The 72,089-nt window shown below is 27.7% G+C and overlaps 1 protein-coding gene across 1 annotated transcript; it reads right to left on the reverse strand.

The window, feature by feature from the left end:
• Window positions 1-365: 365 nt before the first annotated feature.
• LOC113557186 lies at window positions 366-39,240 on the reverse strand. Its single transcript, XM_026962552.1, has 8 exons — window positions 38,832-39,240; window positions 25,610-25,675; window positions 3,195-4,375; window positions 2,796-3,124; window positions 2,421-2,720; window positions 1,414-1,849; window positions 1,141-1,305; window positions 366-1,068 (listed from the first exon to the last, which is right to left on the reverse strand). Exons 2-8 carry the CDS (start codon window positions 25,633-25,635, stop codon window positions 785-787), a joined length of 2,721 nt encoding a protein of 906 aa, XP_026818353.1. The 5' UTR covers window positions 25,636-25,675; window positions 38,832-39,240; the 3' UTR covers window positions 366-784.
• Window positions 39,241-72,089: the final 32,849 nt, after the last annotated feature.

Here is a 72,089-nt window from a genome sequence, read left to right on the forward strand (position 1 = left end):
ATTAAATTATTGTTTTTGTCATAGGCATACGAGTTGTGTGTGGTGAGGTAGGACATAACTCGTTATAATCTTAGTAGTACCTCAATTACTTATAAATAAAAAAAAAATTAAATTTATATAATCTGTAAAATTATTACTAACTACGCCTATTTATTATTAGATAAGCAAACTTTAGATTTTATATGTTTTTAGTTAAATTGGATTTGTATAAAATAGGCACTTAGAACAATGTATAATATATTAGGTAGGTACCTAACTACAATCTATATGGTACAAAACAATAATTGTTCTTATTTAATCATACGATGTGAAAATAAGTAAATTATAATATTATTCAATTACTTATTATCATATGATTATAGATGTATACATATTATTTGGACTTAAGAACTAAGATAATATTAAAAATGAACAGTGTTAAATGACAAATGTATCTAATATAAGTAAAAAAGTCATATAATTAATATGCCGAAGAAAATAATTATGGAACCTATCGCAATTTTGTAAATGACTTTTGTAGTCTTTAGTCTAATTCCTTTCCTTTCTATGTCCTTTAACAGACATGTAATAGTAATAAAATCATATTATAATATAATATACTGAAATGTCATAGTTGCATAAAATAAATGCTACAAATAAATTAATTCCAATTGAGCTCCAAGTGCTTATTATATTATGTATATATATACTGTGTACGTATATTATAATTTGTATATACCTAGTGTGTATTATGCGCATATCGTACATCTAATGGCTAATAATAATATAATGTTACAACAACGTTTTATAGTGGCACAAGACCGTTTCTGGCTGTCGGATTTCTGGTCATGTATATGTCCATGTCGTGATCGGTCCAGTTATCCGATGTGTCTCCACCGCAATAATTGTTGAGCGTGTGATGGGAACCGGTGTGACTGTACCTACTGGGCGGTCTGTTTTGCGTACCCTCTCTGGTTCTCGAACGTTGTCTGGGCTTATTACGCGACGTGTTCGTGCGGCCACTGCCTGGATAACTAATGTGTGACATCCTTTCGGAGACGGCCAACGACTGCCGCGACTGTCTCAATTCTGCCAAACAGTTTAATTCGTTTATTATTGTTATAATTGTTTATAAAGTTATCAGCTCATCCATCGACTTACCGGGTCTGGAATTCACCAGATCGGACGCGTATGCATTGGTTCCGCCCAAATACCTCATGGAGTTGTTTGAGAAACTGTTTTGCGACTGGCCGTCAGCAACTGAACGCATTTTCGGCGGTTTCGCGCTGAAGTTTGAAACGTTAGAGTGTAAATCTTCGTTGAGTCCTAAAAACAAATTAACGCATCAGTTGGTTATAATAAATGCATCTAATGATTTAACTGGGGAACAGTTGATGTTCTTTGCAACATTACAAATTGTTATGACATTCTCACCTTGTCTGCTATCGGCCACTCGATACATTCGGGATGGATTAAGACTCCGATTGCTATATACTGAACCCTGGTCCCAATCTTTGTGACTGTTAAACGCATTTAGGGCGGCCAACGAGGACATTTGGGCTGCGTTTGGTCCAGCGTAACAGTTCGCCGGCAAGGTGCCGACCGGGATGCCGCTTTTGTTTGGATGACAGGATGCTACCGAGTGGTGCAACGTTTGCAGCTTTTTAGCGCGACGTTTACTAGCCGCAATGAACACGACGACGGCGATCAATACTGTGCCGCATATGGCTGCGCTCGCTGCTATCGTTATTCGGTCCATGTTACTCGTCATTGTAACCGCTGTCCGTATTTCTCGGCACTGGCTGTACGGGACCGTATCCGGCGTGATGGTTATTTCTTCCAGAGATATAACGCACACGATAATACATTCCTGCATTAATAGCAATAGTTATTAATCACAGTAATAATAATATCCACGAGTGTTTATATTGTTTATAGTTTTCCATTTTAAAGTTTTGGGCCTTAAATGAGATAGGTATTCAACTTTTTGTGATCTATTAATTTAGGGATTTACGGTTTTGGTTTAAAAACATATTTTATTATCATTTGAAATACAATTACAAGGTATTAAATAGTAATTAATAATTACTGGTTGGATATTAATATTAAATAGGTAGGTAATATGTTTAAAAATAAATTTACATTTTATAGAGGTTTTCTTATTTTTATTTTAAATTGTTTTTTAATGGTTTCAAACACCATTTAAAATATTTAAGACATACATGCATATGTTATATTTAAAAAAACTAAGATTTAAAGTTAAAAAAGTCAACTACATGCAGTCTGAAAATCGCTGGTTACTATTATTTTAAATTAAAATCTACAATATCACAAATTATAATAATGCATATTAATTGCCGGATATTAGATTATATAAGTATCTCTACAATTTACTGCAAATTATCACGGATACAAACAGTTTTATGTCTATTTTTATTTACCTGGTATGGTACATTTTTAATTTTAAATTCTCGTTCACTGGTTTCGAGCGGTGGCCCCTGTTTAAAAGTACGGTCTCCAAAAAGCCTATATACAACTCGGAATCCCAAGATATTTGCGGTTTCGGAATCCCATTGAATTATAACGGAATTATCTTGCCTATGAACACTCCGTATGATGACTTCTTGAACTTGTTTTTTAGGGTAAGTACCTAGTATAAGTGGTGGTTTCTGAGACGTCTGTACTGTCTGTGGTCGTGTTATAACTAAATTGGCCTTACGACTTGTGTTCGTTGGTTTAGTCTGAAAAAATCACATATTTAAATGTTAACTATATTTGCTGTATCCTCTATGTAATTGGTTATTTAATTTACTAACATTTGTAGAGTTTTGTGCAAAATACTTTGTTGTTGTATCAACGGCAACCGTTGTACTTTCCGTAGTCGAAGGGATAGTTTTTGTAGTTTCCATGATTCCAAGTAATTCAGAAGTATTAGTGTTTTTCACAACTTCTACTTCTGCTATCGGAGGATTCTTTTTAAACTTATTTTTCGATGTCGGAAATATATCGGGTGAAACAATTGTAGGACTAGCATAACCAACACCAGTTCCAATCGGATGTTGGGAATCCTCATCATCTTCTTCTATAATTGTGTCTAACACTGTCGATGCATCAGAAGGGCTTTGGTCGTTATCGCATACCATTTCTGTAATTTCAAATATTAATTGTAAAAATAAAAAAATAATGTATAATAAATTAAATAAACCCATACATACCTGAAGGATCGATTTTATAGAAATGTTTATTTTTAAGAAATGATGGACTAGCACAAAACTGTGGATTTCTTTCTCTGCTAGTCACTTGTAAATCACCATTTTTAATCCATTCTATTACCCATCGGATCCGGCAATCGCATTGTAAGTATCGTCCTCCTAAGCTTAATCCACGCAATGTAGTATTTAGATGCGTAAATGCTTTTTTAGGAATAGTTTCGATAGGATTTCCATCCAATGCCAGTAAGGTTAAAGAAGGATTTGCTAGGAACGCATCATTTGGTATTTCTTTAATGAGGTTAAAGCCAAGATCTAATACTCTCAATTCTGGTAGCTTACTAATAGCTGCAGTTGGATAATCGGTGAGTAAATTATTAAGCAAACTTAGTGAACTTAGTGTATTTTTGACACCATCAAACGTAAATTCTCCCAAAGACTGAATTACGTTTCTTTCTAAGTTGAGGGCTGTTAAAGCTCCTAAACCTTGAAAAATATGTGCAGAAGTTCCTGGTAGCTCACTCAAAATATTTTGTGCTAAATCTAAAAATGCCAAATTTTTTAAGCTTCTTATACACTCGGGTAAAGATTTCTGATTTGTTCCTTTAAGATTTAAATTCTTTAAACTGTTTTCAAGACCTCTAAATGCATTTTTAGATAACGTGAGGTTGTTATCTGCTAATTTTATTGTTTGTAAATTTTTTAATGAAGCAAACACATCATCTGGAACTCTTGAAATTCGATTTCTTGAAAGGTCCAATAATGTTAAGTTAATGAGTCCTTCTAAATTAGGTATTTCTTCTATTTTATTGTCTTGTAGACTTAAGTGTCTTAAATAAAGTTCTAGTCCTTTAAATGCTGTTGGTGATATTGTTTGTATTTGACAGCCTGATAATTGTAAGTTGTGAATTTTAAGATTGGCGAAACTAGAATCGTCAATAGTTTTAACTGAGCTATTATTTATATAAAGCAAGTCCAGTGTTCCCTGCGAATATTTATCCAGTGTTTGCATCAATACTTCATAATTTACAAGATCACACTGCACAGATAATTCTTGTGCCATGTTCGTTGAACATATACATGAGGACTGAAGTTCTGCAGATGATGGATCCGTTTGCCATGGGCATTGAGCCTTTGATTCGCTTATGCAAAGACATACCATAAGGCATAGTAGCCCAAATAAGTCCCTGGAAAAATAAAAATAAAATAATAAAAAGCTGCTATTAATGAATATATGATACAATGAAACATTTAATTTCAGTATTTTTTATTTATTATAGTTTCAAACTCTCAATTATCAGTTTTACAGTATAGACAAAAGTCGTACAGATTTACCATATATGTATATATAATTAAAATATCATTGTTGTTTTAAAATCATATAGGTATGTTTAAATTTAAGAATTTATTATTTATTTTGATGTTTACAGAAGCCAATAATTTATAATTTTCAAAACAAATCGTCCTAATTTGTAATAACAGTTACAGTTTTATCTATTTTAATTCCTGTTTGATATTATGGGTATATTGTAATAATCCTTAAATTGTTAAATGCAATTAAAATATTAATAATATTCAACTCATTTTAACATATAAAAATTATTAAATAAAACGAATTTACTAAGAACGTATAATGGTAGTCAGTAACTCGAAGTTTATAATAATATTTTTTGTCTAATATCTTCCATATATTCGTTAGTTTAAATATAAAAGTAGATAGGTATAAAAAGATGTCGATTACTATAAATAATAATTTGAATTATGCTTCAAAGAATCATCATAATTCTAAATTGTAAAATAATATGTAAAATGTATGAACAAATATGATATACACGAATTAAAAAATAATATTTTAAAATTGGTCAGATGCATATCACCACTACAAATATACTCATACTTGGCAAAAAAATAACATTGATGACAAAAAATTTTAAATTTCAAGTTTATTTATATACCGTGCAATTCCCAATGGTGATTATTAAATTATTGAGTTATTTTTTTTAAAAAACGTTGTTGTACCTATTAATATATTAAAAATAATATGAATAAAAAAAAATTGTTGGTGTTATTAAAAACAGTAAACATTTTTTAGCTAGGAAATGAACATTTAGTTTCTTAACAATCAGAAAAAATATTTATGAAAAACAGGTCAAAAGAAGGAAACCACAGTTGATAATTATTTATTATTATAGAAAAATAGTTTAGTATAATAATATACCTCCTATCAACATTATAGAATTTACATTGAAAATATAAACAACTTAGGAAAAACATACTTAGAACGTTTCAAAAAGTAGTAATTAATTCCTTATTAGTAACTTGGTAAAAATTACAAAAAAAAAAAATACAATTGCTAATTTATTAATATATATTTAGTTAAGTCATAAGTTAAGCACTTAAAAAAAAGATAGATATGCATAATGCCATAACGGATATATTAAAAGAATTTTAAATGGCATACAGAAACTTAGAAATGGCACTAATGCCTATATATTATAATATATAGTATCTAGGTATCTAATATCAATTTTATCAAAACATTTTTTTATTAAAAATTGATCTATTATTATCTATTATAATACAATAAATATTATTTTTTTCTTAAAATAAACTAATTGTGCTTTTCTTTACGTTTATAAAGATGAGTAAAAATAATATATTTAATATGTTGGTAATTTGGTATTCATTGTATGCGTAGGTACTACATTATGATGTTTTATTTGTATAATGTATAGCTCAATATAGCATAATATAAATAATTATATCATCAATATTATCAAATGCTAAAAAAATGTAATTAAAATTTATTTCGATAAATAAAGATTATTTTTATAATATATATAGCTTGCATTGGAAATGTAAAAAAACACAACGAGAATTGTAACTTTTTGTAAGTATCTACTGAAAAAGAAATTTTTCTTTTTCTACCGGAATGCGAGGAAAGATCTGATTTTGCACAAATGAGAAAGAAAATGGTAATATTATATTTAAAAATATTTCGATCATTAACCAATTATTAATGCGGTACCTATTCTTACTGAGAAATTAAATCGATTGGAAGTTATTTTCATCATAATAACTGTGTATTATTATACAGTTAATTATTTATTACTTTCACGATGGGTACAATAAAGTAAATCGTATTCAAACAACTGTGCAGTCGAATTATTCGGTTTGCTGTATAGTTTTGCGTTGTTATATTAGTTAATTTCAATAATTGCGACACTCCGAAGAAGTATACTACATTTAAACATTGTCCGGGCGTATACACTAGGGTGACAATTTAAAAAAAATAAAAAACGGGACAGTTGTTACACCCCCTCCCCCCTTAAAAAAATATTATTATTACTTTACTCTTTTGAGTTAATTAACCTAACCTAAATAATGTTTAGGAATATTTATTTTTTTATTATCATAATGAACACAATAATGTTGAATTTAAAAACTAATACAATTGTTCTAAATAATTAGGAAAATTTTCTTTTTATTAACTAAACCAAACTATTTTAGATTTGTTTTATAGATCGATTTATTTAAAAAATATAATGTAATGATATGTAAAACAGGATTAAGACGAGACCATTTTCTAAAAATGGGATAAAAAGCGTCCCGTTCGAGGTATGTCGGGACAACGGGACACGATGATCAAAAAAGGGACAATCCCGTTTTAAGCGGGACATCTGGTCACCATAGTATACATAATACCAATTAATAACTAGTAACTATACAGTATATACTATACATGTAATTATTATATCCTAACTCAATATGTTATAACATAGGTACCTATATTTATTATCAAATATTTTTTGAAATGATTAGAACACAGGATGAATGCAAAAGCATATGATTTTGCCCACTCCACACAGGTAAGAAAGCTGACTAGTACTAAATATATTTTAGAGTTTCAATAAAATAGGCGCGATCTAAAAATATTAGAAAATCTAATTGAACGATATTCCAAACTATATATTTTAAAGACAAGTACGTAGTCAGTGTAACGAACCGAGGACGACACGATGTAATTTAATGATCGTGTGTGTTGATTATCTGGTGTTGATGTATTCACCAGATACATGTATAGGTTACGGCTTACAACACTTACAACAAAGCCAGCGTTCTTTTCCTACAGGAATAATATTCTACTTTCATCGTTTGTTATCATATCCATCTGGCTCATTAATAATAATGTTTTGACTATAGTAGTTTTTCTTTTCTAGACAATACGCGTAATGTACCGACTATAGTAATCGAAAACCCAAAGCCTTATTATTGATCAATAGAAGCAAATTAACAAAGTCTATTTACTAATGAGATATTAACAAATTTTTGTTATCCTACCTTATCATTATAGGTAAGTATCTCTACCATCTGTTATTGTGTACCTATTCAGCAAGACCTGAATAAATTATAAAGAACAAATTTTTATAAAAACCATACGGATAATGTCTAAAAAAATGTGTTTTTAGAAAATACGACAAAATATGTTCGGGACACTGGCGAGTTTAGGTACAAAGTGGTACAATGAAAATATTACATATTTTTAAGTACTAAATAATATTATACCATTTATACCTATTATCACCACGCGAGTTTAAATAATCAATATAACATAATGTTATAATATGTGGAATGTAGGATATAATTTTCCAGTTAAAAACGTTATCGGTACTTACTACTTGTACTTACAGAAAAATATGCATATAGTTAAATGCACATTGTATAACTATATGATTATAATAAATACATGTGTTTACACGTGTACTTTAATAGCTTACTCGTATTTATTATATTTACTGTAAAATTCTATATTGAATATTAACTATACCTATAATTAGGGAACGGATTTATATTATACAATGCTATACGCACATAAACTATAAAAAATATTATGTATCAAGAATATAGAATTAAATATGAAAAAAAGGTTAGGTTAATAATTTCAGCAACATATTATATTAATATTGATCAATAATATTTAATGCATTTTTGAATATTTTTGTTTCTACTGCTGGATGTAAGTTATTCTAAAAGTAATTAAAAACTAGAATTTATAATAATATAAATAATATCATATTTAATCTCGTATTTTAACCTTAAATTATAAAATGTATTTAATTTTATGGTCAATACGAAGAAGCAATTGTAAAATTGCCACAGCGGCTATTATCTATTTATAATATGTATCTACATGTAAACGTAAAAATTATAAGCGTCTATGTGTCATACGTGTGTTTATGTGTGTGTGTGTGTGTGTAGTTAGCGCGCAATTTATAACGGGGAAACGACGTGTTCATAATACTCTATACGTACCTAACTACCTATATATGCGTTCCGGCCAAAGGATGAACGACGATAATATAAAGTACCGACGAGCGTGTATTTTATGGATGCCTTCTCTTCCCTCCACGTTGCATACGAGGCACATTACGATATTATTATTATTATTATTATTGTTATTAACACACACACGGTTTGTTTGTCTTGCGATCGTTTCGTTTTAATTACTCGTCTCGAGATCACGGTCGCCAAAACCAGTAAACCGGATGACCCGAAAACGGCGTGGTCAAACTATACGGTATATGTATGACGTGTATATTATTATATATCGTGGTATTCGTGTGCTTAGTATAATATAGAGGTATGGTATTAGAGCTGTACACGTCGACCGTGCCGACGTATATAAGTTGTGAAGAATAAGAAACGGATGCATTATATGTATGTAGATAGATAGTTTTTTTTTGTCGTTCTATGAGATAATAAAATTGTTCATAGATCGTAAGATTCGCATGGATGTGTAAATTTCATCAGATAACAAAACATTGGTACACAATAGGTTTATCACTATTTACGATTTTGTCTCGTATTATAATATGTATAAATTCCAATGGACTATAAAATACTCGTAGCATGAAACTATATTATATTCCACTGATCAGTGAAGTCGCATCGAATGGAGTGTTAGACTCCAGGTTGCATTTTAACTTATCGCACCTTGTTATGAACCCGGTATCGATTTGATGATTCTTTAATTTATACAGTGATTGTAGAGCTTGCTTCTGCTGCATAGTATAGTAACTATAAGATTGAATTTGATGGTATATCATAATTAATTATATATAAAAAAAACAATTCCAATCTAAACAAACTAAAATTTTTAATTTAAAATGCATTATAAAATACAACTGTTCATATGTTCTTTCGAAATTTTTGAATTTCCAAAAAAAATATGTCTAACTTAAAGATTAATAGAACATTAGATATCAATATATCATATTCAGTATTTACATTCACTAGCTTTAATACTGGGTAAAAAACCTGAACAAAGTTTAAAACCGCGTGTATCTTTAAATAGATTAAAATTAGTGTAAATATTTCAAAAAGATCATTATTTAGGTACCTACTACGTATTTAGAGAAACACAATGTGTGTGATGGTGGAAAATTCATAATCTTCTATGATTCAATTTTTTTATTTTAGATATTTAAATTGTTTATCCTCTCAATAATTATATCCAATTATGGCCATAATTTAAAATGCATACACTTCAAACAGTACATGAACTTCAATAACAAAAAACTGATAGAGTTTGAATTCCATATTTCTATTATGTTCAATCATTTACAGATCACTTCGACTAAATTTTTTTTTTATTATTAAATATTGTGCGTTAGTAGTTGATTCATTAGTTTTTATAATATTGAAATAGTTATTACTATTATAATAGAGTTTTTGTTATAAGAGGCAGTTAACACAAAAAAAAAATGAGAAACTTTTGTATACATAGAAAAAGCTATTGATTATTTATGTTACTCAAAGAGACCAAAGTAATTACTAATCATATAAAAAGTAATATATTTAAACCTAATCTTTCGACAAAACTTTAGCACTTTGGGTACATACATTTTAATTTTTTAAATATATTACCAACATTTTTCTATAATTAAAACGAAGAAATTTGGAATATTTGATTTTCAACTTAAGTATCAACAATTGTAATAACGGCATTTTATATATGTATGTCGTTCTATAAGTGGCATAAGAACAGTGTCTTCAAGTACGAAAGAGCACATTGAATAATCCATGCATTTATATGGGTGATACAATTCTACAAAAAATTAGACTCGCACATTACGGTGTTATGTCGATTTACTTGTCACACACAATACAGTGACATGTCACAAAAATTCTATCGTATCAATATTTGCTTATATCTTTTCCTAATACGTGGCCTACTACAGTCATCTTAACGTGCTAAACTGATAACCTACTGTTAAATGGTGTTTCGATACATATTTGGACTATTATTTATGTATGCTATTGCATATTAATTATAATTACATTTGTATCGATTTCCTTGCATACGAATTAAACACAAAAGTTCAAATAAAAAATAACTTATTTTATTGACAGCTTATTTCGGACGATGAGACCCAAACATAATAATATAAATTGTCGACAATTTTGACATTAAACACGAAACTCCCATGTAATATAATATACCTAATAATTTATAGTTACCTAGAATATTTCTTTTTTGCGTAAAAAGATTAGTGCGATATTAATTTGTTATTTACACGTTACACTGGGCATTTATGTGTAATGTGTGTATAATATACATTCATAGTATGTAATGCGATACTTAATTACTGTATGTACAGACGCGAGAAGAACAAAATTAATTATACTTCTACCTTGCAACAGTTGAAACTGTATAATTTTATCGTGCCTATTATTGTAATATTGTTGTTAAAATATAATAATATTCACATTAACAAGTGGGTTAATCGCGACGGTGCAATAAATGCAATCGTATAATTATAATACATGTGTGTGCAGGCGGAAATAAAAAACCTATGTATACGGGCATTTTAAATGTCAGAACTGTAAGTCTGTAAAATATAATAAATCTAGATACAATTGAATGGAAAAATTGGGCAACAGTTAACGAGGACGACTCCCACAACGCGATGCCACCGTGCAATGTACCTACATGTGTTAAATAATATATAATATATTATCTGATGCATCCGACAATAGTTGGACAACTGCACGAGCATACAGACTTACAAAAAACGCCACACAAGTAAATAATATAAAGCGTGATAGTAGAGGTACTCGTTATGAATAGGTTTTTTTTATTTTTTCACGAATATGTTATGATACTAGCGAGGCTTTACTTTACGGTAGTAGTGTGAAAGCATTTTCCCTCGGCATCGTCGGTTCAAAACGGGGAAAAAATACCACCTTTACTATGAATGAGCTCAGTCCATACACTTCATCAATCAGTTTGCTTTGCATAATTATATTAAATAGTTCAATGTTCAGCATAATTTAACATGGTTTTAAATTTAGAGTAAAACTGGGCAAATTAATAGTTTATTTTAATTCAGTTAAGTTGCATTAAAAAGAAAATATAACACAATTTTTTTAAACTTTTTATGAAGTTAAATAAAATCTTATTTTCTTACCAATTCAAAATAATTTAATGATAATATAGTACTGAAGTTATTGTAATTAATAAAAAAAATAATTTAAACCAAAAAAAAATATAAAATAATTTTTGACATGAAAAATAAATATTCAATTAAAATGTAATAAAATAAAATTGAAAAAAAATTAACTTGCATGAAAATCGAATTAGTCAATTTTCTCGTTAGTTAAAAAACAATTAAGTTAAATAAATGAAACTTAAAAGTTAAAATAGTTACCTATAATAGTTATGATAAAAGATAAAATAAAATAAAATTTTTTAATTTAACTTTAAATTTTTAATTTGTCAACGCACAGCTTTGGCTATATAGTTACATTGTTACATAGTATTTTTATAATCTTACGAACAATATTATTTACCGTAATATTGTGAATATACAAGTTTTAATTATGATATCCACTAACTCATTATAAATATACATGTATATCTGCTTATAAACATAACTTAATATGATGGCGGGAAGATGCACAAAGAGGGAAATTTTTTGGAGGTAAAAAAGTTAAAATAATATTTTAAAATATTGACTATTGCAGTTATATTGTTTATAACTATCGTTATTATTTTTTATATAAATAGTGATAGATAATAAATTAATTCATATTTTATTTTTATGATAATATTTTTTCTGTCACTTCCTTTTTTTTTCCCAATATACAATATCTATTGTTTAGATTTGATTGAAAAATTGGGTCAATACAATATATTAAAAAATCTCAAAATTATCGATATTGTTAAAAAACAGTTAAAAATCTTTTTTAAACTATCATCACTTATTATATACGTATTTTTAATTTTTTATCATCTAAAACTCTCGAGTCACCGAAAGTAATATATACAATATTATTAATTATGTTATTTTCTATTTGTGTTCAGTCAATTAATAAGATAGGATAGTTAAACAGTTTTTTTTTACTTTTAGACGCTAAATAGCTTATAATTTTTTTAATACCTATATGGTTATTTTTATCGCAATCGATCGCGGGATTTTATTTTGTCATTAACAATATAATAAAATGGCGCAGTCAGATTCGTCTTCATCTTGAAAATGACAGTTAATGACCCACTCTCACCTGCACTCGTCTGATGTTATGGTTCAATCAACATCATTTAAAGTTTAAAGACCATAATATTATAGTATCTTGTTTATCATCACTTGTCGCGTTATTATGTCTTACGAACTGGTCAATGACGTAATTACCCTGATATATATTTCCGGGGTTGCAAAACGATTTTGGTGTTCCTTCTTCTGCCGAAGAAAAAAAATACCACAAAAAGTCAACAGAGAGTGTTCTGCTCGTTAATATGAATCATTAACACGTTTTCTACACATTACGCCGTTCCACTATTGCTACTCTCGGATACGATTTGGTGACGGTGAGTTAGGAATGGACTTTTGTTGATGATTTTAATCTTAATCATACAATATTATGTACAATACACATAGCTGTCCTATAATCATTATTTATTTGTTGAAATAAATAAAGTACCTACATAAATAAATAAATAAACAAATAAAAAAATGAACTGTTACTAAAGTCAATGGAGTATTGCGTGAGAAATTAGATTTTTGGTCAGTTTCGATTAAATAGTCCAAATATATTGAACCTTATCCTAAGAAATGCTCCGATGCTGATTTATTTTAATTTTTAATTTTGGTGAATCAATTATGTAAAAAAAATTACCCAATCATATTATTATGTTTAAAAAACATATTAAAAAAAATTAATATTTGTGAATCAATAGTTACAAATTTACAATGATTTTCATACCTTTGAGGGGGATATATGAGTATATTTACTGTTTTCGGAAAAAATACTATAATATTTTGAAAATGTGACATTTTATACGTACGTTTCATCTGCAATTATTGACTATACCTAAGCATTATGCGGTTGTATAGGAAGTCCATAAGTGTATCTTAAGACTCAAATCTGTGGATTTCTGTAAGGTCTCATAATATCAAGTCAAATATTAAAGTTCACAATATTATGTAGCTGAAAACGAGTGACATTATCATTCTGTGCCAAAGTATGCGAATATATGATATATAATTTTTTTCCTTACATACAGAATTATAAGTTTTTCGATGAATGTTGCATTTTTATGAAATTTAAAATATTATTAGAAAACATTTACATTGTTTTTTTTTTTGCACAAGGCGACAGAGTGGCTTATTAAAACACACATCGTGCTCTGTAGATATAAATTATATATTATATAGATATCTAAAGTTTATTATCATAATGTATAGGTTACGTGACAATATGAGACCCTATGTGGTGTACGATATACCTATCTACTAATAATTAGGTACTATACAATAATAATTATAATGATTTTTATTATTATACTTCTTCCCGTATTGTATTAATTTATCGAATATTTTAAAGATGAACATCATTGGAATGATAACAGCTCACACACACACTTATATGTTATATGTGTGAATATAAAAACACACCGCGTATGTCTTATGATATGGACAGGTATAGCTGGGCGAGTCAATGACCTAAAACTCTGAGGAATGACGAAGTCATAACGGTACTCGCTTGCCCAGTGTGCTCACGAGAAATGAAACATTCTAATACCCTACCGTTTTTATTATTATTATTATTCTTTAATAACACTAATGATTTATCCGCGCATTTCATTAAAACGTTTTTAAACGCACGCTCATTGCTCATAAAACTTTACTATTATAGTATTATACAATATATAGCCCTAGAATAACACTTCCTCCGACAAGTCCGACCAGATGATTTTTTATTATTATTATAGCTATGAATGATGATAATATTTTTAAATATTCTATGCGTAACACTGTGGCGTTCTATTGATTAGCGTATAGCGAATAGTAACGTTAAATTTGAAAATAATTTAATTTTTCCGCAATTTCTCTATTAGAAAATTTCCGAAATTTAATAAATTAAAAAAGAAAACTTAACTTGTACATTTTAAATTTTAAACTCACGAAAATTTGCTGAACTGTATTAATTTAGGTATTGGAAATTATTAAAATTAAAAAAAAAAATTAAGAATTTTCTGAATTGGACAATATATATACCTATAATAGAATATTATACATTTCATATTTATATGTAAGTATAATAAATCGTGATGCATTTTAATATTTTAGAAAAATGTATTTAATACAATTAGCAATTCTCTTTACACTAATATCACTAAATTTTGCGGTAAAACGTACGTAAGTATAATATACCAGGTTAGGTGATTATAAACTGTAGTACTCACTGATTGTTACACTGCAGTCAAACTACTGGTATTATAATTTATTTGAAAGATTCGATTAATTTTCAATGATATTTTGTATCGTGATGTAACGCGTATAAACGATTTTTAGTTACAAAGCATATAATACATATTATATAAATATATATATATATATACATCGTTTATGAGTTGAAAGGAAAATTAATTTGATCTGTTATTCAACACTCAAAAAATATAAATGGCAAATGTGTATATACCACCATGGTATGCGTGTAATCTAGCATAATCTCAATAATAGACTCAAGCCGGTTACCGAATATTTTCTTCAAAGACGCATAAACGAAAACTATGTCACTGTCTTTGCAGATTGCGTGGGTTGTATACAACGAATAATCTTTTTTTTTCTTTGTCAAAGCAATAAAAAACAAAAGGTGAATAGGTATATAATAATATCATAGTATACAGTTTGTCGTAGCCAATTTATGTTGTTATTGTATAACTAATTGATAACAGGAAAAAATAAACCTCACTAGTATTATATTATATGTGTTTTTATATAAAACATGCTGGCGTTGAAAAAAAATTGGCGGATTAAAGAAATCGTACTAATAATACGTACAAGAACATAAGATGCAACTATACTATCTATAGGTTATAATTTCACTTTTTTTAGTTAACACACACACACATATATATATATATATACACATAAATATAAATAAATACATAGTACATATTACTATATATACATACATGGGTATAAATAGCATGTAGTACGAGTATATATTTTAAAGCTACATAATTATGGTTAAATGTGTAGGTTAGATTTTTGATTTTCCGCCAATTTAATTGATAAATTGTACAAGTTAAAGGAAATACCTGGAAGATTATATAATGTCGTCCTGAAACGAAGGTAATAAATGCTAATTAAAGTAAATGCTGTGTAAATAGAATATTATTATTGTCGGAATTTAAGGGTGGAGAATAAATTATGATACAATGAGTACTTTAAACGAAACTATTCAGGGAAGTGAATAAAAGTACTGACGAAATAATAATCAATAATATAGTGCACAAAAATAAAAATGAATGTTTGTTTGTCCTCTATTTTTATTATAACATAAAGATAGTTAAAAAATTGTTATAATAGGTAACAATTTTTAACGATAAGTACTGATTTTACGCCAACTCTTAAGTATTCGTTGAATCTGTCTATACATTTTTATGCTATTTTTTAAAATTCATATTATAGCAGGTATATTTATTCCATGTTATTAATTGAAAATAATATTATATCCAAAACAATGTTATACAACTTTTTCATTTAAGTAAAATATTTACGATCAATATAATCTATATACAAATAGTATAATTATCAGAAAAAATGTGTTATTAAACATTTATATAGGTTTGATGTGCATAAATTAGGTTTCTCATTGACGTTAACACTACTGCGTTCATGGTTTATACTCAGGATTTTTTAATTTATTTTAAGATGTTCAAACTACTATTTCGTATGTGCTCTCTGGTAAGCTTTTCTTCAGGAGCATTACTCGCATTTTTACCAATAATACTATAAAAAACAATTAATGACAAGTGACAACAATGTTTCTTAGAGTACTCGTATTATGATTTTGAAACAACCGTATGTCCAAATTATATTGTTTAGTGTTTCTCTTAATACGTTGCTTACAACTTCACATCTAATACATTTATACACATATAAGTCTATGATACAATATACGTTTTTCTGAACAGATGAATTATATACAATTTTCAGCTCGATGCAACTCATCCAACTGTTCGCCTTAAATTATTACTTAAAATTAAATTTGAAATACTTTAATAAACATTTAACAGTAAACAAGAAGATAACAAATGTATTTGAAAAATCGTCGGCAATGCAAAATTATTGTATACATATTACCAACCAATTAAATTCGTTACAATTACACATAATTTATATAGGTACAGCTTTTTATCGTGTGAAAATACAATTTATTAAGTATAGTATAATATTTTATGAACCATATTACTACCTATATCCTATGTTGTTAAAGATCGTCCAATTAAATTTTAAACAATATTTTTCACAAGCATAATTCAATATAATATTATGATATTTTTACTACCTAAATAGTTTGCACGTATATCATAATATACAAAACACATACCTCTATAAATAATAATAAATACAAAACTTCTATCTAGTATTTTGTAGTTTTGTATATTTTCAAAGTTTTAAAGAGCAGTTAAGTACGTGCCCAAATTAAATTCATGCAAAGCAAAATGTATGATGGTACGTGCTACTATGTATAAAGTGTAACTAGGTTTGCGCGTGACCCAGTAGTAGGTCCACATAGTAATAAATAATGATTTTCACGTATCGATAAATTCGTGATGGAATTATGGCAAGTACTATCCTATAGTCAGCAATATGTTACTATGACGCACTACAGTTTACCTGCACTTACGAGCTTACATTATTTATGCGTGGAATGTGTATTTTTGTGACAATGAACATTTTAATAATATATTATTACCAAACGGTCACTGTCGTTTCAAAGACTTCATGATACAAAGCTCATGAAAACGTATCATACACCCACTGAGAAGAAAAATATTTACGCATTTGTTGCTGACTAGATCAAAATATTATAATAAAATAAACATAATATAGTATGATAGGTATAATGGCGTTTTCAGTCGCTATATTTTACGACCGATGACACTCCTCTACGGATTATCCGAAAACCAGTATTTCTGCGTAACTAACCGAATAGGTATTGGTATGTATTTATAAATAACTGGCCATCTTCAGAAGATAGGTGTAATATTATGCAAAAACTGACTAGTTTTCAAAATAACAAACTGCCTAAAGGTTCACAACACACTGTCATGACGGAGGTGGTAAAATTGTATACGCCGTAATACCTTATTTTAGATTCTAAACGGAGTGATGAATGTATTAATTTTACAATGATATGTGTTTTTTTTTTTTTTTTGGTGTCTGTCATCACATTTTAGAGTAGTAATAATGCTTCGATTATCAACTTCAGCTCCTCTTTGAATAGGAAAATTTATCTAATTGGTACTTTGGGGGGGGGGGGTCAAAAGTAAAAAATTTGCTAGTAGTTTTCAAAAGCGTCGGGAAAAACCCTGAAAAAATAACGGAAAACCGGGAATTTTTACGCATAACCACTTTTTGACATTTGGTTTTGCTGTAACTCAAAAACGAATCATTGAAATTTTCACAAAATATTTATATTATGGTTATCTATTTACGATTAAATTTTCAAAATATTTTGACCTTTTTTAAGCTACTTATAGACAATTGAAATTTTCTACTTTTTTAAGTTTTTTTGCTTAAAATGCCGATAAAAAAAATTTGGCTATCCAAAAAATCTTTAAAATTTAAATGTTTACGAAATATATCAAAACCGCGAAAATCATAGACTGACAAATCATCTTCGTTTAGAATCGTTTTCGTATACAATGATACATGTCATTGCATTAAAATCTAACACATCTATTATAGTGACCAGTGAACTACTCTCCATCTCTACTATTTTAATATCAAGTTTGTTCGTGTTGTGTAAAGTTTTTGGTCCACAAAATTAATTTGTTCAAAAATTTACGAAAATGTGTCTAAATGCATATGATTATATAGCATAGTATGAGTAAAATATATAAATATAGTATTAATAATTGATGTAGGGCGTTTCATCAAGCAAGTTCATCTCTGTTTTTTGCTTTAATAACGAATTTATTGAAATTATGGTTTCTGTAATTTTTAAGGAAGTTTACTCATTTAAGCACCACATTTTTATATATTTATATTTTTTATATAATTTATTGTAAATTATATTGTAACAATACAATTTTTTTCATATGAGAACCAAACAATTTGTTTGAAAATGTTTATATGTCTAAATTTAAATTTAAACGAATAGATTTTGAATTCTTAGTTAATTCATTTTAATATTTTAGAAATTACACGCTCAATTTTTGATTTACATACATCAACGTTTTCAAAACAACCACCTGTTTGCCAAAAGTTAAAATTAAAATTTTAATACATTTTTTATTAAGAGAAAATATTGGAGTGGGCATGCTTGGTAGATCACTTTGTATAGTTTTTACTATTTTAATGTAGGTAGATATAAGAAGGGTAATATTGAACAGTTTAGGTGATAATTTTTTTTTAATTTTTCCTTCTTTATAAAAAATATAATATGTTCACTGATAAAAATTAATTTTAGACCTACATGTTATCTATATAATAATTAAATGGGAATAACAAATTTGACTAAAAATCCTTAGTATAGTTAGATATTTATTGAACAAGCAAGTTAGCATTACCAAAATATAGACATTTGGAAGATATAGAAGTGAATAAGTATAAATATATGAAATATAAATAAGTATAAAGTATATGTAGTAGAAAAAAATCTAATGTTTAAAAAAATTAACTCTTAGCTGTTTTTATTGTTATTAACAATATATTGGATATTAAAATGGAATATGTCAAAAAAATGTGGCCGTCCTATGGAGATCATCACCCTTAACACCCTATTATTGTTGTATATGTATACACATCGCTGTATAGCTAAATATGTATTAATAAGCTGGACAATGTCATTGGATTCGGTCTTTCGAGTTGTCGAGATAACTTTGCTCATTTTAAAGTGGCACGTAATCGTAAAACCAATTTGGTTTTCTCGGAATCTAAAATATAGTTTGTTTGTATATACGCACGTTGCAAACATGCATATTTGTGTATGTTGCCGAAGAATTAATAATGCGATTGTATAAAAAACAAAATAAAAAAGGAAATCGATTTGGTGCACCCATTTAAATTCGTTGCACCTATAATACTTACAGCCATATAATAGGTGTAAGTACAACATCAACCGCTAAAATCTGTGTGGTTTAGACAAATAAAACCTCTCGGCTAATATCGTAATGGCGAATAGAACGAATTTCACCGAGCGGTTGCCGGAACGACCGAGAGCCGAATCTCGATCTTGCGAGATAGCCAGGCATTATACGCATAATAATAATAATACGATAAAATATCCGTATATATTATACATGTACCGTAATCACGTTACCTAGGTTATAAAAACATTGCACCCAAACGGATAATAATATAATAATAGATATTATAATGTGTGGGTACACACAGAGAATCTTTGTCGGAGAAAATACGCGGCAAAGAACCTATTATATTATTTATAAACTTATACAGTATACATATATATATAGATAGTCATCAAAAAATATTATATGATATGATGTTATTATGTGTGTTAGAGTGTTAGAATACGACTAAAAAGACCGCCAAACTTGCAAAATGAGTGAAAAGTAAGATAGTTATATCTATAATATATATATTATATATTATATATTATACTTATTTATAGTACAAAGACTCGGTTAAAGCGTATAAAGCCAGTTTCCGTCTTTCCGATTTCAGAGACGAGCGGTTAAATTATATTATAAATATATTATAGGTGACGGCAACGACACGTTAAAATGTGAATATGTTTTATGTTTAGGTAAGTGGCATTTTACGACTGCACGCAACGACTGAAACGACGGCACCGCAATATTGAATCTGATTTACATCATACGCTGTGGGTACTCACCATAATAAAATATACAATATTATAATGGTGCTACGTGTGATATGACAAAAATTTGTTCCGGAAAACTTTCTTACCGGCACTCAAATATGTTTTGTCCCGGATGTGTTTAGTGGTTTGTTTAGGGTATAAATACTTATTTTAAAGTTTTATACTACAATTTGGATTAAAATTAGAAAAAAGTAAGCAAAATAACTCATATTTTGCCCTTAATTGTAAAAAACAATAGGCACATCTTAAAAATGATACATAATTTTTTATAGTTTTTGTCTTGAAATTTTTACATACATATTATAATATAATATTCATATTAGATATATTATTATTCACGATAAAATATATATTTATAGTAATATACTCGTAGACTAATAGACCGTCTCCGCTCAGAATTGTTTTTTTTGTATCCAATCTTGAATGATTTATCATTGAATTTAAATTCTATTTTGTTTGTATTTAAAAATAAATGTTCTGTTTTTTAAATTATAAGTTTCCAATATATTATCACTCTCTAATGAATTGATAAAATCTCTTTCGATATTAATAAAAATAACTAAATTTGAGAAACAATCTTGCATAGGCACACAATGTTCTTAGTCAATTTTTAGCTTAATTAAAGAAAATATTTGTCGTGATTTTTATTATTCAATAAATATTTAGAATATTTAGAAGAAGGAGTGGGCTATGGAAGTAATTGGAAGCTTATCCCCTCTCTTTTCGAGCACCCACCTAGTCAATACAGTAATAAATTCAGTGCTTATATTGGGAACTGAAGAAGAAGGATGCAAATGTGTAAAAAAAAAATGCGCGTACCCCTCGATTCAATCACTGAATTAATATGACAATGACCACGTTATCGCAATCATGTATAAATTGCGTGCGTGGATTGGAATAAAATATGATAAATTATTTCATCGAATAAAAATAGGAGATATTGGCTGACGCAAAAATGGTTCATATTACTATTATATCTGCGCAGGCACGTATCAATTTTCCATAACGATACTATCACGCGGCTGAATAAATTATAACAACAATACGCATTTAAATTGCGCCCGCGGAATACCGATGATGGACGACGCGATAATATTATAATATAAGTCTGCCACGTGCCACACTTTTGATATTATAATAATATATTATATCTGTTCAAGCGATGGAGAGAGGTCAGGGATCTATAAAATGTATAAAACACTTCGTGCCGATACCAAGAAACGCTTTAGATATATTATTTTATACTACCATTATAGTACTTATTGAAATAAACTAAAAAAGATTGAACAGCTTTTTCTTATGAGAGATGATAAACAATACAATATTTTATTGATGTTATTAATTAAATGCATATAAAAACAATATACACGCTTATTAGGCATTTAATTATTGTGGGAGTAATTAATTAGATATGAATGTAAGGGGATGGTTAACATTTATAGTAATAATTATCATCTTTTTTATTTATAGATATCTATACAGGAATATAATAAATTAGTATAACTAAACGTTTTAACATAATATTTAATATTCTAAAAACATTCATATTTTAAATAACCCAATTTACAATATTGTTAATAACACTATAGTTTAAAAAAATTCTAAAAAGTTTTTATACTTTTTAGTTTGTGATCAAACCTATTGATCATGTTTGTAAAAATGCATGCTTGGAAAAATCAAAGTTACAGAAATTTATTTTATATATGAGATCTACATTATAAGGAATTAAAAAATTAAAATTACTAAACAAATTGTTTGAAAAGCAATTCAGTTCACCCCCTTGTGGTAATACCTAGGGAATGCAGTGAACATGAGCTATGCAATAAAAACATAATTTTTAGTTTAGGATACAACAGTGAACAGATAATACTTTATTGCGAACACTAGGATTACCCTCTCCCCTTGCAACAGGTAACAAATAACAATACAATAATGTAGGTTTACGATACTGCAGGTGACCACTTACAATCATTAAATTACGAATTCACGAACGTAAATAACAGGCGCTTGAAACTATTAAAAGAAAATTAATAACCACTTTCTTTCGTAAACAGCAGAATAGTCACCGAAAGTAAAAGAGTAAAGTAACTGACAGGTAATTGAATGGGTAGTTATAGATTTTATATTGTCTGATAGTTGTTATAATCGGAATATATCAGTTCTGCGTGTCGGCGAAGTGGGCGGTGATAACAGTTGTCAAGCTATGATATGGTACATCATTACACCTCCACGCGTAAGCAGGTCCTTATTGTTTCGTAGCCCGTGGTTGACATATATTTTTTTTACTATAATACTTTTATAGATATAGTTACGTTACTTACTATACATTTTATAGTACAACAATAATAATGTATGCCAAAAAAACGAATTCGGTAAAATAAAATTAAGTCCCTCACCGGTTACCTATATAAAGTATACATATTATATAGTGTGAATAGTGTGATTCACTAAACATGATTAACTCCTTTTCTCTTAAATAAAGTATCCTTTGAAAATCTGATATTTTTTCCCATATTTTAAAATTCTTGAGTTTTTTTTGGCTTGGAGTGTTTCGTGGAGATACAAAACTCTTTTTTTAATGACAAATCCCCCTTTTAACAATAGGTAAATTAATTAGCGAACAATGTTTTTGAAAATTTTAACTTTTTAAAATAAAAAAAAAAAAAATCTAACAAGCCGTTTTTAATTTATTTAACTTTTTTCATGATATGTCCATAGTACGATAATATGTTCATAATAATGGATTTAGAAAATATAGGGCTATAGTAATTTTAAAATTTTAGCAATTTATTTTAATCTATCAATATTTATAGTTTATAAAAATGGTTTAAATATAATAAATACTAGATCCAATATAACGCATATTTCATATTTTTGTAAAACCATCTTTAAAAATTCTTGTCTTCAATATAAACTATTTTAATAACGTTCAAATTTTTAAATTAGGTATATAGATCAAAATTAAAAAAAAAAAAATTATAAATAATTTACAGTTAAAAGGGAATTCTCATTTGAAAAACTTAAATTTGTATCGCCAGTCACTATATGGTACTACTTAAATAGTTATCTCAACAATTTTAAAATAATATGGATTTTAATAAGTACCAATTTTTTAAGAATTCTAAAAATCAGAATTTGAATAAATTCATTATTAAATTAACAAATGGGGGTGAACAAGCTTGGTGGTAAATTTATATGTATGTAACAAATAATACTGCATTCAAGAATACCATATTCCTAAATATCACGTGCAGATATTATTTTGTTATAATAATATACCGTTATAAATAGGCGTGTGCGAAGACCACCTGTGCCGCATTTTTGTCACGCCGTCAATTTGTCGCCGTTCAACACAGTTCACGGAAATGAAACCGTCGTAATATAATAATATTATAATAATCGATACTACTCGAGTTCCGCCAATTTATCGGTTTTCACTAGTCCAATCAGCCGGTAAAGTGTTTGTCGACAACACGTCAAAAACGGTCGAGCCATCGCCGGCGAAGCGAACGTTATTATTATATGTATATACTATATATAGTATATAGATAGGTACTTGTTAGCAGCAGGTATCGTTTTTTAGGCAAATATCGCTTAGTATGTATTTTGTATGGGCGGAAAATCGGTTATGTCAAATATTGTTATATATATATCGGTTCGTAAATGTATTTATTAAAATACATGTGATGTGAGTATAATAATATTATAATGTAACGTTATGTTTATAGTAAGTAGGTAACGTATTTCGATAGATTTTTGTGATTTATGTAAAAAAAATGTATTCAAACAACTACTGACGAAGTAATTAGTAATGATATAGTGATAAATTATAGATGTAGTCATTGGATCAGGTATTACAGTTAATATAGTTTATGTATAAATAGTGTTGCATTAGGTACAATATTTTTTTGGAAGGCAATCGAATAACCTTTCGAAAAAAAATTGACGGAAGGCAATTCGTGAGCGCCCAAACAAATAGATTTCGATAATGAACAATAATACTAATAATACAACTTTTGATTTATTTGTTCTTTTAGAATTCATTATAATATATGTAATGTTACTTTAGCAAGCTTAAAAATATTACGTACTATTATTAATTCTTTAAACTTATGACTGAAATATTTAAGTTCTCTCCTACTAAAATAAAATGGTTATGTAAAAGTAACAAGGAAAACGGAGAGACGCTTATATACAATCTTACTGCAGCTGTATCATACTATTATATTGCACATAGATACGTTTAAGTAAACTATATAGTAATGTCTCGTAACGATAAACGTAAAAGTTAATAACGTTTAAATTTCTCCCGACGTTAAGCCATACAATTTAATTTTTTTCGTTATTTGAACTCGGCTCTTAGTGCTCTTACCTAATAAATGTGCATTCATTCCTTGCCTCAAAAGTTAAAATGTAATATATCATTTTGATTCGTGGTGATAAGCGTATATGCGTAATTTAACACACGTTTTACTATGGCTAAGGTATATACAATGTTAACATTATAAATTATAATGTAGATATTATGGTCTACGACTATTTGTGGTCAGACACTCAGACATAATATATACATGTATGTATAAACCACTCAACCACCAGGTTAGATCTATAATAAGAGGTTTTTTACGTGGCATTTTATTTTGCTTTATTGTTTTTATTCACAACCATTTTTCAAGTGTTATCTAAATTTATTGTTTCATGTAAAAAAAATCACGATCGTATAGACATTTATTTCAACGTTCGGTGCTAGGTGATGATCTAAAGCACTCACGCTGCCAGTGCAGTACTCAGGAGTTTCTTAAGCGGGTTTGCCTAATGATCGATAATTATATTATTTTAAATTTTGTCTCAACATACAAGTATATAATTTACTTTATAACTAACAGAGGTATCAAAGGAATCGTACTCTAATCCTTTTCTCTTATAGGTACGCCTCTGCATTTTGCTATTACCGCTATTATTAAATTAATTTTTATATTATAATATTCTTGTTTAACATTATTTTATCCTAAATTTATTGTTTAATTTTAGTTAAATTAAATTTTGTATATACTCACAGATTTTTGATATTTTTCTTGTGCATTTTTATCTGTGGGTGGTTATATGAGCTAATGAATAAGTTCCTGAAACGAAACAAAAACACTTGTTAAATATATTTGAGTGATTAACTAGATATTATATACAAATAAAATGCATTTTATACTCGCGTGTCCTGTACAAAACCATTGTAATTATAGATCAATTCAATAAATCATGAATATCTATTGACACTATAGTAATAGAAACATCCAAAATTTTGAATTTTATTTTAATATAAAATTGTTTACTTTTTTAACTAAATTTTTTTAGTTTTAATAGTTTATGCAAATCTAAATAATTTTGATCTGTAGATATTATGGTCTGTTGCCTGCAACTGAATACTGAAAGAAATTACACATATTTGCGATAACAATTAATTATTAGGGGCCTAAGATTTTCAACTGAAAATTACAACAACACATTAAATTAGATGTAGGTACCCATAGTAAATAAAAACTTACATTTTTATCCTGTAATTCCACAGTATGTGTATAGTGTACTCTCTATACTATACTCGTGTGTCGGTAGCTAAACAAGTAGGTATAGGTATGCTACTAATAGCTATACCTATACAAAACACCTGTTACTTATGTTTTATGTACCAATCTATAAGCTATTATATACGACATTCGTGTACAGCATAAAGAAAAGTCAGCAATTGTTTTATCTGAGATCTTATGGAAAAAATTTAATTATTTCGTTATTTTTTTTTTATTATCAAACAGGATTAAAAAATAAAATAAAAAATTACTCGTGACTAGATTTATATTGCAAGGCATTGTGTCTATATAAATACAACATTTTCTCTAGATACATAATATTATAGTGTTTCTATCTCGGGGTAATATTTTCACGAAACTATATTATCACGAACTCGTCATTAATTAATAGGATAATTAGGTAACGTCGTATATAATTATTGAGTAACACGATTAACTATTATCTATACCTACCTATTTAAAGCAATTTAATAAAAACAAAATTAAAAACACACTTAATAAATATTTACATTTTATGCTTATACATTGTATGGTTATTAAACTTAAATTCATCAGTGTGAAATCGAGGTTATTTGATAAAAATTATATGTATATTTGACATTAATACAGACACTTGACAATTTTAATTACTCTACTTAGTTAGGTCATTCCCTAGATCAATATTATTATCTTGTTTAATGGTCCGTGTTACTAAACGCAATAATTAAGCTTTGATTCTTTTTAATACCATGTGAGGTTTAGCATAAACGCTTTTTAGATTATAACTACCCTTGTTTACAATACATTTTTAACATTTTTAAGCAGTTGATATTTTAAAAAGTTTGCTGTATCTGAATCAAAATATCAACGAGTAGTTTCTGAGTCATTAAATACTTCATATACTTAGAATTATAGCTCATAAATTATAATAATAGGCTTTTAATATGTTAATAAGGCAATGATGATTTAAAAATGATAATAATAATTAATACTAACCAATCGACATTTTATTATTTGTAAGTTTGTCCAAGTATAACAATTGCTTGACTAAGCTTAGGATATATCAACATATTATATTGTTTTTGTATTTTATACAAAACCATCATTATTTATCGTTTTATGAAATTAAATAGTCGTTCAGAATTCGAACTAGAAGCTTTTCTTTAAGTTTTTTTCCATACATTTTTTCAGATGTATATAAGGGCGTTGGTAGAATAAACTGAGGAAGAGATTGTGCCAAGAGTGAAGAAATTATATTCATATGACACTACGATTCCCTTTTCGACGAAAATCCTATAGCATAAAATAAGTATTACACTTTTTGATTAGGCCAAAAAGATATTAACGCACGATTTCGGTCGAAAACGGTCTCGCTCGTTGCAGAGGTGCAGTAATCTACTAATTACTAATATACTTACGGATAATAATGACGTTAATGATTATTATAATTTTATCAACTTAACCCACATGTAAAATAATAATAATAATAATTGAACGTGCAGTATTGCTAACTCGCGGCCCACATGACCAAACGGTCAAACGACTGCACCTGCTCCATGTGAATCAACAGTTATACTTGGCGTATGAAATAATAATACAATGTATAGCATATGTACATTATAATATAGCCGGGATTCCTTTTCAAACGAGACTCACGTATACGATATAATACGACGTGTTTGTTGCCATGTTGGTATACGAGCAACGCTATAAAAATTGTATTATAAAGTTGTAAATCGTCAATTATTCTTCTGCCGGGCATTATAACTGTGCACCGTTTAATGGATGGGTTGTAAAATTAAAAACTAAAACAAACCGCCTATAAGAATCGAGTTAATGTTAAAAAAAAAAAACGCGTAATTAAAAATAATATATTTTAATTGTTTTTTTTATGTTTTAACGTTTATAATAACAGTAAACCAAATATAATCTTAATTTTATTTATAATCATTTTTTTTTATTTTCAACGAACTACTTTTATTAAAACATCAAAAACAATCAAACTTTAACGCCGTAACGGTTATAATTGTTACTTCCCTACCTTTATAGACATATAGTATATATTTATTTATATACGTCTACATATACCTATCGATAGTCTTAATTAATCCAACACCTTTAATAGCAAATTTTTTTAAGATATAATAAACGACGCGATTATATGTTTAATATAACGACACCACTGATTCAATAAATCAACATGGGTGAACGAACGGAGGAGACGTCGAATGTCAATGCTTAGGTAATGGAAATATTAGGCGTTGCAGGTGAGCATTATAATAATAACGTGATGAACGCTATAATACGAACGAACTTATAGTCATCGACCTTGAATAGTTGGACGCCCTTCACTGTATTATAATATTATACGTATAATATGTAGTAGCACGAAGGTATAATGATGTTATACAATTTAAACCGTTATATATTGAACACTATATAATAATAATAATCGAATAGTGACGAAAACGAGATTGTAAATCATAACGAAATCGATATGTATATCAGCCTCGAACTCCATAACTTGAACGCTCGTTATATTTTCCCGATGATAATAAAGCATACACGACAGTAAGTATTATCAATTATCATGACATAATAGTTCGCGAACACTTCAACGATTATCTAATTATCGATAAATATAGGTACCTATGTACATTACCTACTCGTGCATTGTGTGTATATTATACGTATTATTATCAAGCCCTGCGGATTGAGATAAAGATGATACCCTAAAATGGAAACAAAATTATTGTCAGCTATAATTGATTTTTATTTTCATAAAACTTTGAATATAACTCTGTAAGTATGTACTAGGTAGGTATTGAATTAAAAAAATTGTCCTAGCTTTTGCTGTAACAATTTTTTGTATTATATCTCATACATTTTTCATATTATGATAGTAATAATAGTGTAATAGTATAATAAAAATAATTCTCATAAAGGAAATTAAAAAGTGCTAAGTGTTTTATTTTCAAAACCTATTTTTTTTTTTTTAAACAAATAGTTTTATTTTTATCAAGGATTAAAGGTATTAGGCATTTTTTTCTTTACACACAATATTTAATAGGTAATAATTACAATCATATTATAAGTGTTTGGTGAAAATTTATAGAGGCCCCAAAAAAACTTCAAATTTAGCACTCTTATATCCCAGGATCACGTTACACTCTCTTAATCCAAGTTTAATTATTATGTTTAATTGATAGAATAAACCTTTTGAATACGAGATTGTATGTTTTGCATACCTATTAAGTGTACTTACATGGTTCTATACTTATATAGTTGTATACGTATAATTCTTTACCTCTCTCCCAACTATTTAGGTATAACATACATTTACATAGAGAAAGAAAGTATATGTATGTATAAAATAATGTGTCAATTGTATTGAAAAACAGTATTAAAAAAGCAGCAAGAATAAAATGGATGATGACCTGATTTTTTTATAGGTAAGAATCGTAAATCTTTGTCTTACATCTACGAATTATTATATTAAACTAAAATAGAGAGTAAAAATATTATTTTGAGGTATAGGTATTTCTTAGAAATGTGATTTTTTTTTATTATGAGACCCTATTTAATTTGATATCCTTTCAGATTAAAAAGCACATGATTGCCGGGGGCTAATTTTTTTCCATTTATCCAAAATTTATCTCAAATGGTTTTATATGATTAAAGATTTAGGTAATTTTGAACTGAAGTACACGTACCTATACCTGCAGCTATATTGTATAATCCATTATTACGAACAATTATATTTTATAAAATACATTCGAATTAGTAATTTCCTTTTTTTGTTGTACGAATAGTCATAATAGATAGTTATGTGTCTTATAATAAAGTATCTAATCGGTATATGGAATGATTTTAAAACAGTTGTGTATGCAGTCGTGTAATGGATTACCAATCGGTCAGTTTAGTATCAATTTCATATTTTCAAATTTATTTTGAAACATTAAAAATGAAAAAAAACGTATAACCAACGGGTTATTGGCTTTGTCTTATAATAATTTACGCTCAACAGTTTAAGTTTAACTTCGTTAGTTTTAATATTACAGTAATAATTAATGGTAAGAACTTTATCTGTGTTCATATGTAGGTTTTTTATAAACACAGATAAAAACCTAGCATCCACTTAACACCAAAACAAAATCACTTCGGTACACACTATCACAAACATTAAAACTACTAATAAATTTTCCTGTTAGAAAATCAAATGAAAAATATATACAGATATGGTTGGAATATTATAATGTAATAATAACTTGTTTTTGCTTATAATTTTAACTATAAAATCAAAAATAAAATGTATAAAATAATATTATTAATATTACTTCAGTATAGCTTATCGTGTCATATAATACAATAAAATTAATCGTTCAGTAGAAAATAATATACCACGATTGTTTAAGAGGATTTTATATAGTTCGTGTTTTAGAATAGGTCTATCTTTTCATATTCATCGAAAAAATTGTTTGAATTTACAATGCAGTTTGCTTGAACATGACTTTTATACTTTTTTGAAATTGAAACTCAAACCTTTTAAAATTAGGATTTTTAATCTTGAGTATTAAGCTTTTTAAAATGTTAATAATATTGAAATAAAAAAATTTTTTGAGTAAATTTGATAATGAATTAAAATATGTCTGCAGAAAATGTATCGTATTGATAGATTAATCAATATCACAATTGGCAAAAGATTGATATGTTTAATCAAAAAAAAAAAAAACCATAAAATAATTTATATTCATGTAATGCGTTATTTACATGTTCGTGTACGTGCAGTAGCTATTCGCTTTTTTTTTTACTCACAGTCATACACTTTAGGAAATCAATTAGACTTCAATGATCATACAAATGTACATATCGTACATGTTTATTCCTTAGTACCTTAAGACAAAATAAAAATTAATAAAACATCTCTTTTCATTTCCCCAAAAAATAAAAATTATTTAAAAAATAAATTTCTCGACTGTGCGGGCCAGATAAAATATATATTTTTTGTAGTTAAGGCGTTATTCTAAGTTTTGAGTTTTGACAGACCTTATAATATTATTTTATTTAACACAATGAGCTATGTCGGTGGTCGGATCCTAATCACATCCTACATTTGACCTAGCTCTATCTGCACGACGAATAATTGGAATGCCGATCGTATCGATTTTTATTTATACCACAATATTATATTGTATAATAGTATAATACATTTGTATATTGTGTAAATATTATTCAGTCGCATACGCCACGGCTGTGGCCTAAGAGGTGGAGTTTCGATTTTAGTCTTTAAGTGTTGTGGACGGGCGTGCAAACCATGTGCAAATACTAAAATTCTGTATATTATATGTGTTCTGTATATGTTTGGTTTTTATTTTTCGTATCTTTATAATCGTGTCTCGCAACGGATGTATCGTTGGGGTCTCATGTCTCATCATGCGGACGAATACTCGGGGGCACCGTCGCCAAGACACGTACGGGCTGCATTTAGACGTCTCTCGTATTATTATTATTATAAAATAATATGTACCTACTACACATAACATTTTATGTATCCGTGAAAAATTTTGCGACATGGGAGGGTTTCGGACAGCGGCGCTCGTCCGTAACGCGATTAGATTGCCGTCGGCGCCGAAACCAACAGACGCGCGCGTACACACATACATTATAAATACTGCGGATTCGCCGACGCCGACGCACCCTCCACCGGCAGCCACCGTGAACAATAATAATATTCGTTTCTGCGAGTAACGATAAAATAAAAAAAATAAATCGTAATGTTATGTTCTCACGTGAATTGGGCGTGCCCGTCGGCGGGGAGTTGGAATGTAAAATCCCAAGTGTACCTATACCTGTATAGTAATACCGTCCCGTACGTAAGACACAATGATATTATTGATATTATATTATATAATATATATATATATATATATAAACGGCGTATAAAATATAACACCGTCATCACTCGCCCGACGCGTTAATTGTGTACAATAGAGGTATATATGTATACAGAACTATGGGTCGAGTGGCGCCGGTACGGGAAAAAAAAAACCGTCTATGTATACGCCGTTGGGACTAAAAGCTAATTGAAAAACTGACCATCACCTCTCGAATACGCTTTATGACGACCACTTCTTGTGAACGGCACTCGCATATCTCCAACGGTCTTCCGAGTTCTTCGGCAATCGGTTAGGTCACATTCTTTTTCAACTTAATTTATTGTGTGTATACGATGCGTCGTACGAGTAATGTAAACGTTTGGATAAGCTATACATTTTAACTAACGTGTAATTCTGCGTTTATATAGACACACAAATATATCAACACTATCAGGATACTGTGAACGTTAATCCACTAATAATAGCAGATAGTGTTAAAGTCATATACTTCTCTACTATGTGAGTGTAAATCTTTTAGTAGTTCGTGCAATTCAAAATGTCATGGAAGCATGCCATGGAATAATAAATAATAACATTTTAATTTTACGTTTGAAATTAATCAGCTGTTGTTTACCTAGTGTCGTAGAGGACTTGAAGAGTACGCGTCGATCTTGTATAATATTGTATTGTCTCCGTTTTACCAACTAATTTTGCTTTAATGATATTAGGGTCAATTAACCTATGAAATACTATAAAGGTAAGAAAATTATCTGTGGTACTACATAGGCTTATGTATTATATAATTTTTTTTACTCGAAAGTCATAATTTTACGTGTTATTATTGTTTTAAAATTAAAAAAAAAACCAATAAAAGTCTACGAAGTACCCTTGGTCTTAAAATGCTAATTTATTGCCACAATTCAATTCGGGGCAGGATATTTTACATCGTATATGGTAAACTATTTACAATTAATTGAATATCATACCTATACAATATACATGTTATTTAGGCCACTTGGCAGTTGGTATCGCAGTTACATATTTTGTCTATGTCGTTTTTCATTACAAAACTATTGCAGGTAGTAATACGTCATGCCCTATGTATATACATTTTAAATATAGTCAAGATATTATAACATTCTGTGAAAATTAGTAATATGACTTTCAAAATAATTATTTAAATTGCCTTTTTAGGCGTATACATTGAGTCGAAATTTCAGATTTTTGAGAAACAAGGAAACTAACCTACTTTATTAATATTTTTATTTAGTATTTTAGTAAACTAAAAATGTTCAATTAATTTTTACAGGAATAACGCGGTTGTGGACAGTGATATTTAAATATTTTATTAACATCATATTATGTTTTGCAAAAATATTGAGCAGACACAACATTATTGACAAGACAAACACTACGCTGAGACGCGCTGTACATTATATAATATATGCAATATGCTATAATGTTGTCTTCAGGTGTATAGTACACATATATAAATATATTCACCCAAACAATAGAAATAATTGTATTATATGCTGCACTATATCGAATATTTTGTCGTCATAACATATTTATTTTTAGTAAAACCTTATGAATTTATGATATTTTTCTTTTGTCCGTAATTAACTAAATGATTTTGAAGCAACGTGGTATAGCGTATAAATATAGGTTGCTAAATTAGTATACAGTTATCACTTATTAGCCAATTGACTTAGATAAACATGTTTGTAATGTGACAGTGTATTTCAGCTTCCCTTCCTCCTCCTTGCACCACATGACATGAGTAGATATAAATATATTTATTTTTACGTGCGGACGTAGAACAGTTTCAAAGAAAATTGATTTTTCAACTAGTTATACGTGTGAAATTAATTTTAAAATGAGTCCTACATGTGTTGGTTTTAAACAAGAGTATTTTGATGTGTTTCCTGTTTGTGAAATATATATATATATATATTGATACATAAAAAATACCGGTTCGTGATTTTTGAGCTGTTTTTGTTCTTATTCTTAATGAAGACATTAACATATTATTGTTGTATTTATGGTAATTTATTCACAAAGAAAAAAACAAATACTCGATTTGTTTTATTTTCGTTTCTATAAAATTTCGCCGCCGTCGTTGTTGTCGTCGTGTAGCGGTACCTACAATTAGTACAAACCATACTAGGATAGTAATATTCATACATTGGTAATAGTTATACTATACATTTAAAAAAATTAGTTTTTCTTTAATCGTTTTGATCGTAAATATAATTTACTGAATATCTATAAAATACCTACGCATTATTATATAAATATACTACCTTTCCTCGTGTATTTTAAATTGCAACTATATATTTTATATTCAGCAGCCAAGCTAAAATATTTATACGATGACGCACACATCGTTAATCACGTGCGTTGAAGTTACCAAAATCGACATTGCAATGTCTAATATGAAACAGTGATACATATAATATTATATTGTGATTAACAAATTTATATCTCGTGTATTTTGATATTTTTTAATTGTATCCAAATATTTTTGTGTTAGTTGTATACCGTATATCTTTTTTTATTTTGCGTAAAGACAATAGAAGCGCAAAGATAATTTTATTTTTAGAAATTAAAAAAATAATAATAATGATAATAATAATTTATTCAGGTAAGTTTTTTAATTTGCCTAGTGATATTCCTAATACAATTGATTTATGAAATCACACAAATAATTGTAAATAAATTTAAAAAGGGGTTTGCACTTTACAATATGAAAATAAAAAAACTATACCAATTTGAAAAACTTAACAACTATTATAATTAATTAGTACAATAACAATTATAATTTATAGTGTTCATGTTATACGAATATCTAAATACGTTTTAAAATGATCACTGAATGTAAATAATTGCGTATTATGCATACTGCATAGCTGTTTAGGTAAGTATATATGAGCCCAGATTATGGTGGCAGTAAGGATTGCTTCTGAGTCCACAGATCTTAGGGGCTCATTTTTTCAGTAAGTCTAGTATTTTACTTACTACAATAATTGCTTAAAAAAGATTATATTGAATTTTTCTAGTATCTTAAAGTAAAAAACCGAAAAATAAAAGTATCTTGTATTTTTTCAGGTATCTTTGCTTATACAGTTATACCGACCGTGGACAGGTAAATATAATTATTATTATAATATATTTATCGTGCGGTAGCCTAAATATGGTCTCCTAATTAACCTGTTGACTAAACAAACGACTATACTGTTTTACATTATTTATGATACAGTATGTATATGTCTATAATACCTATATAATTTTTAGACATTCAGTACTAAGTACTATACTACTATAGCATTTGAACAATTAGAGTAATTAGACAATAAGATATCATTAGAGGAATATTATAATAATATTATGCGTACATTTTATACAATTGTATCTATTTTTATTTACCTAATTTTCTATTATAGGTACACCTTGTATTTATTTTTGCCTATGGTTTTTTTTCATTGTTAAATAATAACTAATCCGTCATATTATATGGATATATAAACATATAAATACACATTTTTACACGTGTACATATTATGATATATATATATATATATATATATATTTACAGTAGTTAATTAATTTATCATGGTTGTGTACGTGTACCTATAATACCTTATTCAATACAATTCACACAATATTATACCAACACAGAACACTTTCATCTAATTTAATCTCAAAAAAATGTGTGTCTAAACGACTATAAACTAGTTAATCCAAATATTGTTCACGTGGAGACAGGATTGTAGGTATATATATATATATATATGTATAATTTATATGTATCTATTACATAACGGTAACTGTCATTCAATACGTAATAACGTTATTCCGTCGGCCAGTGAATAACCTATACAGGACACATGACTTGTATTATACAAATGTATTTATTTTATATTTTGTAATTACAACAAACGATATAATAATATATATTGTACACTAGCTGTAAAGTTTCGTTACCTTACCTACTATATTATACACGACTATTATGAGCTATTATCCGTATTGTGTTTGTACGCGAGGTGGTTTTTTCACGTTATTATTTCCCTATCGGACATTGAGGGGGACTTATATAGATATGTGTATCTGCAATTAGAACGATATTATATTATGTATTCTTTCCGAGTTCGGGATACAGGAGAAAAAAACGTAAAACCACAACAAATATTTAAAATAATTAATACGAAACATGTTTTATATTACTATATAATAATATATTAAACCAATGCCAATGCGTTATTGATTTATACTTATAACTTATTTGTTATTGACTAATGACTATTGTTATTTTAACAGGTGCTACTATGCTTAATTTTGTATACTTATACACGTTTGTGTAATTCTTACAACTAAAAAGTTGGTTGCTGTATTACTAGGTATTATATATTTTTCGAATCTTAAAAACAATTTGTTGCAAAAGTTTAAAAAAAAGTTACACAATACTCTGAACAAATTATTTTAATCTTTAATTTTTGTAGGTAATATGCATTTTAAATTATCAAGTTACGAAATAATTTCTTCATACGAAAAAATGTATTTATCATTAAGTTTACGACAAGGTGACTGACGCAGATTTAATAATTTGTTTAAAAATTAATAGGTACCCCCTTCTTATAGTATACTACTTAGTTATTATGTACTAATAATGTTTAAATTATATAAACTATACCATAAATAATAAACCTACATAATTATTAAAACAATCCATTTCCCATTTAATACTAAAAAATTATAATAATATATTTTTAAAAAATGTATGACTCCAATTAGGAAGGTACTTCTGTTTTCAAACTAAAGACATTCAAGTTTCCAAAAACCATGAGAACGGTTGTTTCCCAGGAGTTATAAAATTACGTTAATTATTATTGTAAGCGGCTTCGTGGTATAATGTTTGACCTTTAATTAAAAATTTTAACCTAAAATGACCTTGTATTTTGTTAAGTAAATATAAACCATTTTTAAATTATTTCAAATATCAATGTCCATCTTCTTTAATACATACATAATATTTAACTTAAAATAAAGTTACTTTGATACCTATTGATAATTTATTAATTAATTACTCTGACTAAATCGTATAATTTAAATAGTTAAATTTAAATCTGTTCAGTAGGAATATATCATATACTATAATGTGTATAAAAAATATATCAAAGTACCTTCTGGAACAACGAAACTGATTTGTCATTTGGGAAGAAAAAAAAATTATATATATAGGTTGATATGATAATGTGAGAAAAACATAGTACCTATACCATTTCTAGTCTTCTAATGAATGGAATAACCGAATAATTAAAAATTAGGTTACCTACTTAAAATATAAATAGCCGCGAGTAGCTGAAATCTGTACAGCTATTTCTATTTACTAATCTTAAGTATAAAAATGTTTAAGTTATGTATAATCAAGTAAACAATTGTTGGACTATACATAGTTCATATTCCAACAATGTTATATTATATATTTATAAAGCAAAAGATCATAAATCGTACCGAGTTTATAGATTCAGTTAAACAGTTTTAGTAAAAGACGATAGTATTAGCAAAAGATAATAAACAAGCCGAGCCAATAATAAAATAATAGTTTCAAATACGAACGAAACCTATTAAAATCGTCAATTATATTGGAAACTATATAATACACCATTTCAAAATGATCTATTGTTGATTTTTATTATATACAGGCCCATCGGCGAAAAACGACAATTATTAAGAGTGTTCTATAACTTATAGCTCTGAGAAAAATTCTCAATAAACATGCTTGTCCAAATTTTTATGTACATATATAAAAAAACTTATTCTTTAGTTTAATATTGTATAAGCCTTTATTGTTTATACTATTAAACATCAATATTTTTAGAATGGTTTAAACTCATTTAGGCTACAGTGGAATTAAAAATAAGTGTTGTGATTAAAACTTAAGAATTTATGATAATAGGATATCAAACCATCAAACATATAAATGAAAAACAATGGAAGATTTTATTAGGTATTTATTAGAATTGTATGCACTCGTATATTACATTTAAAAAAACCGCAATAGGTATTATTCGAAATAATGCGTGTTTGCTGTCGAGATAATCATCTTGTATGTATTTTTTTAAACATTTATAATATTATTCAAAGTAGTAAGCAAGTCATAGTGTATATATATATATATATGTGTGTGTACTAATATATTATGACGAAAAATAAATTTACTGAGACAACAATAATATTATGACACCTTATCACAGAGTATAAAATTGTTGGTACTGTACTCCATCAATATATTAGGGGGTAGATGATTTTTTTTTAAATTTGCTCAGTTTAACGTATAATTTTAATTTTTAAAAAAGCAAACAATGATAATCATGGTAAAAATATATTCTGTTATTATAGTCTATAGACTATAGTTGACAAATAATTTTATAACAAATTCCACTAAAGGGGTAAGATGGGTTAACTATGTGTCTTACACCACTTAATATTAGAATAATAACTAACCATCCATGTAGTTGGGTGTTATATACGATAAGTGTTTGTAGCGGTATAGCTGAGTTAGCCTAGTTCTAGGATTCAGAGTGTACCCCAAGTCCTTAGCGATTTTCAGGGTGCAGTGTATGGCGATTTAAGTATACAACACTAGGTAGGTATACCATTTATTCAACATGATATATTATGTCACAGTCGCATACGAAACTACCCCGTTTAAAGCGTGTAAGCGTATTACTATATTGTCACTCGACATCGTCTCGTAGTGAAATAAACGTCATTAAATTATCACCCACGGCAAAGTCAAATGTCGACTGTGCTACAGAGAGGAAACGAAAGAAAAAACTCACTTTTAAATATGTAGGTGGACGACGGACACGGATTAGTCATCTTTGTAAAACGTACATATATTGGATAATCACGCCGTTCGGGGTGCGCCCAGTTAGACGTCGAGCCAAGTGAATTCCTGCGCGGAGACACCGTTGAAGGGCGAGTAGGCAGGTGTTTAATGTGAATACTCCAAAAATCTAGTACCTGTGAATTTGTCGTTGCAATAATATTGCAGACGGTCGTAACACGGTCACCGGTGGAAACGGCGTCGAAGTCTCGCGGATAAAAGAGTTTAACGAAAAGAGCACTGTAGTCGACGGCGATATCGGTGGTCTGACAGTCGGGTAGGCGATCGACTTGAGCAGGTGCCGTGTGTACGTTTGGTAACTGACAATATTGGATTGGCAGCTCACGGGTCGCCGGTCTCATGGAAAGACGGTTAGATACTGACGACTGTGGTGGCGGCGGCGGCGGCAGCCGGCTTGCTACTTCTATATATTGTTATATTATATTCTTGTTCTCGTTCTTGGCGGGGAGACGACCGGCAGTCGGAACGTATATATATATTACATATATTTTACTCACAGCAGCCTACCACGCTGTTGTATATACACGTATATATATAATACTAGTGTATGTCCGATGTGTTTGCCCCGCGGAGAGAATAGTCGCGCAGTATACCTGCAGCAAGTACCTATATAATAACACAATCGTATGTAATAATAATAGTAGTAATAATATGTACCCGCAGAGTACACAATATAATAATATTATAGTGGTGGTCAATGCACTTCGGGTTTTGTGCCGCGAGTTCAGCCCGATATAACGTACTGGTATGCGCGAGCGCGCGCGGTGTAAATATCTGTGCCCGCCGTGAGTGTTTGTTTAATACGCATCAGACACACACATAACGAATTGTTACGAATATAAAACAATATTATACCATATTTTTTGATTTTTTGACGTAACAGCAAATTGTGTATGGCGACCGATCGCAAAAACACAAAAAACAAAATTTCGCAAATTTCCACTGTAATATCATAATATACATATTATGTTATATTATATATGGGTGTGTTGTAAATAACTATACCAATCTGGCGATGGTACATATAATATTATTTAATTGTAGTTGAAACTTCACTACGTTATTCATCGTGTCTGATAAGTTATCAGATTTGTTAGCATTTTTGTCTGTTGAAGATGAGTGATTTATATAAAACTAATCTGTGAAAATATTCTCACATATATTGTCTAAATAAAGCGTAGGTACATTTTAGCTAGGAAATATTCAAGGGGGTGACGTTAGTGTCATAACCACCCAAGCACAATATTTTATATTGTTAAAATAAAATCTCATGTTTTCAATATTTTTTTAAAATTAAATCATATTAACCGTTTTCATAGATTTTACAACAAAATGTTACTAAGAAATAAAAACACACATATTATACAAATTCTTCTTACACACAATTAATGATATATTATTATCGGTAATTATAATTAACTAGAACTTGTAGGTAAATAATTTTGGTTATAACGTGGTCCGAATAGAATATTCATATTTCTCCCCTTTCAAAAAAGTTGAGAAAGTCACTGTATTTTAGTGAATTGCTTAATAATATTTATATACACTACCATTATATTATTAACTAATAACTAGGTATAATATATCGACGTATAAATTAAATGGTATATAAATAGTAGTTTAAATTCATTAATATTCTTGTACGAATTACATCCCTGAACATTTTCTTAATCTTGGATCAAATTTGGTGCATATTAGTACATTACATGCCTTTATTGTTATGGGTGTTGATACGCGCCTATATCTCGTCGCTATGTATAATATGATTAATAGGCGTACCGGCAAAAGCATATTATTATTGTTTAGTATTCGCGTTGTGTTCACAGCGGAGAGCGTAAATATTTAGCGACCCGAACGGTAAACGATGGAAAAGAACGGACGTGACAAGAATATCGTCGTTTTACGTTTTCATCGGCCGGTAGAGGTTTTCACGTTTAGTTTGTTTGTTTTCGCGTTGTGATTAATCTCGCTTTTAAAATAAATAATATCGACGACGATTGATTAATGTCTTGTTTATTATTCGTTTATCATTTCTTATCGATCAGATCATTGCATTCAACAGATTGTGTTAGGCGTAGATAGACACGGGTGTAGGTTTACGCTGAAACAACGATGTACACTATTTGAATAATAGCAATTATAATATACCGTCGAAGTTTTTGTATCGAATAAATAAAAAAAAATGTAATTATAATATATACCTAGTTAAGACTTAAGATCGATAGATTTGCAGATTATCGGTGGACCTATAATTATATATAATATTCAATTTATAAAACACAGTTTTACAAATTAAAACCAATTATTATCAGATGCTATGTGTCATAGAAGAGGCGTTTATATTATTGTGCATAAACTATATTAGTATTAAAAATTACAGTTACAATCATTAACATTTTTTTTTGCAAGGATATTATCATTGTTGTGCTCTGAAATTTTTATATAAAATATCCAAACGTTTTTTTTTCTTGCAGATTCTTTAGTTCTTGTATAATATGTGGGTCAAGATGAATTTTAATTTAAGCGTGCGTAGAATAATTAGGCATGATAATTGTGTAACGTTATTCAAGTGTTATAAAATTAAGTAGGTATACAGTTTTATTGTCTGAAAATGTATGCATCTTATTGAACTCAATAATGCAATTATGACGACTTTGTATAAGATATGTACGAACTTCGGTAATAAAGCGTTATTGTAAAATTGCAATAATTTATAAAATCAAAATTTAATAATATACATTATACCATATTATAATCTATGAACTGTAAACTGAAGTAAAAATAAGTAAATATTATCTATAATAGCAGTACAATGTATATTTTAAATTTAAAGGCAGCATGCAGTATACATTTAAAAAAATATGAATAAATATTAGTTTAAGATAAACCTATTTATTATTATTAATTTATACTTATAGACTATATTATTTATCTGGAAGAAATATTGAATGTTTAATATTAATTCAGATTTATAATATAATTATAGTAAACACATATAGTTCTTTATTAGTACCTATTTAATTGTTTATAGGACTTAATGTACAGTAATCAACTGAAATTTGAAGGATTAGATATTATTTACCTATACTGAAGAATAACAATAGGAACTAGTTTGTAGACTTAAACACCTAAACAGTTTACTTACTACTACCTAACGGCTTACAGTTCTTCAACATTATATCTTACTCCGACGTTAAAACTAAAATTATAAATTTGATACTAGTTGAAATAACGGATAAAGGAAATCGGGAAATTAAAAATACAATTTACGGCTGGCCTAATCTAAATCTAAATAGAAAAGAAAAAATACCAGTTAAATACATAATAAAAGAATATTAACATAATTATTAGTGACTTCGAGAAATAAAACATCCCATCCAATATAAATGTAGCATTCAATCTAAATAGTAAATACAGAAAACATCACCAATATGACCAACTTTTTAAGAAAACCGGACTTTTATAATTATGTATTGTAAAATTTAAAACCATTACCTTCGTCGATGATGTTTTTAATGCAATAAAAAAGTAAATCACTAACCAACTTATACAAACATATGGTTATTAAATAATATAAAATTAAAAACAAATATTTTTAAACTTTTTGATTATTTATTAATAAATAAATAAATATATTATTTTGTAAAATCTCTAAACTATACGATTTCAGTAAAAATTGAACGACTATAAAAAAATAATTAAATTTAATAACACTGCATAAGTAAAACACGTACCTACTATAGTTTTAATTGTTTCATAAACAGCTAACTACACTGTAAATTATATCTAGTAACTATATGCAATTTAAATACAATAAATATCTTGAGATAAAATATTATAATAACTTGCAGCTGCAGTAATTACGTAATATCAAAATCCTTCGATCTACAAAAATTATTACTGAAATGTTTTTATTTTTGTACTGGTTACGCGCATTTATGTTAAAGACATAGGAACAAGTTTACCGTATTATATATACGATTTATACATATTTTTATGTATAAAAGGTAATTTGCAAAGCATGCTCAATCTCTTTTTCTTCAATAAGGCAGTTATCGACGTTTTTAAATATATTAAATGGCCATATTTTAAAATTATTGAGATTTTTTGTACAACTTAATAGACTATATAAAGTGTTATAGTGTCCTGTACTCTTTTGGAAATCCAAATTTTTGTTTTTCAAAAAACAAACATTCATTTATATTATAAATTATTTTTCTGAACATTTTTACATATCAAAATTAAAATTTAAAAGAATAGTTTTTGACACTATAGTACATTTAGTGTTCTAAGAAAAAATGATAATGTGATTAGGAGTACCTATACCTATAGAAATATTGTGGTGTTTGAACATTTTAGTAATTAATATTTATCCATAAATATAAATAATGATTAGTAAAAATAATCCAAATATAATAAAATAAATACTAGATATTGCATTTATTTAATATTTGTGTAAAACTATTTTTATGGATTTTTATTCTTAGTACAAACATTTAAATAACTAACAAAATACTTGTTAGAATTTGAATTATAATACTTTTTTTTTTTTGGGGGGGGAGGGGAGAGAAGTGAGAGAGTTCTCATTTGAAAAATAAAAGTTTGTATCACCATAAAATATTCCCGAATACATAGTACAAATTATTAAATTTAAAAAATGAGAGTGAGCATGTTTGTTGAATCGTCCTATACAAAATAAGTAATGTCTATACATACATTAAATAAACGCGATTTGATGACGCGACACGCGCTTTATTTTTTTGTATAAAAGACAATAGCCGTCTCGCCATTAGGAGAAGTGAGTGGATACTGATTACCTACTATTATATGTATTATGAAGTTATATTATGTACATAGGACATAGCTATCGTGTTATTATTCGATGCCTATATTTAATATGTATACATAACACGGTAATAGTCTGATGTACAATATACAGGCACATAAATATATCTTTCATGGGATTTGGCCAGTGCATCAACCATGGCCCATGGGAGAAACGCCCGACACGCCTATCATCTTCACCAGTGTTTCCAAGTTTTTTGACAGCGTGCACTGTCTTCATAGACAATACCATTTGTGACTTTGCGACTCAATTCTTTAACACTATATTATTATAAATAGATACAATAGCATGATAATATAATAGTCTTACATTATTATTGGATAATATTGTCGAAAACTGTGAGCGTTTTAAATGTCGACCACAGCTGCTGCATGGATATTAATACATAGGTACGTACTTACATACGAACATTAGAATTTGACTATATATTTTATTTATATTAAATTCTTTTTTAAAAGGAAATTATATCATATTATTACATTTCATTATTGGAGGAAAATGAATGTGGTTTTATATTAATTATAGGTAGGTATAGTAAGCTACATGATATTGCGAAGCTTAAGTATACAATAGGTATTTCAAAAAGAACATTTATCTTATGTTTTAGTTTTAAGATAAAAATTATTTTGTTTTGAAACTGAAATTATGTATTTATAAGTTATTGTCACGGCGTGAGCACTATATACATCTAATATCTATTTATATTATTATCGCCAAAACTTGGCTTTATCTGTATCATTATTATTGTTATGTGTTCACGGTTTTTCACCAGTTGTTGTCAAACCATCTATCGTTCGACATTAGAAAATATATACAGTCCATTAAGTAAATTATAGTTTTATTATTCATTGTTTAGTTAATTTATTCTAACATTAACACGTATATTTAGGGACGCCAGGCACACACTTTGAAAATGTTGTGTAGGGTTAAACTGTATTTGATCAGAACAGTATTATTATAAACTAATAAATATATGTTAGTTATTTGATATAGGTAATACTAATTTATTAAAATAAATAAATATTTTAATTAATTTTGGATTTATGTTGAAAAAATATAAGCAAATATTGACCAAAATGCTCTGTAGAAATATTATTACAGTATTTGACATAACATTGTATTCATAAGGACTACACAGGATTATTGACACTTGTGGAAAATAAGCACAACTAAAATAATGAAAATTGAATTCGTCAAGAATAAATTAATATAGGTAGGTAATATAGTAGACTAGTATTTCAACAATTCGATTATAAATAACTCATTAAATTATATAAAAATATCGAGCGCTAATGTCGTACCTAATTAGCCTTATTGTTTACTTAATTTGTAAATTATTCATTTTCGATTCTAATAAGTGGATTGATAAATGTATTGGTTTTACAATGATTTGTTTTTTTTGTATGTACAATTTATAGTAAAAATGTGCTTCAAATTTTAACTCTAATAACTTATTTATTATAAAGTAAATTTAGTTAATAGTTTTGAGAAGTTAAAATATTTGTCCAATATTTTTGAATATCATCGGAAGAAAAAAAATAGAAAAAGCAGGAATTTTTACTTAAAATTAGTTTTTGACATAATCATTTTACTTATTGTGTTGTGATATAAAAACGAATAACAAAAATATGTATATAGTAAGATACTTGAAATTTTTTTAGTTATTTATAATAGTATTTTTTATAGAATTTTCAAAATTTGACTCTTTTTGAGTGATTTATTAACATGTGAATGACTCAAATTTAGTTAACTGACATATTCGATATTTTTTTTTTGTTTTTGTCTCTTTAAAGATTGATAAAAATAATGTTCGTTTGATATGAAATTTTAAAAGTTCAATATGAGGTTCTCATAAGAGTTTATTATAGCTATTTTAAAATATTATTAAAGAGATACATAATACATAAGCTTTTGTAATGATCGAGAAAAAACGGTGATGAAGTGTTAGTTGGGGACAATTATATTGTGTCTCTAAATCATTACTTTTTAAACAATAGTTTGTTAATATTACCTCTCTAATCCTTGTAGCGACTTGCTTGTTGAAATCGTTGTTCGCGTTCAAGATATAATATGAGGTGATCGATTTATTTCTTAAAATAATTAAGTACACATTTTTTTCTTTGAATCACTATAATAATTTTATTTAATTTTTAATACACTTTTTTAACATACGAATTTGAATTAATTACAAACGTTTACGATTGAATTATTATTACGTATTATTGTATGAACGATCTGCGTAGTCTCTTACACTCGCCTTTGACCGTCCATACAAAAAGACAATAATAACGCGTCTGCTCTGGAACATAAAACTGGAATGCTTATATAATATAATATTTTCTGTGTGTGTGTATGTGTGTGTGTGTGTGTACATGTTTTTGTAATATCATATTATTAATGTCTAACAATTATTGTACTTATCTTATTGAATATTTTAAATTTAAAAAAGATATGATGCTAATGCGTACATCATTACAATATCATATCGTTAATGTCTAACAATTATTATACTTATCTTATTGAATATTTTAAATTTAAAAAAGATATGATGCTTATGCGTACATCATTACACATTTTTAAAAAATATTTGAAATTCAAGTTTTGACAAAATTCGTAAAATCATGAGAATTTACAAATTACCTATTTTCTCTAATATTTTTATTTATATTGTTGTATTGTCGAGTAACAACATTAGATTAGTTATATGCTATTGTCTATATTATGAACCTATTTACACCATTCTATGGTATCGGCTCAAAAGAAAGTCCAGAGTAATAAAAATTATGTTATTTTTATTTTTGAAACAATAAAAGTGTATTTAGTTATAACTTTATAGGTTTCTAACACTTATCTAAATACATAATAGAAATTTATAATTGGAGTTATATATATAGAGTTACTATAAAGTTTTAGTTAACACTCATTGACAACGTTGTTGGTGAAAAAAAATAAGTTGTGGACATTCATTTCTTAAAAATTTTGGGATTTAAGAACTTTCAAAATATTTTTATTATACCGTTAGAATATGAAAAAGATAAAAGCCGTACTAAATGTCATTGTACATTTTTTAGGCGTAATTTATACAAAATAGACGTCTTGTGAGAGCTTAACTTAGGAAATATATAGGCGCAGGGCAGTATAATTTTAGGGGCCTTTGATATTAATTGATAAATGTAATTTAAAAAAGACTGTGAACATTCAAATAAAATAATAATATTTAATTTAATGAACTTTTTAGAAAATTTTTATTTACAGAACATAAATTAATTTTTAAGTTATAATAATGTCAATACAAATGAAAAATATGAATTAATATTTACTAATATACATCTTTTAAATGTCAAACAAAAGCAATAATATCATAGAACTTCTTAATACTTAGAACTTTACTAAAACTATACTTAAAACTTTAATATTTAATCATCAACAAGGGCCTGGGGCTGAAGCCTCTTAGTCTCCCACTCCTGAATTGGGCTTGTGTTTAGTAATTAAGTTATAATTCTTTTATAGAAAATTGTGAAATTGAAATAATGAAATATTGTAATTTTATTTTATTATTCCTGCAGCAAGCAAAAATGTGTAGGTATTCGTACAATTTAATAATATATACCTACGTTGCCAAGTAAAAATGTTGATGAAAGTACGCATTTACATTAAAAATTTTTTATAAAATTATAAAACTTGGCCATTTTTTGTGGGAATTTTAAAATTTAAATGCTGAAATTATTTCAAAATTAAGTGAAATTTAATTTTTAAGTTAACGCGTAGAACTGTTTTTAAATAGGGAGATCAATAATAAAAAAAACTAGACAATAGGTAAGTATTTGAACTAGCTATGGAAGTAGAACAAATGAGTACTAACATTTTTTTTTTGTATGTACATTAGATATTAATTCAAAATGTGTCTCGTAATAAATAATAAAAAAACACTGAACTAATAAAATCTACTTGTTTTGTAAAATAAAAATTTGTTTAAGCCTTATTAGTATGATATATATAAATTTAATTTTTTTAATGTGTTGATTCCAATTTTTTTTTCAAATACTAACTTTGACAAAACTGCATCTTTAAATGATTAATAACGATTTTAGTTATTTTATGTTTTATACAATTCAAAAAATATTAACGGGACTTGAAACATTTCACCATCACATATAATATTATTATTTATTTTCTATACATAATTTAATTTTTAATATTATATAATTAACCATGCTGTTAGAATACGGAAATACTTCGTGATAGATGATTATTACCTATATAATATGTAATGAATGTTATATTATATTTGAAAAATTGCTGTTAAAAATTAGTTCAACTTACAAGATTATCTATAGAAAAATAAATTATAAAATTTCCTTAGGAAGACTGGCACGCTCACTCCGCTCAGAATCATTTTTTGTATGTCAAGTTTTTTTTTAAAATTGAATTACATCATACATCAACATCATAATACATCTATTATACAGGGACCTTAATGGGGTACATTGAAAACATACCATGCAGAGTGAATTCTCCGTTTTTTTTTTTAAATGTCTATATGTACCTATGTCTAATCTGTTAGTTATTTTAACTAGGGTATTTAATCGTTTGAATATTTTAACATAGGGTATTTTGTCCTTTGATAATTTATCTCAATACCGTGCATGGTAATTGTGCAATAACAAAATTCAGTAAAATTTTAAATATCATCATAGAATAACAATGATTGTTGATATAGAGTGACCCCCACGTCACCCCTTAAAAAAAATTGACGCGCAATAGATACAATCTATTGTAAGGAGAACGTCGTGTACAAAATTTGTGCGTTTGCGCTAAGAGTGCCCTCGTAAAGACGCCATTATTATACATAAAGGATTTTATATATTATATTACAGTAGATATATATGAGAACAATTTCTTTTTTATAAGTATTACGTACATGCAACGATTGTTGGAATGTATATACCACTTATAAACAATGTCGGCGCACGCCTATATGTACAAAAATATATAATATACGCGTACCTTAGCGATATAATAGGTGTACCTATAAATTATGGCTCGCTATATTCAATAAATTAGCGCGCGCATATAAGCATACCCATTATCCTTTGTTCAGATAGGTGAACTTAATACTTATCGTGGAGGACTAAAAATCCGGAACGCACACGCACCTCCCAATGGACACGTAGTGTAGTAGTAGCAGCAGGGTCGTGTTATTTTATTGTATGCGTAACAACAGACTGAAAGAAAAAAATAAGAAAAATGCAAAAAAAAATAAGTTAACGACGAGCGGACGAGATCGCCGAAAGATGGTTACTGATTAGGTCTTCTCGCCATGTTGTGTAAATCGTCTGCTATTATATATTGTACAAGGTAATTCTTATTTATCATTATAAACAGACATTTCATCTGTAAGAAAATGTGTTTTTAAAAACTTTTCTTTTTATCCTAAATAATATATTTTATAGTGTTTACACGACACAATATTTATGAAAAAATATTATAACATTTATTATCGTTATCGTTTTTAAAAGAATTTGACTATTTTTTTTACCAATAATCGAGCATTAATGTATATTTAAAGTTTGATGAGTGAATGAGTGTAGCTATATTTTTCGAGTACCTATTACTGTACTGCGATCATTCGATATGTATACAAGATATTTTATTTTGCTTTTTAGCAATTTTTAATTAATTTTAAATAATTTAAGTTAATTTCAAATACATTATTATCAAGATTTAATAAATAGTTTTTATAATTTATCAATAATTGTGTTATTATTTCACAAAACATTTCTATAATAAACAATTATTCAATTACATACAATTTCTTTATTATTAGTTTTAAAATAAAACCGGTGTAATCATTGTTAAGCAACTTTAAAACTCAACAATTTTTCAGTTAGTACCTACACTATGTGATGATATGTAATTTGAAAAAAAGTAACTTCCAAGCTCAACTTTTAATATTATCCTAAGAATGTGAAACTTAATTTAATTACTCAAATTCGTTTATATTTTTGAATAATTTTAACTTAATACGTACATTTTCTTATCATTAAAGTAAAATGTCTAATAAGTAATAATGTAGTAATTCGTCCAATATTCATAATTCTCATACTATTAAATATAAAAATATTATAGGAGTATGCACACCATATTATATTATATAATACATGTGAACATGTATTCTTACTACTCAGTTAGCGGTTTTATGGATAATCAAACCCGTCATATTATTAATACGGTTTTTTAGCTGATCTTTATATTTTTTCATAAACCTTTAGGCAAATACTTGAATGACATAGTTTTAGGATTTATACACTTTTTAGAGTAAGTTTTAAAGTAAGTTCTGTAACGTTGTCAGTACTTTTTCACAGCTAAAGAGGCCAACCGAACTGTAATAAACCGACGATGACGCACCATTGTTTCAGAGTCGTGCTGTTATAGTCACCACAAACATAACAATAACTATAAGTTCTCAGCCAAAGTGTATTTTCGCGGTGAAACACGACCAATAATCCTCACGATTTCAGGTTATATGTTTAATATACTCGTATAAAATAAAATCCGGACGAAATGTCAACTGGTTTTTATACATTCGGGATATTATTGTATAAACACACGCCATAATTATTTACTTATATACAGTTTGATTTGTTTACTCAGTGAATGTCTATGATTTAAAAACAAACATATTTTTGTATATACGTATTTGAAATCTTTACAAAACAACATATTATACAGGCCGAGAGCGTAAGACGATAATACACATGCCCGAACACCAATTGCTTACTGTGCACCACTAACACCTTGAACTTAAAATAATAACGGAATAACTGGATGTGTATGTGTGTGCTTAAAAATAATGAGAAATATAATATAAATGAATTATGCTAGTGTGTAACAATATTATAAATAATAGTACTACAGAAATATAATAATAATATGACCTTTATAGATGGCTGGAACTTGAAAATGATAGATTATAAAATATGTATATACTTATTTAATTTGTAGTTTTTCTCACAGAACTACTTATAGAGATTTAAAAATGTATACAATACTCAATTTGTAAAAATAAATGTTATAAATCAAAATACGAGTAACTTAGTCAAACATATTAAACAATTATTTATGTTTAAAAATAATCAAGTTAATTTATCAATAACTCAGTATTTCTTTAAACATTTTACATTTTTTTAATTAGATACTGCCTCGGCTTTGTTTATCAATTTTTCAAAAATCATATTTCACAATATTTTGTGGGTAACATCATAATGTTTAGTCAGTTTTGTATAGGTAATATTATAATATGACGTGTGTCACTGCAGATAGATATTATTCGTCGAATGGGAAGAGATAAACATTGGAAAAAAACACACATAAATGACATAAAAATAATTAAAAATTATGTATTGGGCAGGTCTCGACGTTATGGTAATCTTCAACATAGGTACCTAACTCTTAATCATTGTCAGTGTAAAAAATGATGGACGCAGCGCTTTACTTTGATGAGAACAAGTACAGCCTTGCGGACACATTTACATTCTTACTTTATGTGGTAGTTACAATACAAAACACAATCAGCTCTTGGTAAAAACTTCATAAAAAATAAACGCATACATCATACTTATACACTCATGAGGTAAGCACTAGAGGTGGGCGTATTTACTTACGTATAATGATAATGACCGTATTATGCTTATACAGCGTATACCTACGCCGCGGAGTGGATTAAGCAAATTGATATCCATTGTGATTTAAATTTTTATAATTGTGTTTGCACAGGTGTGTTATATATATATATATAGACGTACACTTAATTAAATATAGTTTAAACGTGATTAAAACGTCTTTGTTCGAATCGGACTGATTAAAATGTTTAAAATAATGTGCCTACGCCACGTGAGTTTTGTACAATTGAACACGTCTGCGGCAGTTGGACGATTAAAACAATGCCTATGTATAAAATAATAATATGCGTATAGCTAAAGACTATAAAGACCCACCTACATCATATTATTATAACAGTCGTCTAAACAATTGTAAACATAGATGTACAACTCTGTCGCGCGCTGATTATGTTAATGTTTCACTCTCTAAACTATAGGCACCGGAGATTTAAACGACTTTCGCGTTAAATGTAATATAGTCAACACGCCATATCGCGAATTATTGTGATAATATTATATCTTCACCGAGGGATTAAGGAACCAATAAGGACGTAATGGTAAAATGAATAATGGATCGAGGTATTAAATTGTACCTATCTCATTACTGATGTTTTTCCCGTACAAAGTTTTTTTGTTGTTTTTACGATTTGTGGTTTTGTTCCACTATAATATATATATAATATATTACCTATTGGCTATTACCTACCATTGCACTAGAATATTGTTTACCTATTCGTATATCCCGTTAGTATTGTTACCAATCGAAAAAAATAAACAGAAATAATTGACTGAGATATTTAAAATTGAAATGTACACTGTACATCAACCTGTGGATCTATAGCACGCGCGGATGCTAAAGTTACTATATAACAAACCTCTTAACTCGTGTTGATCTTTATTTTTTTACGGGAAGTAATTATATCATTGGCTATGGTTGCGTATGAGCTCTATCAGACGTGGTTTAATCTAAACCACGAAAAAATAAAATTATCAGTGAAACTAAATTAACTCTGTGAATCGCATTTACCATGAATATAATCGTCATCCAAAATACCTAATATTATAAGCGAATACAATTCCCGTGTTGCTTACCCGAAAATCATTAAAATGTATAAATTAATTAAATTAATAAATATGTAAATATAGAATTTAAAAAGTATAGAAAAAAATATATTATAATAAAAACCATAAACTTTTTCATTTAAATAGTTAAATGTTCAACGATTAATCTATTGTTGGTAAATATATTAATAATTCCTCATAACATACGACCACGGTGTAACTCTTTTCAATATTTAAATTTTTTTTTTATTATTATTATATAGTGATATATGATATAGACTATAGGGCGTATTGTAAGTTGCTCGGGTAATCTCATAAATTCTACAAAATGTCATAAAAAACTATAGACTGGAGTGTTGACCATAGGAGTTTCTTAACGCGTTTTAACTTAAAACTCTTAATTCAAACAAGACTATAAGTAGTACCACACTGGCTACCGCCCTAAACGCTACAATTAATATTAGGATTTAGGAACGACTGAGCAAGTAATGGTACCTACTGAGAAAATTTTAAAACGAAAGTATCGTACAAACAGCTCTGCGAAATACTTGATGGTGAAGTATATAAATATATTTGTATTTGTATCTATATAATTTTATAAAACATCGTGATTGTCAGCAGATTAATAAGATTATATGCGTCACGACGATGTTGCGTGTCATATTCGGCATGGTTTTACTTTTTGCTTATGTTATGCTTAAAAATAATAAGAATGGTTTCTCTGTCAATTGTCACTAAAAATAATAACGGTTTTTAGTAATGGATAATGCTATGGATCACTTTTTATACAACCGTAAATATATTCTTAATCCATTGACCTATATATTTATTGTAAACTATGTTTTATTCGTAAATTATTTTGCATTCTGTCCGGATATAACGATGACCATAACGGGCCCACGAGGGGCACAGTAAACACCGAGAACTGCGCGTATAATACTAATTACTCATAATAATAATATGTAGGTCTAATATACCCAAATAAGACAATGAATAAAAACATTGATCTCATTAGTATGAGCTTGTAAAAAATCTTGTGTAAATAATTTATGCCTACAAAACATTATATTATTATGTTCAAATTTCAATTGTAATTACATATTATATCAGCTGTGGATGGGGCTGTTTAAATAGTTTTAACACTGTGTGACACTGATAAAACATCAGCTCTATTTAAAGGGGTTTGATATATTTTATTTTACTCAAACTTTGAATTTATTGTATGTTTTTAAGGAAAACGTTGCCACTCTTCAACGGCAACCATCATAGTTGTATCATCCTATTTTTTTTTTTTTTTACTAAAATACTACATACAAACATTTTTGAAGATCTTTGTGTCAAGACATCATAATCTTGATGGCGAAAACTCAAACAATTAGATTATCAGTTATTAAAATGTTTATACTAAGAATAATTATCCTTGAAAATGACTTTACAAAAATATAATTAACATTGAATGAAGTATTTATCATACTTTACCATTTTTATAAAATTATACATTTTGATAGATTAATATTTACTATATATGTAACATTTTAAAATAAATTTATTCCCCATTTTATTTTTTAAACCCAATATCGTAATACGGACCTAATAATCTTAAATCTTAGTACACAAAGTTTAAACAACTCAAAAATACTCGTTCGAATCTTAATGTCGATACGTCAAAATTTTCAAAAAAAATTATCTTTGATTTGAAGTTCATCGACAGTATGACAAAGTACTACGTATTATGTACTGAATATGGTTTAAGATCCAACTGGCTTAAACGCATTTTTATTAACATTTTTTTTTTTAAACTTATCATTAGGTCTGTAAAAAAACACCTTTAATTATAATATAAATGGGTGTATTTTATATTTATTCTCGTCTTAACCTACAAGTGTATTATATTTCTGCACTTGAAGGCAACCATAATTTAAATAAGTTGAAAAGATCATCCTAGTTCTTATAAAGAACGATTTTAAAATTATAATAATAGTATTGTAATACAATGTTGTAGGATAAATATATTATTGTCTGTAAGCCACAACTTATTTTACTATAGAAAATATAAATTATAATTCGTATAACAGCTTGTTGAATAAAGCCGAAGAAAAATGGGAAAATTAATCCCCAACAGATTTATAGGACCTTGAAAAATGCGATTACTGAATTACCGCAAATATTATTATAGTTGTCACGCCTAAACGACTTGATCTCTAGCAAAAAAAAAAAATTAAAAATGAAAAATTGATTTTGAAAATACGAATGACATTTTGAAGTAAGGAACCAAAACAATATGTGTTTACATTATTACTTCTGTAGTTAATCCGACCACGATAGTAACCTCATAGTTTGTTTTTTAGTCTGTGGTGACGGCGGCAACAGCTGCAGCCTGTGAAGTGCCCGCAACAAAACAACACGTGAAAGCCACGATTGGTTGACGACCGCACGCGTCAAGTCACCTGTGCCGGTTCATCGGACGCGTACCACAAAACTCATCGCGGTGTGTACGTCCTCTGTCAATAGGTACATCAGCTCGGACGCGTTTTGTGACCGTCTTTTCTCGGCCACTAACGTTCGGAAAAATATTGTAATTTTTTAATAAAAACATTTTTACCACTTACAACTTTACTATGTTTCAATCACAAATTTACTATAAATACGACGATTGAAAGTACACCACTTCCGTCTTCATTTGTGAAAACCGTATTTTGTTTCAATTTTCCAATGGAAAACCATACTTTTAATTGTGATCATTGACATAGAGAATACGTATTGTATCTGAATATATAACTACGAAATGGCGAGTTTGCGATGTCTGAAATAATAGATTATCATAATATTATTAGTTTCTTCAAAGTTGTTTAAAATTATAATGTCTTGAGCATTACGTATTTAATTGCAATAATAAGCAAAACATAAAATAACGAATATTTAAAGATATATATATATGTAGTCTATACGTTAGATGGTATATTATTTGGTTGGTAGGGCACTTGATTCGAACTAAAATAAATCACCTTTTAACTTATATCTACAAAAGTAAATAATAGAATTATTATTAGATTTGTTTGCTATTGATATTTCGTCGAAGGTTAAAAACTTGCTTATCTGATTTATGGAAATCATCATACTCAGTATAGTAATAATAGTATTTTTTTATAAGTTTTGTAACGGTTTAAAATTTAAAATTTTATGAAGTCAATTTTTTTAATATATTAGTACATTTTTGAGAAAAACACTAACATTTGTAGAAATCTATTTAAAACAAGACATATTATAATTATTTCAAATTTATATTTTAAATACAAATATTCTGAGTTTATACTATAAAATAACAGAAAGAGACACTATTATGTACACAAAGTTGTTAAAATTGTTGACTAAAAAATATTTTATTTATGCAAAAAAAAAAAAACGCTGGTGAATTTTAAAGCGTAACTGCTAGGTATTTTGTTTCTACTACAACTTTAAGTGTAACTAAATTCTTTATTGCTTGTTAGTTAGGTATGTCGATTTAAACATATTTTATTGTATATTTTTCAGGTGATGATGATACTATTGATACTAATTTAAATGTATGTATTTGATTTAACTCAAAATAAATTAGATAGGTACCGAGCATAATGACAACCGGCAAATTTTCGTCCTCGATAAGTCGATCGTTCGTCGCTCTGCAAACCGATTTAAATAATAATATTATGTGAATGTCATCGAACATCCTGAACAGATTAGGTACATTTTGGTGAAAACGAAAAACTGCACGTACTTCAACAAAACCCCGAAACACGATACCGAAATTCCGGGTCGTGTCGTAACCGTTTCTTCGTCAAGCTACAATTCCGTGTTCTGTATTCCTGACAGCGATTCCTTAAGTACATAAATGACGTGACGTTTTATACGTTCATCGGATATTACCTACATAATATCAATACGTATACTGACGAAATAGATATATATATATATATTATATATACCTACACAGTAAACGGGTGCGTATAATAATTTGACAGTGTTAAGTACGTTTGACGCCCGTGGCCCGTTTTCGAGTATTATAATGATTTCACATAGCATAATATGTATAATATAATATATGGCGCGGATTTTTCGGAAAACTCGACACCATATCACACGAATATGGTGTTGTAAGACTGCGATCATACTTGACACGCACACAAAACTTACACGAAACCCGCGATATTATTCCAATAATAGGTATGATAATGCAGTTATATATAGGTAAACATAATATTATTGTACACCTATCTATTGTTGTGATCGTTGATCGCTGGCCGTGTGCGCGGTTGTCGATCATATATCGGCCAACTCACTGGCCTCGTTTGTTTACATGCATAGTAATATATTATTAACGCGGTGTCCCATCGACGTGCGGTATGCACCATATACGTCCAAAATTATTATCGTGCGCAAAATATTATTACTGTCATAGTATATATATATATATATATAGGTACCTGCGCAATTCGACGACAGCGCTTAGAAATGCGTAAAATCGTAGGTAATTCACACCCAACCGCGGGTCGTTCGTGTTTGAATTCGGCAAATAACAATATTGTGTTGCGGCCAACTATCTGTTTTTCGAATAGTCTTGACGATGATGGTGTCGATAACAAGCCAATCGCGTAAAATTTCTGATGGCCGACCAAACGACACAGAGGAAATTTTGCCGTGTGTGTATACTATATTATGCGCATACTAATCGAGTGGACGTCAGAGCGACAGCAAACTAAATTTTTCTCTCTGACACACGCGCGCAACATAGGAACATTTGCGTCCGGCAGAATTCAGATAATTAATTAATTCAAATAATTCAGTGTTTTTGAAATATAAAAGCATTTTTAAATTTTAAAATCACTTACATAATATACCAACTCATAAATACTTGAATTCAGAACTAAGCACTTATCGCAGAAAAACTCAACGTACAAACACGGATACTATTCTCGACTTTAAGTTTGATATAATAGGTAAATCTGCACTTGTACAAGTGCACTTGTATTTTAAAGCTGCGAACATCTTCATTGTTGGTTCTGCTGAGCGCACATTCGATATAAATTATGCTGGGCGTGTGTCAGAGACAGAAAATAAATAGTACTGCTTGACCTCATCTTAATAATATCACTACATACATATGATATATCATATTAAAATGTGGCCACGGAAATATAATAATATATTATGATTTATGGTATACATAATACATCGACCATTATTTTTAAAAATTAAAAATAATTCATTATCCCTGCAGGTTTAATATTAATTAGATTCACGTCCGTAAAGTTTTTCTTTTTCCGGGTTTTTTTTTTCAACTAATTTTCGTAGTACAATTTTCAAAATTTGCCAATCAATAAATTGTTGTCACGTGTGATAAATATTTTAATGAAATAATTAGAAAAAATATTTCACATTTTAACCTTGTCAACAATTATCGTCTAAAAATACATACATATATATATATTAGTCATAGTCAGATCGTACTTTTTGACTCAACCATGGTATTATTATCTGTAGGCATTAGCAGGAGAATTCAATCATTTAGGTGATTCAAAATTATACTAAACTGTGTGAAAACATATATGGTATCTGCAGTACTATTGAACGTGTAAATATTTTGTTTTAAAATATCTTATAATTTAAGAATATGGTCGATGAAAAGTTCTTAAATTTTTTATTTTTGTGTAAAAATAGTCCATAGACGAAGATAATAAACATTTATTTCAATATTGTAGGATTTTAAACATGTAATGACAGGAGATGATCTAAAATAACATAATTATATTCCCGCATAATATACACAGTTATATACTTACATAATAATAAGTCAACAGTCAAAATTATTTGTTTGGTATAAAATGAAAATGTTTGTAAAAACTATTACAATAAAATACCTATATTATTATTATTTAATTTTTATTGCATACTCAAGCTATACAATTGTATAATTGCATAATTATAAATTGTAAAAAGGTCATTTTCGTATTTGTGAACAAATAAAATTAATAACCTATAAATCTTTAATGTCATTTTATATCGTTAGTTGTGTCCGTGTTTTATATAGACGTTATTATTATGTATAATAATTCTCAGGAAAGGTTAAGTGGTTACCCGCGATGTCAATTCACTGTTCAATACCCATTGGCCATTAGTCATTACAATGGTGATATTGGTTAGGTACTAAAAAATGTCGAACCGATTTCAAATTGTAATTTTTTTGTTGAGATAATTGATTATTTAATTAGGTACTATGATTTTGCACAGCCAGGCACAATGAAGTGTGACAACCATTAAAAGAAAAACTAGTCGATGTTAGGTGATTTTATTATGTAGGTGGAACTGTAGTAGAAATAATTAAAGAACACTAATAATGAATGAGTTTATTATTATATCATTGGGGAGTTTTATATTATTGAAATTTTTTTATCAGTTATGGCGAGATTAAATGAGAATTTAATAATAAAATGTAAACACCACATAAAATCATAAATTGATAATATTTTGATTTTAATTGTTTGCATTATCAATTATCATATTAGTATTAGACACAATTAAACTAATGCTGTTACATATTTTACAAATACTGATAGGAATAAAATCACTTTTTGTGTTACATTTAAGTATATGAATCAGCTGCTTATGGACTATTAAACTTTGACTCTGCCTATACTAATAAAACTATGGAAGTTACAAAACAATCACAAGATTTTAATTCAATGATTTATTAACACAATTTCAATGAGTAAAATTACAGTTTCCAAATTACCTACTCTTTATAATTTTTTCTTTCAAATACTGAAATAAAATATGTAATTGTAAGCAAGAGAGAATTAATCCAATTTGTATGATGTTTTTATCATCGAAAAATCATCGTTAAATCATTCGAAAACGAAGAATAGGACTTTAAGGACAGTATCTACTTTGAGCCATTTGTGACCTGGGGCAAATCTATAAACTAATTAGGTACATGTTACTGAGTTATACCTATAGTTTATAAGGTTTAATTATAGCCTTATACTTTATAGGTATTTAAAGTTAATAAGTAAAGTAGTGAAAGTATTAATTGGTAATCCGCAAAATGTTGGTCCATTTATCTTATCTTTAAATACACGTAATCCTTAAACTATTCGTTTAAATTCGATTTTTATGAATCCAAAAACTTGAAAAATATTCTGCCTTAGAATATTTCATTAAAAACGCACGTTATCAAAAATGAGTAAAAATTATAATGATAAAAAATAGTGAAAATATTTGTTTATAGGTACTCAAAATTATGCGAAAGAAATATTTTCAAAAACCTTAGTATAATGAGTTTTATTCAATAAAAGTATCACTATGTTTATATTATGTCGTAAATAATGTACCTATACACATAGGTATCAGGCACAGGAGGTACACGACCGCACGGTCCGTCCGCAGGCGTTGTGCGCCGGATTGACAATTGTGTATTGACGTATTATAATGTTTGTAGAATATTAATTATAATGTATAATAGTATATGCAATGGCGAAACATGAAAATCGTATCCCTCAACCGGAGACAATGTTTAAGGACAATAAAAATTAAGCGCTATCGAAATAATAAAGGATGACGTTTCATATGTTTTGATACGACAATATGATGTAGGACCAGCGTTTATTCATAAAAATATCTAGATTAATATTAACGTTGTTCACAAAAGTTCTACGGTTTTCAATCTTTTTTGCGTCAACATATTTATGTTAAAATAGGTACCTTATATTTTACTTATTCTTTGTAAAAAACTAATAAATAAATAATTTTAACGTAGAAAATGATTTAAGACCAAAAGCCACCAACATATGGAGCCTGATAAGCCAAGTCTTCGTTCATTCAAAACTTCATTAACCACTTTCTCGTTAAATTCCTTAACACATAATCGTTATAGTAATAATAAAAATAATCACAGAACCCGTTTAATTTTACTTTCGTGCATTTAGTGCATTATATTTTTAATTATTTTGTAGGTAACCGATAAAAGGCATATACATTTTTATTTATAAGCAAAAATAGGTTATTTGGCTAAGTGGTACGTGAAAAAGGTTGAAGACGTGTAGGTGGTATTCAGATACAAAAATGATTGAGAACTGCTGATGTAGGTAATAATATGATGTCGCAGTCGCAGATAATGTGAACGAAAGTCATTTATTATTTTATTTTTTTCAAAAACAGGATATTAAAAATACACACATACGTGGTAGGTAATGTACAGTTTATAATAAGCACGACCGTGTGAAAATTAATAACAGATCATTACGTCAACAACCCACATATTATGATGTATGACATTTGTGAACTTTGTGTTGACGTGCAAAACACCATAGTACTTTGTACATTGAACATAGACAATTGCTAGACGTCGTGTGGTTGATTGATCGTCAAAGCTTAGACCTTTTCACAGTGCGTCTTGATAACAGTAACACCCATATTTTTATGAGTAAAACATCAAGCATACTTGTATTATATGCTCTTGTTAGGTTATGTTATTTTAAATATTTTTTTACAAAATATATAGTGTATGTTTCCTTTCTATACTTTTCCAAGAATGCGATAAAAGCACTCATGTGCCTGTTTAAATTAATTACGTCCAGTGACACAATATTGCCAAGGGATTTGGAATTTTGAGTTTTTTGTCTATTTTCAGACTCGCGTGTCAATCTATCCTTCAATAAATTCTCTTGTATTATAAGCGTAATCGATTTAAATAATAATAATAACTACACAATGCGTGTAAATACCAAATCGTATAATAATTATTGCCAAGTGATTAAATAACTCAACAATAAGCGTAGACAAAAAAAATACTTTTTTACTTTACATATTATGTGTGTACCTAATTTATTTAAATTTGAAATGAATTTCAAAAATATGGAAAATAATAGATATATTACGAGTATAATAATAATCTTAAATCCGATTATTATGTGTATGTAGATTGATACTATAAGAATATAATAAGAATAGAATAGAATAATCCGAACAAATGAACAATAAAATATATTTACAAACATAATAATACTATAAATAAATTATAGGTAGTCAAACTGTGAAAGGAATTATTTTAAATAAAATAACGAACAAAAGAATGATGAATCCTTTTAGCAATTATTCGCATATTTTCATTTAGTAGTTGGTTCATTGCATAACTATATAGTGGCGTACTTTTGACCTCGTGCATAAAAGGCAATCAAAGACGAATAAAAGAATGTAAAATGTAACCTAAAAACCTAAGCATTTTAATAAATAAGAAGAGTAAATATCTCCATTTATTAATTTACGAAGGAATTTCACTTTATAGCTTCTACTTCTTATAATGGCAAGCTAAGCAATTTAAGCCACATGATATCCTATACTGCAGAATATTTACTTGATTTTTTACTATATTTTTTAATTATTTTTGATTTTTTTAGTAACTACATGCTATTTTAATTCCTTATCCCAAAGCAGAATATTTGAAGTTGTTATGAAAATTAGATTTTTAGACGATACATATTTTACGAAATAAGTATTTATCCAGAATTTGATTATTATAGATAAAAATACTCCAAATAATATTTTGCTTCAGAATACGAAATTAAAAATTAATGTTTGTAAAAACACTAAATAGGTAAATAACTTAAAAATTAATTTTTCACAAAATGTTGTTATGTAAAAGATATAATACTTTCAAAAAAGTTTGTATTTTTTAAAATAACGGATGTCTTTCACGTTAAATGGACCATTTCGTAATTCGTATATGTATTTATATATATATATATATATATTTTATAAACCGACATGTAGTATAATTAATTACCCATAATAACTAATGTGTGCTATTAAACGTACCTATCAATTGGTATGTCTGCGTTAGTGTGTATGAGTAAGGTAATTTTATATTTTGATATCCGCCCGCATTATCGCATCCTAATCACGCTGCTGATCATGTCGCGCGCTGATTATGCTAATAGCTAATGTTTCACTCTCTAAACTAGACGCTGGAGATTTCGACAACTTTCGCTTCAAATAATAAGATTAGTCAACAAAATAGCGGTGAACTATTATGATATTAGTTTTATATCATTGCCGACAGGACTTTTATATTTTTCAAGACATGGGTTTGTCAATATTATATATTTATATACCGATATTCCTAATTTATTTTTCGATAGTAACCAATAGGACCGATATTACCTGAAAATTGTTTTTATCTATTACATAGTTTTTAAATTTGCTGCACGCTTTCAATTATTGATATATTTTTTTCATCCGTAAGACTTTTACTCATACTTCTAAAGCAATAGATTTGAACCTTTGAACCATACGGCATATAAGATGCATATTATAAATAATTATCTCAATTATTGTGTATATTATTATCCAATGCTTTTAAAAATGATTGATTAAAGGTAAATTGTGATTTGTTATGAGTTATATTTTCGAAATTACATGATTCAGGTATAGATAGGATGGCCACACTTAACCATGTCAAATCATGTACCATACCAAATTTCTAAACGTTTTTTTTTAACGAATTGTAAGTAACTTTAAATTATAATATTCTTTTGAAATTCGCCAATAAAAATAATTTAATAAAAAAAAGAAAGCATTATGTCAACGAGAAAGGTATGTTTAATATTTAAAGTAATAACTACCATACTACATAAATATATATTATATTTATATTATATTTGTCCATATTCATACACCGCTAACAGAATATAATAAAATAATGTATTAGGTGCCAGGTGTGTATATGTGTTGTATACTACATTATTTACCAATTTACATTTTAAATAGGTTATTACCTACTTTAACTTACAACAAATTCACATACGCAGTAAAAATAATTTGAATATTGCAATGGCAACCTCAGTTATTTTAAATCAGACTTATTTGAACAGTTTTCTTTTTCAATTATGTGAACTTAAGGTTTTAGGTAATTTTAGTTTTTCTTAATTTTTACTTTCATATAGGTTTTCAGAAATATAATAAATCATTTTGTAAACGAAATATCCATGCAAATATTTGACCTAATGGTTCATATCCACTTCGCAATATCCGACTTCACCGTCAAATGTACGATTTTTTTTTAATAATTCAATACCTAACGAAAACTAATATCACAATAATGTTAATATAGATGACGTCGATGCATCCAAAGCAAATTCTAAAAATATAAACATTAATTAGAAGGTCCAAATTGCACGCCATCTCTTAGAGGGGTAGGTATGTTCGAATTGCACGCCTTGCATAATTTTACTAAATATAATAATTTAACTTACTTTTCCACTGAAAGAACGGACTTTTGTTGCATTATAATAAAATATATAAATATTGGTGAAGGTGAGTGGTGACAATGTGAATATTAAAAATTAAATAAAATCATTGTAGTTTAAAGTAATCAAGTGAATGTATTTTAAATTTTTACATGGTTTGTTTCAAATAAATAAAATATTATACAATCTTTTCATTTATACTGCGTAGTAACTCATAGCTCGATAATTATTTAAGAGTGTTCATTAATTATTATAATGGAATGCGAAAAAATTGAAAATTAAATCATGATTTGTTAATGATGAATAACTAATAAATATATATATTTTTTTGAATTGATAGAATATACGGGATAAAATCTAATACAATAAATGCATACAATTATATTTTTTTAGTGTCGATACATTTCTTAAATACCTACTATAATATATTTAGTTATACATACATGAACACATATTTAATAATATAACCTTTGTAGTTTATAGTGTTTATACTGATTAATTAGTTATTATTTTCAATGATTTCCTATTGGGTTCACATCAGTCGACGAACTGGTAATAATCAGTTGTCCGCGACTACCCAATGTCATTTTTAAGAATCCGTTAAATATTGACAAGAATTGTTTACAAAAATGTGTATTACAGTTATATGTTTATGGTTTTAACAAGTTTTAGTGCAAATATACGTTTATAAATATGATCGTATGTGAAAAACAAGTCAAATACTAAAAAATAGTATTTTATTTTAATTTATTTAATCTAATTAATAGCCACGTAAATAAAGACTGTAATGGTCTTAATTAATTTCAATATAAATAGTTTTCTAAACACTACGACATAAATCGTATTGCTTATTATGTTTAACTGCAGCAAATACAAATAAGAGTATTTTGATTTATTTCGATGGTTAAAATGAAAATAAAAAAAAAATAATTAATTCTGTTCTTATGTAAAATAAAATAACGAAATACCAAAAATACCTATAGGTACCTAAAATGTTGATAGTTATTTCATAGAAGATCAATCATATTATTTTAAAGTGTTATAATGATATTATATCGAAATTTTCTATTAATTTAGAAAATAATTTTTCACTGTTTCTATTTTTATGAAAACTAAAAGTTTGGCGAGCGTTCAAATTATAGATATTAAAACTGTTTGGTATCTATATAGTTTTAATTTATATCATATTATTGTATTGATTTATGAAATTAATAGTCAAGATAAGCGAGTGTCTATTGGAATCGTCAGTTTTGATAAACTATTGCATTCATATTATAGACTTTCATTTTAACATCGCCTACAAAATTCATAATATCCAAATAATGAAAAAATACAGTTTAATATTTTAGTAATAACTACTATAGTAATACTATTTGTTATACTTAATAGTAATAGATACACTAAAATAGAGTTGTTCATATCTTAGTCACCATATACACGGGTGCACAGGGACTAGAGAAATGAACACCCGTTGAAATATTTGTAAGGCACTTACAATTTATTTGGATCAGAAAATTCAGAAATATGAATACATAAATTAATCAAATAATTTATTAAACTTCTGTTGAAAAATCAACCTATAAGTATTTATATAATTATAGTTTATAATATAATAATATATATAAATGTTATCATTGATGCCATCACAGCTCATAGGTTTTCTAATTTCTTCTGTGTTATCACAATTTTGGAAATACTTTTAGAAAGTAATTATCCCATTGTTGATCTGTACGTATGCATATATAATGTGAAGACAAAGGTATCTATAGAGATATTTGTAATTTTTACATTGCAGCCACTGAAGGACCACCTAGCTAACTGTCACCTCTGTACCTAATTATTTATCAGCAGTCATGCTATTTTATCATTTGAATGTTTTATGGATGGACTTTTGTCATTTCAAAACTTGTTTTCCGAAAGAACAAAAGCGTAGGTAGTCTAACACCGTTAACCAACAAACATATATCCCATTTATCATTCCAAAACTCGGCGTGTAATAAATTGCCTTCGAGTCATGAACTGACAACAGTATTATATAATAGTGATCGATCGTACATTAAAAAATATTACAATATTATCTCGAGATATTTTGATTACTTTAAGCTCTAATGATTAAACATATCAAAAGTTTATTAGAGTGTTAATGCCAATACAAAATCCTACATATATATTATTATGTTTCCAATTAATTTAATAGTATTTAAAAGCACTGCAACAATAGAAAATAAAATATAGGCATCATCATAGTATTTACTTATTTAGGTCCAACACAATACGGTTATTGTTTAACGTCATTGTATTCTGTTTATAATAACGTATTCTATGCCTTACGATAAAATAAAGATTAATTTTTTATTTAATTCGAAATATTTCTTTCTTATACGTTTTTGAAAACAATGAAAGTGCCTACCCACAACTATACACTGCTGTAATCTTGGGCATGCCCATTAAGTTGTAAGATGCACGACACATTTTAAAAAGTATACCTAAATAAAATATACATACAATATATGTTCCGGATAGTAACGAAATTCAGTGGTAAAAATCGTTACTTGGGCACAACTTACGCGTGTAGCGTGTTCCGCATAAGATAGGTACTTATAGGCATGTACATATTAGATTTTGTCTGGTGAATAGTGTTCATACGCAATAATATATATTTTATTGATTTATTGCATTATTATATAACGTAGTATGGCATATAGGTACGATATGATGAATTATGATTATTATTATATTGTAATACTCGGGCGAACTCGTTAAATCGACGTCAGTCAACACAATGTACGTGAGTATAATATGTTCTATGAACAACACTACGCGCCACCATCATTATAATATGCGGGATGGGTATACGTAGTAGTATGACAATGGGGTTGCAAGTGGTTAAAAAAATATGTTTGTACAACATCCGTTTAATAGCTGCGGTATTTAAGTAGGTTAAGCAATAGAGTCTATCGGGGACGACTTTCGTAGGTATATTGAACTTCGTGCAACATATTATAGTATGCGATGAATTATGATTTATGACTTTATATTATATATATATATTATTATTATTACCGTGAAAATTGCAGTACGATTAATAAAATATATATAATATACCTACAACCTACATAATAATACCAATTATTTTAATTATTCGAGGAATTTATAATTGTATAGACGAAGACAATACATTGTTCGGATTCTATTATCAAAGGTGGGCATTAAATATACCTAGTTAAAATATAGAATGTTTTCTACGACTTTTTAAATCAATTAGTTAATTTTTTAGTCAACTCAATAATTTGGCTTTTTTCGGCGAATTTGTAAAATAATACGTTAAATTAAAATCAAGTTTTTTTTAATGTATAACTGTAGTTAAGACTAATTAATTAATTATTTTTTTATTTAACACGCCGCGGTATACGATTATTTTTTAATGTTAAATATATGTACTGCAAATACTGAGATATATAGATATGCCTTGAATAAATAATTTAGCTGACATTATACAACGTGTTATAATTACGTTGTCTAACTACTAAATATCAAGTTAGTAATGTTTGATAAGTATGAATACCAGCTAGTAGGATGTATTTTTAACAAACGATCTACTTATTATTTATACAATTTTAAAGTTACACAACAATCACTAAGTGTGACTCAGGTGGTAATTAAAAAAAAAATAATATCTTCAATTAATTAAGTTAATATTTTTCTCCTTATTAAATTTTACAATATTCAAGTTTAATTTATTATTAATTTATAACTTACAAGTTTTTGAAGTGGTATCAATGAAGTTCTTCTTCTTACATACCATTTATGCCTTGTACCTAAATATATTTTGTGCTGGAAACTTAGCAAAACAAAGCAAAAAATTAAAATTTTTAACTTGGACAAAAGATAATTTTAATTATTTTATTTTCAGTCTTTGTCAACCACACACTACACTCTGCATGCGATGACGAACACAGGGAAGTACACAAACAATAGCTCATAAATAATTTTACAATGATCACACACACACATATATATATAATATATAAATTATAAATATGTTTCCGTAAAAGCCCGATTACTAGGTAATAATTACTGTATAATTGTTACGACATTTATTTTTATTTTAAGTGAAGGGGGTTCTACTCACCAACCTCCCTATGTACGTGCCTGATTGCAGGATACAATAAAGTAGTATTCTTGCTGCATCAGTGAATATCACTGCGCATTTCAGGAGAACTTGAGTTTCCTAATAGGTAGCTACCAGATTATTTGAAGTCGATTATTCAAGTGTCAATTTTTTTAAAAAACACGTGGTTGTTAAAATGCTGAAACATCCCTTTATTTTACTGAGGTATAAGCAAAAGCCGATTCAAATTATTATAAAATACAAAACCATTTTTTTAAAAAAAAAAACAATGAATTACAAAAACTACTACAAACTAACCGGAACACCTGACAATTAAAGAATCAATAAGATGAAAGAGAAAAAATTTTGTTTTAGTTTTAGTTACATCTAAAGTGTCATGGTATTTAAACGATTTTATAAAAACACCCCAAAACGTAAACGATTAAAAATGTAAATATAATTTAATGACAACAAATACATTTAAAAATTATATACGATTTATGATGTAGTTGATGCACACAATTCAAAATTTACCTGCTGAACATAATAAATGGTAAGCAAGACTACACAAATTAATTCATATATGATAATGACTTTGGCATAACATAATATATGCAACTGCTCACTAAGAGTGAGATCGAAAATCCCAATACAACCATAGTGTGTACATATAAAATTTATATATACAGGTAAATTACGTGACTATGCGCGAAGCAGTATTGTTTATCAGGTAGGTATTATTATTTTTTAAGGTGGTATACGTATTTATTTCATCCAGACGCGAACATTTAAAATGCAGTTTGTTTTGATTTCGAACATCATTATTATTTTTCGGTCGAGCGACTTGAAAATAGACATCGACCGTTTTCAGTACCTACGGCAGAACGAAAAGCGAAAAAAACAATTATTCAACATTTTACCAATTATCATCAATACGCCTACCTCCGTTTTCACATTATTTTTCTATACATTATTAAAACTTAGGTTTTTTTCTATTATTCATTAACCTATTATACCTGCCCATCAATACTTATTTATATTAAACACGAAATTAACCGAATAATAACGTCAGCGAATCCGATCGTTAATGTGGAAAAACATATTTCCGGAAAATAATTCATTTATAAGGTCTAGAAATGTATATTACTGGGTAATTCTTTTATCGAACAACATTTATTAGGTATTTCAAAATCTATTAACATTTTTGATAAAAAATGTTCTTAATTATTTCTAGTCGAAATAAAATAAAATTCAATTTTTACCTTTTGGAATGACAACATACATTTTTAATTTCATATTCTGAAGCCAAATATTTTCGGAGTATTTTGATACATGAAAAACTATTTATATTTATACAACATACAACGATTAGTTGCGTACGAGTTTTACGACATGTAATTGACAATAAGAAGTGAGAAATATTTATTTATATTAAATACAAAGAAGAACTACATCAGAAATTCGTAAATTGTATGTGAGAAAAAAAATCGTCCCAATAGATGATTTCAAAAATAAATAATATGTTTTCTAATTTGTATAAAATATTTATATTATACATTCGTATATGTACCTATGGTATTCAAATTAAAAATGCCAAATGTACTGAATTAATTGTAATAAATAATAATTATATTATTGATGTATTGGTATAATGTATGGTCAATGAAAAAGAGTGAGTCTCCCTCCCAAAAAAACAAAAAAAAATAATAAAACAAATTGTCAGGATTTTACACTGTGAAAATGTATGGTTATTGGCTATAATAAAGTATAATAACAATACTACGAAAATCACGAGAAAACTAAATTGACAATAATACATATAACAAAGGAATATAAAAAAACACGGTCACTAGTTTAGTGTAATAGGTTTCGAATGTACTTCATCATTGATTTAGAATGTTAGATCGTTCAATCGTTGTGCTGTATGTGTTAAATTTTCGGAATATAATATGATAAATCATTGCATACGAAAAAAAAATTATGATCTAAAACGGTGTTGAGTCAGTCTTTATTTCTAATAATATACTAAAGTTCTTAGACGTGAATTTATATTACCTACTAATTACTATATTTCTATATTAATATTTAATAGTTTGATAGAATCAGAGGCCGAACAAGCCAGGTGGAACTGTGTAAATAATCTTACTGACCAGCCGCAAGATTTTTAAGGCTGCCAGTCAATAAGTTAGGTTAGGTTAGGCTGCCATAGGCTGAACTATGTAAACTCATTACTTATAAACTTTATTATACTCAAATGATATAATAATGACTATCAGAAAAAATCTATTTAGGCATATTATTTAATTTAGTCCAGCACTATTTAAATTATACATGCAATTTTTACCTATTTAAATAATAATAATTTCAAATACTTATTTGAGATTTTCAAATAAATAAAAATTATATATATATTCATATTTATTTATTTATTTATTTATTTTGTTGTAGGAATGCTCACTTTGGTCCACCTCTAGTCAGACCTAGTTAAACCTAATTCTACACTGGGCCAGATACTCCCAAGTCTCCAGCACACTTTTAAGTAAGAAGAACTAATTTTTATCAAAAACATTAAATTCTTATATATTATAGTCTATAGATATATAATAAATAATAATGTGTAATGACAAAAAGTCTTTACAATTAAATATTTTGTGAATTCTAACAATATCCACCTTTAAAACCACTAGAGAAAAAAAAACCATTATTTTTTATAACCAATTTCATAAACATTTTAAATTTAAATGTATACAGAGTGTCCCGCAATGATTTACCCATTGCAATATCTCCTGAAATAATGGAGATATCATAATTCTGGTTTTTTAATAAGATTCACAGGGACAAGAACTACAAATATTTCATGTTTTAATTTATTTTTATGTTTTGGTAAAATAGTTAAAAAATGTATTTTTTTATTTAATTATTTTAAAAAAAATTGAAGATAGCCATTTTGTAGATTTTTTTTTCTGAAAATATTGACGTTTTAACATTTTAATTTCATCAATTTCCTGATTTTTAATATTTTTTCTAGTTTCGAAAAAATTGCAAATTATTTAATATGATAGTGCCATAGTGGTATCATTGTATCAAACATGTGGCCCGCGTGCTCGTACGGCTGGCGAACAAGTTTCAGTGTGGCTCGCAATAAATGTCATATTTCATTTCTTCAATATTGTTAAATTTTTAAATAAAGTCAATAACTATTGTACAAAATATCAATATGTACATTTTTGTTATATCTAGTATTAAATACGGTTATATTATAATAATTATAATAAATAGATAAAACAAATGTACTTTGTTTACTTTGAATTTAGTAAAAAAAGGTGTTTTGTCCGCCAACGTATAAATACGTAATAGTTAATATTTTATGGCTTGTTGGTAATTTAAGTATGGCATAGTCCATAATTTAAATACCTAATTTAATGTTTTGATATTATTATAATAATTTCGCAGTTTTTTCAAAACTAGAAAAAGTCTTAAAAATCAGAAAATTGATGAAATTAAAATGTTAAAATGTCAATATTTTCAGAAAAAAAACTCTACAAAATGGCTATCTTCAATTTTTTTTAAATAATTAAATAAAAAAATTACATTTTTTTAACTTTAGCATTATATTGAATAAGTAGAAAAAAAGTTGCAAATGCGACAAAATCTGTGCCTTAATTATTAATAAGTATCAACAATAATTATGCAACGAAGTTATATATGTGGCATGATGTGCATTGTGCACTGCTAAGTCTATATATTTATTTTTTAATAATAAGTTGTATGTGGAATTAGGTGTGCAATAGCAAAATACCCTAATTTTAGTCCCTGAATTCAATGATAAATCATTGTATATTTATAATCAATTTTGAGCAAATTCAGCCTATATTACTAATTGCATTTTATAAAATATTTATATATTGCTATTACCTACTGCAGAAATTTATTGCTGTATTAATAATCCAGTATATGCGATTAGGTCCGACGTATACATATAATAATCAATAGCTTAAAATTAATTTTAATGTTTTGAAAATGCTATGTATATATAAAATAATATAATGATATATGCAAAATTTTCAAGTCCCCACTAATAATACTTTAAAAAGCCAAAAAAATAACTAGAATCGTTGGTAGTTTATACATATTTAGTTATGTCTAAATTCAAGAATTGAAAATCTATAAAAAAAATATTGTACTAATAATTTGTTTAGATTTACACCGCAAATACGAAACTATGCGGCAATAC

The sequence above is a fragment of the Rhopalosiphum maidis genome, chromosome 3 (assembly GCF_003676215.2).
Source record: "Rhopalosiphum maidis isolate BTI-1 chromosome 3, ASM367621v3, whole genome shotgun sequence".
Classification (NCBI taxonomy): domain Eukaryota; kingdom Metazoa; phylum Arthropoda; class Insecta; order Hemiptera; family Aphididae; genus Rhopalosiphum; species Rhopalosiphum maidis.

Bases quoted from the DNA above. Each gene is read 5' to 3' on its own strand.
- LOC113557186 (XM_026962552.1), bottom strand. From the start codon at position 25,635: ATGCACAAGAAAAATATCAAAAATCT. The intron at 3,125-3,194 runs GTATGTATGGGT...TTGAAATTACAG, and splicing joins CTATAAAATCGATCCTTCAG to AAATGGTATGCGATAACGAC. The intron at 1,306-1,413 runs GTGAGAATGTCA...ATTTGTTTTTAG, and splicing joins AGTGGCCGATAGCAGACAAG to GACTCAACGAAGATTTACAC.